The sequence below is a fragment of the Sturnira hondurensis genome, unplaced genomic scaffold (genome assembly GCF_014824575.4).
Source record: "Sturnira hondurensis isolate 20B ecotype Veracruz unplaced genomic scaffold, ASM1482457v3 Scaffold0017082, whole genome shotgun sequence".
Classification (NCBI taxonomy): Eukaryota; Metazoa; Chordata; class Mammalia; order Chiroptera; family Phyllostomidae; genus Sturnira; species Sturnira hondurensis.
The window spans coordinates 1,333,015-1,392,147 of NW_028089713.1; the positions used below are offsets into that span (position 1 = coordinate 1,333,015).

Below are 59,133 nucleotides of genomic sequence, written 5' to 3' on the forward strand. Positions count from 1 at the left end.
CTTTGCCTCCCAGCAGGAGGTGCCCTTAGAGATTACCTGGCCGATCCTTCTTGGTACAGAGACCCAGAATATGGAGGGACTTGCTCCATATCACACCTGGTTGGTGGCAGAGCCAGCACTCAGACTCAGGGCCCGCAAGGCCCAGTCCGGGGCCACAGCTCACGGGGTCCCTCCCTTCAAAGGCATCTGCCTGTGACTTTGTAGTATTCAAGTCAACAATCCACAGCAATCGGATTTATCCATCCTGTGGCTAGAACTCCATGGAGGAAAAAAGACACAAGGCCAGCCTGAGTCCCCAGTTTTCTGCTTCCCACCTGCATGGTTCCGAAGGCATTCTGGAAACGGGTCTCTTGGGACCCTGTTCAACAGCTGACAAAGGGAACATTTTACTGGCAAGTATCAACCCCTCATCCCTATCTATACCCTAAGAAGGAAAAAAATGGAATTTGGCTTTAACTCCAGGAAGAGGGATTGAGTTAACTACAATGAAGCTCTTTTGGCCCCAGAAAGCAGCGAACAGTAGGAAGAGTAACTCAAGGGGAATGTGACATCTCCTTTGGAGAGCTGGTCCTGGATGAGTGGGGTGCTGTTCTCCCTGGGGACAGGGGCGTGGCCAGAGAGCACGTGCAGGTCACGGTCACAGACTGGCTCGGGAGGGGAGGTGCCCCGAGGAGACCAGTCGCCTTTACCTAACTGTTTGGGTGGCGAGCGGCGAGGGGGCGGTGCACTGCCCTAGGTAATGATAGGGCGTCTGGGAGCCACGCGGGGGCTGCCCGTCGCGGTCGCAGCTACAAAGACAGCTTGGAGACCTCGCGCTGCCTTCGCTTGGGGACCACCCCCACCCCTTGGGACCCCCTTCAGCCCGTCCCGCCCCGCCCCCTCCGGGCAGCCCCAGCGCGCATGCTCTCTTCCCCAGCCGAGTAACCTGGAGATTTAAAAGCCGCCGGCTGGCGGGCGTGGGGGCAGACGGAGGCCAGCTCCACCGCGCTGGCCCTGGTGACAGCCGCACTCCTCAGCCAGGTAGGAGCGCACCCGGTCTTCTCCCAGGCGACAGGATCTCGGCGCGGGAAGGGGACGGGCGCGGCGCGGCCCCCAGATGTGGCGAGCTTCGCGCCCCGCGGGCTGGGACCGCGCTGCGGCCGTCTGGGCGCCGCGGCCCCTGGAGTCCCAGTGGAGGTGGCCGGGCGGCCAGGCTGCGAAGTGCGTGGCTCCCGCTCGGGTCTCCGCGGGGCTGTTCTTTCCTGGCGGGAGGAGGGCTGGGCTGGAGGCGCCCGGGCCCGGCGGTCTCGGGCCAGGGAGAGGATTAGGCAGCAGCGGACGGTCCGGCGCTAGCTCCTGTTGCACCTCCCTCATCAGAGTTTTCTTTGGAAAGTTGCATGTATTTTCTTCCCTTGTTTCGGCTTCACCGGAAAGGGGCACGATGAGTCACCACGGCGCCCACAGTCCGGGAGTTGGGAGCCTGGAAAGGGGCCGGCGGCCTGGAAGTCGCGGGAAAGGTGACTGAACCCTTTGGGACATTTGTCTTGCGGCCAGCCTCTGGGCATGGAGCTGAGGCTGGAGCGTGTGTGTGTGTTGTGTGTGCGCGCACGCGTGCGCGTGCGGATTCCTCTGCCCGCTTCTGAGGGTCGATCACCCCTCAGGGAAGGAGGGAATAGAGAAGCTGAGTGCTCTCATCTCCTGCCTGCCAGGGTTCAAGTAGAGATGGTGAGGATTCTGAGAGCAGCAAACAGGTGTGATGAGGTGGTACCTGGACCTCGGACACAGCCCCTCAGGGCTCTAGGCATAAGCAGGGGCCTTGCCTGCTGGAGAAGCCCCCAGGGACCTGCAGGTTTTCTCCAGAGTGAGGGTCAGTCCTTCCCATAGTCCCTAGGAGCCCTGAGAGTTGCTCTTGCCCTTGACCTCTGACTCAGCTTCCATCTTCCTGACAGCTGCTCTTGACCTGCTCAGCTTTTCCTTCTACTCAGCACCACTCCCCTGTGCTTCCTCTTTTCTTAAGAGACCAGAGCTGGGGGTAGGGAGAGGTTTGGCCTGGTGGCTACCTGGTGAGGCCTTACTTGCCCTTCAGCTGTGGCACACACCTGACCCCAGTGGAGCAGGGTCTAAGAATAGCCCAGCTGCTCTCTTGCTGCTCTGAAGTCTGCAGCTGGGCGTAGCCAGCGGACCAGGGCCCAGAGTGACTTTTGCTGGGCTCCTTGAACCATTTCTTAGGGGTGGGGGTGAAGCCCCGGGGGCTTCAGGCTGCTTCTCCTGAGGAACTTAGCAGGACTCCCTTCCTGTCCAAGACAGCCTTGGTGTGGATTCACCTGCCTGGGGGTTGGCAGGGAACCAGCTGACTTACAGGGGTCGGGGAGGCTGGGGCCAGGAGGTGCTGGCTGTATGGGAAGCCTGAGGGAACCCGTGAAGCAACTTCTCCTAGGGAGAGAGTGGAACAGTATGGGAGGTCACAGGCCCTTCTGCCGGGCGGGTCCCATTCCCTCATCCCTCCCTAATCTCCTCCCCCCCACCCCTGTCGTGGATCCAGGGCTCTGTTTTTCTAAAAGTTCTCAGAAAAATGGAACTTGAGTCAGCAGGATGAGTCCGAAGATAAAAATACAGCTGGATGAATGTGCAGCTGTGGCCATACAGGCCCCAATTTAGTGGGGGGAGGGGGGAGTTTTGCTGTGCACTCGGAGTGTGCGGTGGCTCCCCTGCCTTTCCAGGGTCTCTCAGCCACGGTGAAGGAGGGGGAGAGGAAAGGACAAGGGTGCTGGGTGGCCCACCGAGGTCTGGCTAGGCCACTGGGTGGTGGAGGGATTCCACTTCCTCAGCCTGTCCAGACCTCTGGAGAGAAAAGGCAGAAAGGCAGGGATGGCTGAGGACTCCGAAAGTGAAATTAAGCACTATCATCTGGACCATTATCGTCTAATAGCACAGCATTATGGATAAAAACCCAGACGGTCGGAGAGACAGGCCTTATATCTTGGCTGCTCTACTAGCCCTGGAATGTGCACTTTCCCTGGCTGCAAAACGAGGGTTGTAGTAATAATCAGGATAATACCTAGTGTATAGTTTTATTATTTATTAAATAATAACGAACAAATATAAACATGCAAATATTGAGCTATGAATAGCTCAGTGTAACCTGTGAGGTATAAACAAATGTAGCATTATTAAACCACACATACAGAGCAGTGGACTGACTGTGTGCCTGATGGGAAGTAAGTGCTCTGTAAGTGTTAGCCAGTAGTCACCACGTCCATCATATCTATCCCCTGTGACTGAATGGCCAGCGGCGCCCAGCCCAGGACTCCATTCCTGGGTTCTGCTATAGACCTCGTTTCTTTGGGAGCAAGGTCTCCTGGACTTTGGGAAGTCAGCCCGACTAGGCAAGAGGCTGAACTCCAGCACCCAGTTGCCTGGGCTTGAATCCTGTTGTCTCATTTGAAAGTTACTTCACCTCTCTGTGCATCCGTTTCCTTCTCTTAGAATGAGGATAACAGTACCTACCTAATGTAGGCAAAGCTCTGAGCACAGCAGCTGTAAACAGAGAGAGCTTGATACACATCAGCTGCTGTTATTTGGTGACAATGGAGACAATCATTGTGGTTTACACTTAGAGACCAGAGTCTCTTAGCAAAGGAATTACACCATATGTAACTACATGTAAGCTGTGAACGACAAGTGCAGTTGAATTTGGGGGGCCGTGCAGAGAGCACACCAGGACTGGACATCCTGGTCGCTTCCTGGCAGTATCGTGTGACTTATTTTTCAGTTTGTCCAGTCACACTTTCCTGCCCACCGTCGCTCTCGGGCTAGTGGTGATGGAGGCCAATCATGAGGTGATAGGGGTGACTGTATATCCTGAAAGCTTAAGAGCCTTCTCTGCAGAAAGGTTATTTGCTGTGAGTTTTAGGATAACTGTATGATAGTGGGGGCTGCTGGGCATGTGGGTTCAGCTCCATCCTTCCTCCCCAGTGGGATGCTTTGCACTGCTTTCTGGTGTCCAGAACAGAAACCCAGCCTAGCTTTTCTTTGAACAGTTAGTGGCCCTGTTTGCTTGACGTCAAGGGCAGAGGCTGGACCAGTTGGTGCCAGGCCCAGTGTCTCGAACGCTGCTGCCGCTTGACTTCCAGCAGTGGAGCTGGAGTGTGGAGCTTTGTCCAGTGTATTAAGTGTCTCTATCTGGGGGGAGGGGCTGGTGACAGGGCCATCACGGGATGGTCTTGATATCTGGCCAGAACTTCCTGTTTAATCCCTTTTTCTACTGCATGTTTTGTTTCCTCCTCCATGGGAAGAAGTGCCACTGACCCTGAATGGCTGGTGGGGCCTCTTGCTCCTGAGGTTGGAGATGGGCCTGTCTCACCTGGTGGCCTTGGTGTTTGTGTCTGTAAGATGGAGAGGATAGTGTTCACCCTGCAAGGTTACGGTGAGGAATGAGTGCGACAGGCTCGTTTAGCGAAGTGCCTGCACAGACCAGGTGCTCGGTACGTGTTTCTTTCCTTCCCCTTCCTTGTTAATTCTGGAGACCAGGCTGTCTGGGAAGCTGGGCTGAGGCAGCAAGAGGGGTCCCAGAGCCCCACAGTCCTTCTGTTACAAGATTTAGGCCAGACCGAATGCCTAGCCAGACGGGATGCCCTCCGGAGCAGCTGGGCTGAGGCAGCAGTCCCTCTTTCCCCAGTGCTCTCTGTTGTGCCCCCACCCGCCCCTGCCAAATCTCAAGTGACCTTTGAGCTTCCAAAGAGTGTCCAAGCTGGTGGTAGCACCTAGCCCATTCCTCGGAGTATGACAATATAGTTTCCTACTCCCAGCTTTGGTCACTACAAAGAGTCGAGCACCCAAAAACCTTGCATTTGGCCCTGCTGGGAAGGCCAGGCACGCCAGGCAAATCACATCAGACAGGAATCCTGACTCAGCCTCACTGGCAGGGCCTTCTGTCCCAGCACCCCTCTTCTCAGGGCCTGGGCAAGGGCTGAGCTCCCTGCTTTCTGGGAGCTGAGGGGCCAGTGAGGTAGATGGCAGGGAAGGACGGCAAGCCAGACCAGGAGAGCTGGGAGCTATCCACACCCATCCCTGAGGGGCTGCCAGGTGAGCGCAGGCGAGACTGGGAGAAGAGGGGCGTCCTTGACAGCTAGGGCTCCAGGCCACCCTGGAGGAGGGGTGAGGCTTGAGTGGGCAGGGCTCAGGGGCGAGGCGGTGGAGGGGAGGTGACTGTAGCATGGCGACTCCTTGGGAAGCAAAAACAAGCCCAGTGCTGATGAATGTCCCCATCCTGAACCCAGATCTGAGATCAAAACTCATCCCACGATGTTGAGGCCTGGTGTCCTTTTCTACCACAGCTCCCTGGGGAGGGGACAAAGAAGAGGTGGTGGGTGTGCCAGCCCCAGGCCTCGGGGGCTGTGGTTTGCAGACATCTGCCCTTTTCCACCTGTGCATTTTTCGAGGCTCCGGAACAGAGCTGAGGAAGCCCTAGTGTCGGCACCTGTGCCCCCTCCCTGCGCTCCACTGACTTCGTCTCACTGCTGACAGGGACTACAGCCCCTTCACAGGGGGCTGTCGCCTGACTGGGCCCCAGGGAGTGTTGGTTGGACGGGGCTGGGGGGTGAATTTTAGTGTTCTTTCATGCTCCTTTAGGAAGGCCAGTTTGCACATGCTGAGGCATACTTCCTCCAGGGGTAGGCAAACGAGGGTTCTTTAATCGTCATCATCGTCGTCGTCATCATCATCTCCTTTGGAGCCTGCTTGCACCTCACTCACCACCGAGTGTCTATTTTTTCTTTCATTGTTGTTCTATTACAGTTGCCCCAACCCTGCATTGCTCTCTCCTGCCATACCCACCCCTTGGCCCCACCCAGTTAGTCTCCACCCTGTAGTGCATGTCCATGGGTCAGTTATACTTGTTCTTTAACTAGACCTTTCCTTTCTTTCTTCCCTATCCCCCTCCGCTGCCCTAAGGTCCCTATCAGTTTGTTCCTTGTTTGCATGCCTCTGGTTCTGGTTTGTTTGTTTTGTTGATTAGGTTCCTGTTAAAGGTGAGATCATGTGGTATTTGTCTTTCACCGCCTGGCTTACTTCACTCAGCTTAATGCTCTCCAGTTCCATCCATGCTGTTGCAAAGGGTAGGAGCTCCTTCTTTCTTTCTGCTATGTAGTATTCCATTGGGTAAATGTACCAGTTTTTTAATTGCATGGCTATTTTTGAGAACACATTTCCATGGGACTGAGTCCGGCCCAGAGCCTCTGATGATAAATGGGGCTGGTCACAGCCCCCAGGATATCAGGGCTGAAAGGTCCTCACAGACCATCAGATTTGAGGTAGTAGAGGCGGGATGAGGCAGAGCTAAGAGCACACCCTGGTTTCACTCCCTGCTGTGCTCTGCACACCTGCAGGTCTGCCCAGACCCACCACCCCCGGGCTGCTTCCCGGGTGCCTCACCTCTCAGGCCAGGCTGCGGGGTCACTTGTGCACAGATGGGGAGAGTTGCCTGGACTGGCTGACTGGCAAAGTTCAAGTTCACTAGGAGGGAGACCAGTTCAGGTTTCACTTTGCAGAGGCTGTAGGAAGAGAGGGGAACAGGGGGAGGGGACTTCCCATGGCTTGGAGAGTGCACTCAACTCCCCATTGCCCCATACCCTGTTTCCCCGCCCTGGACTTAGGGTTTCTGGGGACCACTGCCCCACTTTGTAAGGGAGCATTTATTAGGCTCAAGGAGAGAAAGAATTCAGTTACTAATTTGAGCCAGGAACAGAGCCCAACTCTGGGAGGGCATATGGAAGAGGGCAGTTCTGGCCTCAGATGTCTTAGTGACGTGGCTGGGTTTCAGGTGACCTTCGACCCTTGGCACTCTGTTGTGCTTGAGCTGTGTGAAGGCAGGTGGAGGAGGGGTTTTGGCTCTTCTCCAGTGGGTTCCCCTTGTCACTCATTGGTGGAGGGCTATGAGCGCCTCCCCCTACTGTGCCATGTGCTTTGTCATTGGGCACTCAGCAGGCACCTGTCCGTGGAGAACACCCTCCCTGGGCAAGGTGGTGGTGGCCGGTGTGAGATCACATAGCTGTAGTGTTGTAAAGAACCTGAGGCGGCCCGGACACTCGTTCTCATGTTACAGGTGTGGAAACCGAGTCTCAGAGAGGTGAAGTGGCTGCCCAAGCCACACAGCTATGAAAGTTGCTGCAACTGGACTGCACTGTCCTGGCTCCCAGCTCAGAGTACTTTTCAGAATTTTCAAATGGTTTGAATTTTTCATTCAAGCCTTTTTATTTGTGCAGCTTTGGGCATGTTAATGGATTTCTCAATTTTCATTCTTGTGAAACAGGAATATTAAATAGCACCTACTTTGGAGGATTGTACACAGGGCATGGATTGGAGAAGGAAGCTGTCAGGTGCCCAGCACATGCCAGACACCCCTGGACAGTTAGGAGGTATCAGCTGCTGTGATGACCTCCCCTGTGGGGGGGAACCACCCTGCCTTATATCATTGGGGTGTTTGTCCTTCCCTCCAGGCCACTGCAGGCAGGTCCACTGCTCACCTGTTGGGGCCAGCACTTGGGGAGGCATTTACATTCTTGGCATTCTTCTTGCCTCTAGGGGCTGACAGAGGCTCTAGTAAGGGAGACTGTGGGGGGGGGGGGGAGACTCCAGGTTGAGAGGAGAAGAATGGAAAGGCGAGTAAGGGAGTAGCTAGTTGCCCTCTGACCTCTGCTGCTCCTGTTTGGGAAAGAGAAGGCCCTCTCCCAGGTTCTTGCACTGAAGAAACCCAGACGATGGAGGAAGAGGCTGCAAGGAGCCCCCATACATACTTGCTGTCAAACACACCACATGGCTGTGAAGTTGGTGGTGTTGATCCAAGTCTTCTTGCCCATCCAATGGCTCCACTCATTGCACCCACCTCAGCGGGCAAGTGGACGAGTAAACGCTTGGAGGAGTGCCTGGTGTGCAGGGCCTCGGTGTTAGCTGCTATTATTAATTGCAGATGAGAAAACTGAGACTCAGGGAGGTCAGTTAACAAGGTCATACAGTCTTAATAAGTGGTAGAGTTGGCATGCAAACTCAGGTCAAGCTGTTGTAAAATTTAGGTCACCCTACAGAATCTGCCAAGTTCAGAGGCCTCTGGCGCCTGGGGTGGAAGAGAGCTCCAGGTTGAAGAGTACTGGTTGTCTTGGCTAGGAAGGTACTTGGTCAAGGGCACTCAGTGTGACCCTGGGTCACAGCTGTTCTCAGAAAGGAAGTATGATTGGGGGCCCTTTGCCTGAAGTCAGATGTGTGTCCATGTGGGACCCCCGCCACGGGACTTCCAGGGGACCCTTGGGAGGGGTGCTTCCCCTCTGCTTAGGCTGGCCAGGACTGAGTGGCCAAGGTGAGGGTCAGGCTTGTCACTGGATTGGAGAGGGGAGAGGGGATCAGAGTGAGCCCCAGGGACACTGTCCTTCCTCCTCCCCTCCCCCACCCTCCTCTGGCATTTGTTTCCTTTCAGAAGCTGGGCTGGGGCTCTCAGACGGGGCAACAAAAGCAACTCTCCTCTGAGCCACTGCCACCTGTTGGGTTTCCACACATTGGGGGTGAGTGCGGGGAGGGAACCGTTGCCCTTTTCCCAGTGTCTTCGGTGTGCCCCCTCTGGCCCCCCAGGGCCTGGGATTCTCTTTGCTGCCTCACTTGACAGGGCTCAGGAGCAGGAGGGGGTTGGGGGCCACAGCAGCTGGAAGGGGGATTGAGTGGGAAGGGGCCGGCGCTGGCAGCCGAGAGAGAGTTTGATGGATTACTCTGCGGGCCTAGAGGTTTCTCCCTAATCCCCCTTTGTGTCCTGGCCTGCAGCCCCCTCACTCTCTCTGACAAGCTGCTAAGCAGAAGGCTTCCAGTCTGAGTGAAGAAAAGGCAGCGCAGCAGGCGGACTCTAAATCCCTGGCCTCTGGGCCCTGGGGGAGGCCGAGCTAGGGAGCAAGTCTGGGAGGGGGTGGGTCTTCCTCCCTCGGCCTGGCCTTATTCTTTCTCAGAGTCCCTTCCAGTGCAGAGGTTGCATCCTGAGTGGTGTTTTCAGGTGTCCGTGGGAGCCCTGCGAATTCATGGGCCTTGGCTGTTTGTGCAAATCACTGCCTTTTTGTAGGGTGGGAACAGGACATACAGACCCTCACTGAGTCTCTGGAAGTATTTGAACCCGGAGAATCAAAGATTAAAAATGGGTAGGAGGGCACGGAAGCCAAGCACAGTCTCATCCCTACCCAGGGAGGACCCCCACAGTGGCTTCTCTGACAGGGGCTCAGAGATGAAGGCCGGCTCCCTACCCCCACGGATGCTCATTTCCAGGTTTCCTGGCTGGCCAGCGTGGCCTCTTCCTGGGGTGTCCTGAGGGTGGAGTTTGTTTTGGGAATGCAGTGTGCTGGGTTTGACTGGGTAAGGCCAAGGACATTGCCAGGGGCAGCGGCAAGGAGTTGGCTGGCAGGGAGGCTGGGCTGGTGGACACACAGACCTCTTCCCACCCCCAGCCTAGAGGGTCTGGAGAGCTCAACCTGGAACCAGATTCTGGGGTCCGGCCTGTGGGGAGGAATGGGGGTCCTTCCTACCTCGAAGTCCTGCAGCCTCCGACTGAAGGTTGTACCCCACTCTCACCCCCACCCTGGGGTGGGGCTGCCTAGTGTAGGGTAGTGTGTGTGGGGATTGGCCTGGAGTGACTCCACCCACTCTGCCACTGAGTCATTACCCTCTGGCTAGCCCACCCTGTCCCCAGTGTCTCCCTCTGCAGGACCTCCCTCTATAGGGAAGGTGACCCTACCGGAGCTTGCGCTGCCCCAGGAGCTGAGAAAGCCGCAGTATCTTCGTGAGCAGGGAGCCGCGAGGGCACAGTCATTGACTGCCAGCTCCTCCCACTCAGGGTGGGGGCTGCTGCTGGTCCTGTGCCTGGGTGGGGTGTGGGGACGCTGGCCCGAATAAAGAGGCCATAGAATTGCCTCCTGACACTGGCCTGCGGCAGTGGGGCTGCCCCAGCCCGGGCTCCCTCTGGCCTGTGTCTGTCAGCCGAGGGACTCTGCTCCCCCCAGCTCCACTTCGGCTATGCTGCGGCAGGATCCCCTTTGAAAGTCCTCAAAGGCCCCTTTATACGTCCCTCTGACCCACCCTTCCCATGGGGAGCTACGGGAGTGGGCTTGGGAGTGGGCTGTGGGCTTCGTTGCCTCTCCTCCTGCTTCCTCCACTCTGTCATCAGACTTTTGGAGAAAGTTCAGGCCAAGTTTGTTGCTATTGCTCAGTTTCATTTCCCCTACTCCCTGCTGAGGCCTAATCTGAAGTGGGTGGTGACTGACCCACTGCCTGCTGGGGGTACCACATGTGGAGCCCATGCGGTGGTTAGGTCTCCCAGTATCTGGAGCTGGACAGACAGAATGCAGGTTCACGGGCCCCCGCCAAGGCCCTGGGCAGTCTGGGCTGTGGCTCTGCTCCCCGGGGGCCGGGAGGGGGCTGGTGGTGGGCGGAAAGATGGCCTGGGGTGGAGCCCCAGGAAGGCTTTCAGAGGTGTTGGGTTTCCTCCAGCTTTCTTGCTGTCCTGTCATGGGGGACCCAGAGAGGAGGGGAGATATTTGAGAGGGTCTTGTCCCAGAAGGCCACTGTTCCTTTCTAGGAGGTCAGGTCAGACTCCCGCTTCGGTACCAGACCCTCCCTCCTTTCCTCGCCCCTCCCTACCAGGTGTCTTCGGAGTCCGGCTCTCGGGGTCGATATTCTGTTTGCCAGATCGGCAGAGTGCTCCGGGGGCAGCGGGCAGGAGGGCTGAGTCGGGCATCTTTGAGATGGGAGAGTATAGGAGAGAATTGCATTCTGTCTCCCTGCCTGTCTTCCTGAAGCAGAGAGGGGAGCTCCCCAAACAGGGGACTCAGCAGCGACCTGTCATTTTTCAGTTTTAGCAAGAGATGTGCCCTGGGGCTGCCCGGAGGAGTGTAGCTGGGAAAGTGGTGGGAACCCCTTCTTGGCCGCCGCCCCGCCCCCGGCTGGGAGCCAGAGGGCCCGGACTTCTCTGTTTGTGCCTCGGAAAGAAGGCCTGGAGGGACTGCTGGTGACTGGGGTTAGTGCTGGGGGAGTCCTCGGTCACCTCCTCCACCCTGAGGGCCCTGGAGTGGGGCTGAAGAGGGCCGGACTGGGGCACTGGGGAAGATGTGAGGGCAAGGAAGGGCCTTTGGAAGGGAGAGTGCTCCTATGGACCTGGAATCCCTCCGCCACTTCCAGGCTGGAAAGGGTGGAGTCGGTGGGCAGAGCGTGCCCTGGCCCCCGGGATGCGGTAGGAACCAAAAGGGGGGAAGACGGGCTCAGCAACCCGAGAACAGTGTGTGGGGCTTGCAGCCAGCCCACTTCCTAACCGACTCCTCCCAGTGAATTCCTCACCTGGCCCAGCCGGGTTTCCAGGTGGAGAGGCTCGGGGGCTGGGGCGAGGTGCCGTGGTCTCGGGGCGGCTCAGGGCCTATCTGGGTTGTAGATGGGTGAGGGGAAATTCCTCTCTCCACCCCTTTTCATCTTTCTCTCTCATGGGCTGAGGAGCTGGATTAAGGGAAGGGGTGCAGCAGGGAGGCGGTGGGGTGATTGACAGTGGAAGGAAAGCTGCAGTTTATTTTCAACAATGGTGAGCACCCCAGGGCCTGGGAATGGGGGCAGGTCGTGGGTGAGGTTGGGTCTAAACGTTTCTGTTTGCTCAGGGAGGACCTGGTCCTTAAAAACCCAGAGCGGGTGAGTGTCCAGGGTCTGCCCAGGCTGAGGGCAGGGAGTGGAATGGGCTGGAAGCCTTTTGACCCAGAACCCTTCCCTCCAAGCTGGAAAGCACCCTGGTCTCTGTACTATCCGCTGCTTCCCTTCTGGGGGTGCTTCGGCAATGCAGACACTGGGGAGGGGCTTGACCCAAGCTGAACCCACAACTGCCCAGCTATAAGACTAATATCGGTACCCCTACCCCCTTTTGGGGACTTGTGGGCCAGTGTTTTTCACTCCTCCCATGCCAGCCAGTCCATGCCTTGTCCCAAAGTTGGTGGTCTGGGTCCTAGCAGATCTTTGGGGAGGGTGCTGCTGGTAGCTCAGCCTTGTCTGAAGCCCCTTCCTCCCTCATCGACCAGCTGCAGAACCCCAGAAGGCAGTTATGGGATGGAGACCTCTTCCCTAGGGCTGATGGCCCTCTGAGCCCTGGTGGCATGGCGCAGAGAGCACCTACAATGTGTTTTGTAATACACAAGGCCTCGGGCCAAGTGTCATTCGAAAAGATGAATGAGGTTGGAGTGCCAGACTATGAGATGCTGAGATTGGAGGAGGGAATAAGTGCAGGCTGAGGGTGCGCCAGGTCAGGGAGGGGACTGGAGCCTGGCCCTCCGCCACCGTGGAACTCACGGAGTAGTGTTCCTCAACTGCAACTGTAGGGCTGAGTTGCAAGGCACCGGAAGGCCAGGGAAGGCACCGCCCCCCCCCCACTCCAGCGGCCAGTGGCCAGAAGCTCTGTGCACCCAGCTCCTTTGAAATAGATGACAGGTTAGGGGACTCCTGCCTTTACGCACAAGATGCCTGCCTGCTCTATGCCACCTCTTCATGGCTGACTGGATCTTTTGCGTGTTATTGTGGCGAAGCACGACCTGGAGGCCAGCTGCCCAGGGGTGGGGGGCGCAGGGTGGGTGCTTCCCAGTGGGATCTCTACGCACAGGAGGCAGGCCTGGAAGGAAGGGCTGTGGGGATTTCTCTGCTGGGAATGGAGCTGTTTGGGGAGCAGAAAAGGCAGCAGGGGAAGTGGTGGGGCACCCTGCCAGCCCAGGGGGACACAGGGCCATGGCGGTTCCAACAGTTGGTGTGGTTTCAGCGCCCTGTAAGGCTGGGACCTGGGAACATCGGGCCTGGGCTGCAGCCCCACTTTCCCACGGTGGTCAGGCAACACAGGTGGGGACGCTGCTTCCCTGCGAACGAGGAGCAGGGGAGGAGATTAAGGGAGAGGCTTGCAGGCCCAGGTCCTCCCAGGAGAGCGCTCTTCCAGTGGGTCAGTGACAGGCTCAAACCCAGCCCAATGAACCACAGCCTCTTCTCCCTTTCCCCTTGTCCTTGTCCTTGTCCTTGTCCTTGTCCTTGGGGGCGGCAGTTACGATGCCACAGGGTTCACAGCCAGGCCGTGCAGAGTAGGAAGCGCTGCTCCTGACGAAGGGGAATTGAGCAGCCAGCTTTGGAAATGGAGAGAGAGCAGATAAACCTGGCCCGGTGGAGGGTCTCCAGGGGCACTTGGTAGCAGGGCCTGGGGAGCTGGGAGTTCAGGCGGTTTGAGTTTTGTTTTTCCCCTCCCACACTGGCAGAGGAGGGCAGTTGCAAAGGTATTCCAAGACAGAGAATAACCAACATCTCTTTGGCTCTGGAGTGTGCTGAGGTTTAAAAATCATATTTACCTTATTAATTGTGTCAGCCTTAGGCTAATATTAACATGCATTTCCTGGCTGGGCGGTAGGGGTGGCACCTGGGTGGCTGGGCCACACCATCAGCCTGGGAGCAAACAGGATTCAGGGCATTCAGAGCACACCCTGGAGACCTGGTTTCCAGGTCTTAACACTTGGTGTGTTTGTTGTCCCTGCCCTTTTAGGACCTGAGTGACATGTCCCCACCAGGCACCTCATGGCAACAGGCAGTTAGCATGGGCTGAGCGGCTGGACCTGCGCGGAGGACCGGAGAAATGGGCTTCTGGCCGAGTCCCAGGCAGCTGGTGGCAGTGAGGAGGAGAGGCCCTGGCATCTGGAGCAGGGCTGGGAGGAAGCAGTTCTGGAGATAGTGACGGGTCGGAGCCCTACCCGCCTGGCCCGCCATGGTCCTCAGGCTGTGGGTGAGCCGCCTTCTGCGGCATCAGAAAGCCCAGCTCCTCTTGGTCAATTTGCTGACCTTCGGCCTGGAGGTGTGTCTAGCTGCAGGCATCACCTACGCACCGCCCCTGCTGCTGGAAGTGGGGGTCGAAGAGAAGTTCATGACCATGGTGCTGGGTGAGTCTCCACTTCCTCCTGCCCTCCTGTTCTGCCTGGAACCAGGGCAGCAGTGGAGGGACAGCTGACTGTCTGCTGGGTTGGTATAGCAGGGTATGGGGTGGCCTGGACTGAGGGAGTCCCAAGAGGAGGAAAAGAGTACAGGGACATGCCTTGGTCACCACTAAACCCCTGTCTAATGCCTGGTTCACAGGAGACACTGTAGAAATGGTCCTTCCGCTTTGGCTAGCCCTTTATAATCTATAATCTATAATCTATTATCTCATGCTTGCAGCAAACCTCTGAGGTTATCCGGTCCACAGGGAAGATAATGGAGGTCTGCAAGAAGTTAGTTGACCTAGACAGGCTGGTCCCCAAGCCAGGGCTCTTTCTTAGCCCTGGATCAGGGGCTGAGCTCTGGACTGTGAATGAATTCTGCAAAGGCCACCAAAGCCATCACCATCATGTGACTCCCAGGAAGTAGGGGCTCTGTCATGGTCATGGCTCTGGAGTCAGGCTGCCTGCTGAAGCCCTGTCTCCCGCCTCCCTAGCTCTGTGGCTGGACAGAAGTGTCACTTATCTGTTGCTCCATGCCTCAGTTTCCCCATCTGAAAAAGGGGCATTAGTGACCCAAGCTTCGAGGACTGAATTAGAGTCCCCGTGAGGCACTCAACACGGTGCCCAGTGCAGGACCAGTCCTCCCTGCGATAGTATCATGGCCATCTTTAGCCTTCTCAGGGAGGCTGATCCCCCTTCCCCTGCCCTCAAGGGCCCCAGCCTCTGGCTCATACTACTTGTCCTTGCAGGCATTGGTCCGGTGCTGGGCCTGGTCTCGGTGCCACTCCTGGGCTCAGCCAGTGACCACTGGCGTGGGCGTTATGGTCGCCGGAGGCCCTTCATCTGGGCGCTGTCACTGGGCGTCCTGCTGAGCCTCTTCCTCATCCCGAGGGCTGGCCGGCTGGCGGGGCTGCTGGGCCCGGACACCAGGCCCCTGGAGTTGGCCCTGCTGATCCTGGGCGTGGGGCTGCTGGACTTCTGTGGCCAGGTGTGCTTCACCCCACTGGAGGCCCTGCTCTCGGACCTCTTCCGGGACCCAGACCACTGTCGCCAGGCCTTCTCTGTCTATGCCTTCATGATCAGCCTCGGGGGCTGCCTGGGCTACCTCCTGCCTGCCATTGACTGGGACGCCAGCGCCCTGGCCCCCTACCTGGGCACCCAGGAAGAGTGCCTCTTTGGCCTTCTTACCCTCATCTTCCTCACTTGCATGGCAGCCACGCTGTTCGTGGCTGAGGAGGCCGCCCTGGGCCCAGCTGAGCCAGAGGAAGGGCTGTCAGTGCCCCCCAGGACACCCCCCTGCTGCCCGTGTCGTGCCCGCCTGGCTTTCCAGAACCTGGCCGCGCTGTTTCCCCGGCTGCACCAGCTTTGCTGCCGCGTGCCGCACGCCCTGCGCCGACTCTTTGTGGCTGAGCTGTGCAGCTGGATGGCATTCATGACCTTCACGCTGTTTTACACGGACTTCGTGGGCGAGGGCCTGTACCAAGGCGTGCCCAGGGCTGAGCCAGGCACCGAGGCCCGGAGGCACTATGATGAAGGTAAGGCTCCGTGGCTGGGGGCTGTCATGGGAGCTTCCCTATGGGGGAGGCTCAGGCGTAGGGGGAGCCCCACCCCCTGTGCTCATCCTCAGAACATCTTTCTCTGCACTTGGCTGGCAGCTCTGGCTATGTTTTCTGAGGTCAGTGGACAGCCTAGGCTTGGGTGTTACAGGTAGGGGAGGGAGGGTGCTGGGGGGCAGGGCTGATCTACAGCAGGTCTTGGGTAGCAGGTTCTGAGCAACCCCCCAGGTCGTACTGGCCCCCCATCTGACCGCCTCTTTCCCGGCTCCCACCCAGGAGTCAGGATGGGCAGCCTGGGGCTGTTCCTGCAGTGTGCCATCTCCCTGCTCTTCTCCCTGGTCATGGACCGGCTGGTGCAGCGATTCGGCACCCGGGCAGTCTATCTGGCCAGCGTGGTGGCTTTCCCTGTGGCTGCTGGCGCCACATGCCTGTCCCGCAGCGTGGCTGTTGTGACCGTCTCCGCTGCCCTCACTGGGTTCACCTTCTCCACCCTGCAGATCCTGCCTTACACACTAGCCTCCCTCTACCACCGGGAGAAGCAGGTACTCTCACCGGATGCCACACTGGATGCTGGGGACTGGGGCAGTGGAGTCAGGCAAGAGAAGCCGGAGAAGGCAGTCTGTGATTGGAGAGGAAGCCTGTGGAGGCCTGGGGGACGGGGAAAGAAGCCTGTGTAGGCTAGATTCTGGGAATGACTTCTGGTGTCGGGATCACAAAGCACTTGAGTGGGTGATGGCAGGGAATGCAACGCCCTTCTCTGGATCCCGAGAATCAGTCTGGCAGAAGCCCTCAGCCTGGGCTGGGTTCTGTGCAGGGGTGGGGGACCGGCTCAGATGGCCTCTGGGGCCTAGCTTCAGCAGATGGCCAACACCGGCCCTCTCTCGGTGAGAGGCTGGGAGAGGCACTGTGACTGCCCTGTGCCCGCTTTGGTGTCCTAGATGGGCAAGGCTCCTCACTGCCCCCTCTTATGATTTACCTTCCTCTTTCCAAGGCTCTCTTCTCCTGCCTTACTCCTTTGCCTCCCCGCTCCCCCAGGGCAGATCCCTGCACCTGCGGCTCCTGACACCACTTGCCTGGGCACTTCGTGAGTCAGGTGGCCTCACACTAACCAGTCCTTACAGGGGTCCCTTCTGTGGGGAACCTTCTGACCTGGGCTGTATGGTCACCTTTGTGTCCTCCACCGGCCTCACTGAACTGTAGCCCTGGGTGCAGAGCTCTCTGCAGATGGGCAAGAAGTTAGGGTGTCCCCAGGGAGGAGAAGCAGGTCTGTCCCCAGAGCTTCAGACTGCAGAGAAGACGTGTCTCTGCCCTTTTAGGACATGGGCGGGGTAGCAGAGAAGCACCGAGCTGGGGGCTGGTTCACCAAATCAGTAGCTACAGGGTAGGAGGAGTTGGGGGGCAGGGTCTAAGTTGGGGAACCTGCTTTGTGAGAGCCCTGTCAGCACACTGGTGACTTTGATCAGGCTCCACTCTGCTGCTGACCTGGCTGGGGGCTTAGTGGCTGATGTCCAAAGGCCGGGCTTGGGCACGTGCGCTTGAGCCAGAGAACACGCTGGGGCTGGTCCTCCCTGAGGACTGAGGAGCACGCCTGTCTGCGCCTCTCCAGGCTCCAGCCTCACTGGTCTTCCCTGAGCCGGCAGGCAGGGAGGACAGCCCTGGGAGGTCCCCTTCCAGCAGCTGCAGATGGCACACCTGGCCCTGGGCATTGCCTGCACCTGCCTTTTGCCCTCTTGCATAAGTTGCAGGCTCCCCTGGGGTCAGGTTTGAGCTCTGCCATGGTTCCCTAATGCAGCCAACTCCAGAATTCTTTCCTGTTGGGCATGAGTGGGGATGGGAACAGTGTGATAAGTTGTATCCTCACCCTTGAATAGGAGGCCCAGGCTGCTGGGGGCAGGGCTGGGCCGGGTCACTCAGGCCTGAGGACAGAGTGAGAAGGTGGGGGAAGGGCTTCGACATTAAAACAACTAGGGCACAGTCCAGGGAGGGCAGTGCCTCCCGTTTCTCTCAGGCTGTGTCTACTGGACCCTCCCTGCCGAAAGGCTGGGGCCACAGACTTCACAGTAGGGCAGCCACTCCAGACAGGGCCTGGGGCACAGTGGGAGCAGCGCTTCTCTCTGAAGATGGTGATGAGGGTTCCGCTATGTCCAGGTGGTAGGGGGAAGGAAAGGAGAGGGTTTGGGCCACCAGGGGCCCAGCCTTGGATTTCACTCCTCTGTTTTTGCACGTCTTTCCTCCCTGCCTTCGTTCTGCCTGTCTTTCCCTTTGCCTTGGGGTCCTGTCCCCTTCCCAACCTGCAGTACTGCATTTGTCCGCCACCCACCTGTTGCAGGACAGGCTAGAGAAGCCCCGGCCTTCTAGTTTCAGGTTGGTCCTGTCCCCGCCTCCCCTCCCCACCCCCAGTCCTGAGGAGTGTTCTGACTAGACCCAGACCAAGCAGGGTCTGCCCAGTTTTCTGATCCGCTGACTGATTTTCTTTAAAGGCCATGGCCTGGTTTAGTCTCATAGCTGGGGGACTCCCATGCCTGGGTGCACACCTCTCCTTGTCCCTCTTCTTTCCTCCGTCCACACAGGTGTTCCTGCCCAGGTACCGAGGAGATGCTGGAGGTGGTGCCAGTGAAGACAGCTTGATGACCAGCTTCCCGCCTGGCCCTAAGGCCAGGTCCCCGTTCCCCAATGGACACATGGGTGCTGGGGGCAGTGGCCTGCTCCCGTCTGCACCTGCACTCTGTGGGGCCTCTGCCTGTGACGTCTCCATGCGTGTGGTGGTGGGCGAGCCACCTGAGGCCAGGGTTGTTCCAGGCAGGGGCATCTGCCTGGACCTTGCCATCCTGGATAGTGCCTTCCTGCTGTCCCAGGTGGCCCCGTCCCTGTTCATGGGCTCCATTGTCCAACTCAGCCAGTCTGTCACTGCCTATATGGTGTCAGCTGCTGGCCTGGGGCTGGTTGCCATTTACTTTGCTACACGGGTAGTATTTGACAAGAGTGACTTGACCAGATACTCAGTGTAGAGTACTTCCTACCCTGTGGTGGGGTCAGGGGTGGGGCTGCCTCACCGGGTCCCAGCTCCCTGTATTCCAGGCTCCATCGGGCTACTGGGCTAGCCTCCCAGATTCTATTGCTGCCTAAGTGGTGTGGCTCTCTGCTGTCCCCCTGTGGTGGCAAGGTGCATAGCTGCACAGTTAGAGTGTGTGTGTGGGGGCTTCCCTCCCACAGTCTCTAGTGCTGTGGTTGACTCCAAATGGGCTTAAGTATGAACTAAATACAGGGAGAGAAGGGCGGGGCATTTGATTAGCACCATGCACTGGAACTCAGGACTCTGGCAGAGTTACCCAGGCTCAGGGTTAACAGCTAGTGTCTTGATCAACGCATACCAGGGGAAGGTATTTAGAGAGCTGAGTAACTCAGCCACCAATTCTCCCTCCTCTGAGCCCCCCTATCCTGTAGGTCCCTCTATTGTTGCTCTAGTGTGAAACTCTCCACAGGATTTAAAAGTAAGAAAGTTACTTGGTGGGGGGGTAGGTTCCTTAGGGGAGAGGGGCCGCTCCCTGGCCCTGTGGCACTGCCGTCCCACTAAACCCTCAGCCCCTGTTTTGTCAGGACATGGCTTGTTGGCCCCTGTGTCTCCATCATAGGGACACAGGCCTTTAAATATTTAATTTATTTATTTAACTCAATAAAGGGGCATCAGTTCCCAGCTCTGCCATGTCGGACCTAGGAGGTGACACCTCCAGTGACTGGGTCCTGTGACATGGCTGGTTATTGAGCTAAGCGTTGTCAGAATCTCCTTTCCTAGGGGTGATCTGTCTGGCCCCCAAACTGCCTAACGCAGGAGCTTAGAAGCTCTCTTCACCCCAGCTGATGTACCAGCTGCTCTCCCCCAAGGCTGGGTAAAGGCGGAGGGTTGGCCTTCAGGTCTCAGCAGCCTCCTCCTCAGCAGCCTTGGCTCCTCTCTGGGCCCAGCCTGCCCTCACCCCCTCCCCTCTGCTCCCTCTAGGACTGGGCTGATGAGGGAGGCACCCACTCCCACCTTTCTCTGGCTTCACAGCCTCTGTTAGGGGCTGTTCCAGGACCAGAAGCAGCGAGGGTGGCTCCTCAAACCTTCGTCCGTCTCACGCCCAGGGCATATCTGTGTTGGGGACTCTCGCACAGAAACTCAGGAGCACCCCCTGCCTAGGCTAAGGAGGTGGTATCTCTGGGGGGTTTTAAGTGCCGTTTGCAATAATGTCATGTTTTATTTATTTAGCGGAGTAAATATTTTATACTGTATGTGAGCAATCAGAGTATAATGTTTATGGTGATGAAATTAAAGGCTTCTTATATGTTTAATTGGCCTGTAGTTATCTTTTCTGCCTTGTAAAGATCAGATTTCTTAAAAATGATCCCTTGCTCCCTTCTCATGTTTTGTCAGCTTCAGTTCCCAGCTCCACCAGCAGGCGGAGCCATAGACCATTACTCTGCTCTCCTTTGGTGACTGGGTGTGGTTGTGCTGCCTCTGGATTGGGGGCTTCCTTTGGAATGTCAGGTAGAGAAAGGGAGTGGAAGGGTGTAGGGAGTGCAGAGAAGTGAGGGCATTTTCCTTCTCAATGGGCTCATAGTATGTCCAAGGGGATGAAGCAAGAACTACAGCAATACGAACTCCCTGACATGCAGGTGAGGATTTTGACCCTGCTGTGCCTTGGTTCCTGCCTTTTCTCATCTCATCTTCAGAAGCCTCTGAACTTGACCTTGCCAGGCTCAAGTCAAGTTCAGAGGCTTCTCTGCCATGTCACCTCCCTCACCCCTTCAAACCTGATGGGTCTTCCTGTCCCTTAAATTCAACTCGCTTTATTTATTTTTTAAATGTTCTATAGACTTTAAAAAAGATTTCATCTATTTATTTTTCTTTAGAGAGGGGAAGGGAGGAAGAAAGGGAGAGAAAGAAACATTGCTATGTGAGAGAAATGATGGTTGGTTGCCTCCCACGAGCCCCAGCCTGGGCCAGGCCGGAAACCCAGCTCTTCCCCTGACAGGGACTGACCGGTGACCTCCCGCCTTGCAGAGCCATGCTCAACCAGCTGAGCCACACCAGTCCTGCCTCTATATTTTATTTAGCTTTTTTTATTGTGGAAATTTTCCAACATACATGAGTAATGAACCTGGTATGATGAGCCTAACTTCAGCAGTCATTAACATTCTGCCATTTTTATTTCACACCCCTGACCCCTTGATGTTTTTTCTGGGCTATTTTTAAAGCATGTGGCAGACATAATTCGCTTAACTTGTAGTACTTCAGTGCACATCTTTAAAAATAGGACTTTAGACAAGTACATCACAACACTATAAACATGTCCAACTGACAGTAACTCCTTATTGTTAAACACCCCATTCATGCATAACTTTCCCCAATTGTCTTAAACATGTCTTTTATACTTGGCTTGTTCAAACTAAAATAAATAATGAGGATAAATTGCCTGCAGTAGTATGTCTTTAACATACTACTTTTTAAAATGCCATTCATTTGTGAAAAACATTCATCTCTTCTACAGAATTGCCCACTGTCTATATTTGGCCAACTGTATTCTCAGTGTTGCGATGTTCCCCTCCCCCACCCCTCCCCCATATGATGGTGGTAAGACCTCGAGGCCACATCAAGTTCAAGTTTGTTCTGTCACAAGGACACAGGCTTTTATCTTCCTACGTCATTTTGGAGCAAATTTCAGACATAATACTTAATTTCTAAATACTTCAGAATGTATTTCTGAAAGGTAAGAACTTATTTTAAAAATCATATAGCCATATTACTATTATCAGATAAAAATCCCTTAGCATAATCAAATAACCAGTGTTCACATTTTCTGTCTAATAAATTATTTTGTATAGTTTTTGTTCAAATCAGCATCTAAATATGAGAGGGGACCCTAAAACCCAGAATTTATAAAAAATTGTGTTTATTTGTTTTTACATGTTTAAACTTCATTCACCTTCAAAGTACTCTCCATCTGATACAATACACCTAAAGAGATGTTTTGTCCCACTGCTCAAAACAGTTTTAACTCGATTTTGATGCCTTTAGTGCTTCTGCTTTTCGTTTGTTTGTTTCACCTCTTCCATAGCAAAATGTTTCCCTTTGAGGGCTTTTTTCATCAGGGAAACAAAAATAAAGTTACCCTGGCAAGATGTGGTGAATAGGGAGGGTGGGACACAGGGGTCATGCCACTTTTGGTGAAAAACTACTGAACACTCAGCCTGGTGCGGGCAGGTGCTCAGGTAAATCATCCACCGTGAAATGGGCAAATGTGTTGAGTCTTTAAAAACAATTGACTGAAGCTGAATGCAGCCTCTCACAACACCACCAGCTGGTTCTCTGGTACAGACGGGTTCTTGAACACTTACCCAGCCACATGGGGCCTGCCCGCCAGAAGGTGATTCTGGGTGTTTTGGGTCCCCACTTGTCAGTCCCAGATGTTGCAATTGATTGATGTGTCTCTTAAATTCATATATAACCCATAGGCATCTCCTCAACTTTTACTTTTTCCTTGCAATTTGTTAAGAAGTGGGATTGTTTGTCCTATAGATTATGGTTATATTTCACATGTTTTTATTGCTCTGTTTTTTCTGGTACACTGGTAATTAAAGTCAGAGACCACATTAGATTGGGGATTTTTTGTTTGTTTCCACAATACTAGAGATGTGTGGGCTTCCCTGAAAACGAGTAAGCAGTAGCAGGTTGTTTTTTGATGTTGGCAGTCACGGATGCCTTTACTCGGGTCCATTATTTCACCGGCATTGGGGAATGATGCTATTCTTTCATTTCTTCTTCCAAATAACCAACTTCCTCCCAGTCCCCAATGATGACAGAGAGGTTTTCCCTTAGCGGCATCACGTACTCAGGAATTCACACGCAATTGATGTGTTTCGGCCCTTTGCCATTGTTCCTCACAATCAGACTGTTCCCATTTTCGGCCAGTGGGAGCCTCTTCAAGTTGATTTTCTGAATCCTTTTGACAAAATGCTTTTGAAAGCTTCTTTGCTTTCTGGCCTGACTTGAATGTCCAGGCTCATCTTGTATATTTCTGGCCGAAGACCTGGGATGAGCTATTTCCTTTAAGGGTCTCTGAATGCTTTGTATTTAGAGGCCATAATATCTGTACCAGGAGTGCCTGTTACGGGATTGGTTTCTGGTTTTAGGCTTTTTAAGTGGACCAAGTTAAGGGGAAAAATTTAATGCAGATACATTATAAGTTTGTATTGATACTTCCGGATCAAGTTCAGGACTGTGTGTGCACCACACACATGCGCACGCATGGCATTTTGCTTGTCTAATTTCTCCCGCCCTGAAACAGCCTGGCCCCGAGGCTCTGGGTGAGGGTGTGTGATATGTGAGAAGCAAAAAGGACCCATCAGTGTTGGCCTGCCCAGGCCACCAGAACATAGAGGCTGGCCCACCAGTGAGCTGTTACAGAGGACACAAAAGGAGACTGCAGACCCCCAGGATACAAGAGGCTGGAATGCAGACGCTTTTTGCAGCACAAGTTTGCAATATCTGGGGCCAGATAAACCAGTTCACGGGCAACTGGGGTCTTGCGTTGGTAGTTCTTCAATTTTAAAATACATTTCTCACAGATACATAACTCCCTAACGAGTCCAGAAAGAGAGGAGTGAAGCAGGAAGAAAGGGACCTCTGGGAAGGAAGGAGGAGGAAGCTGTAAGTCACCTCAGAGACATCACAACCAAGTTGACTGAGTTCTCTGCACAGGGCGTCCCCGGCATGGGCAACCCAGCCCGTGCCTTTAAGGGACAAGCATGTATGAATCAAATGTACATCGACGATGTATCAGGCATCTATAAGTAGAAAATGCAGAACATGAACAAAAGATACTGTAACTGGAAAAGACACTGGTGTTTGGGCTGCCTGTCACTACCAAACCCAATCAGCAATGACGGCAATTGAATCTTTTATGGGCGCTCTATTTAGATGGCTGGCGATCCGAGAAGATGGCGGATTCATACCCTAACAGACCATCTTGCCTTCTCTTCCTAGGCCAGACTTTTTATACCAGGGAATAAACCAGGTGAGGGCTCTGAGATTCAGGGAGGATTGGGTGAAAGAGGCTGCAACATCCTGTCCTGGGCAGTTAGCTGTTCCCAGGGGTGGTGGTCCTCGTCTCTCCCTGGGACACAAAGGTCTGGATGTCTCCACTTGTCCCCAGGTGGTAATCTCTAGTAGTGCCCCAGGAGGTCAGCTGTTTTCCCAGGAGCCAGGATCAGCCTTATCTGTAGTTTCTGAAACAAAAACTTTAACATACACATTACTTGCTAGGCTTACAACTTTTTACCTTAAGCTAAAATTTTCCAAGTCTTGAGCCCCCTATCAATACTAATACAGTTTAGAGGATAGAGAAATTATTTTTCTGTGATGGAGAGAGGAAGGGTCAGGCTATTCACAGCCTTCTCTACTCCCACCAGGCTGGATCCTGCCCATTTCCCCAAGGGGGATGGAGATGGGAGCCCTGGCCTGTGGTTTGAGCCCAGACATGGAGAAAGGGGGACTGGGCTGGGGTAGGTGGGCAGTGCCCCATCCTTGTACATTCATGGATCTTCCTCTGGCCTGGAGCGCCCCTCCCTGCAGTGCCCTGAGTGGGGTGGAGGGGCAGGAAGAGCAGGGGTGGGGAACACCCCCGGGGCAGCTTGGGTCTCGGATTACTGCTCTTGCTGTTGGGGAAAAAGCCCTTCGTTTCCAGGGTCAGATTCGATTTCGGCAGCCTGGCAGTTCTGTCACTGCTGGCCTGAGGGTTGTTCAGAACTGGCACTTTCTGACACCCAGCACTGTCACTCGATCTCCACGCACATTAGGAGGCAGCCTGTCATCGACCCCAGTCTGCCCCTTACTGGCATTTGACAAGTCATCGTGCTGTGTGTGTGGTGAGGGCCTCATAGATCTAGGCCACGGACACTGACATTCCATGGCTCCTCGGTTCTGTGCCCTGCGCCCACCCGGCAGCTAGCAATTTGCAGTCCGCATTGATGCTCTCTCCTTCCCTCCTTTTTGCCACAGAATGTTTGCCTGCCTTCCTCTATGCTGGACCCTCTGTTACCTCCGGGGCTGTGGCAACGAAAGACACCATCACCGCAGCTCAGATGGGGCCAGCTGGGAGCAGCCCCGTGCCCACTTAGGGACCCAGGTCCAGGGGCAGAGGGCTGGGGGGGAGTGGGCTCCAGGGAGAGCAAGGTGTGGGTCTGCCCCAGAGAGCACCCTTCAGGCTGGCCTTTTCTGCGACTTCATTACAGTGACATGAGAGTAGTGTGTGAGCAGGGAGGCACTCTGCCTTCTTCCCTCAGTGATGTGACCAGCTGAGATGATAAGACTTGTCCGAGGGCAGCTCAACTTGGGGCTGTCTTTGTTCTACTCATTTTAAAAGGTGGAGGTAAGCCCTGGCTGGTGTAGCTCAGTGGATTGAGCGCGGGCCTGCAAACCAAAGGATCGCGGTTTGATTCCCAGTCGGGGCACATGCCTGGGTTGCAGGCCAGTTCCCAGGAAGGAGGGGACTCATGAGAGGCAACCATAAATTGATGTTTCTCTCCCTCTCTCTTTCCCTTCCCCGACTAAAGATAAACATATAAAATCTTTTAAAAAATGGGAACAAATTAAAAATAAATAAATAAAAGGTGGAGGCGAGGGGCCTGTAGGAAGCCTCTGCCTTATCTTCCTAGCTTTTCCGTAAATCTGGTGTTATACCCAAGTGAAAGGGTTATTTTTGTTTAATGTGGGGGACTTGGGGCCTGTGTCATCCCCTTCCAATGAGCCCCCTCCGATCGACCGGCACCTGTTGGTGCTGACCGCACCCCTGATGGGGAAAGGCACCGGGGTGTGAAGAGGGATGTGCACAACAGAGACCCGTGCCCTGAGCCCTCCCACCTCCCGTAGGGAAGGATGGCACACTCAAGCGAAAAGTCATTTCTAATGCTACAAGGCGGTTCTTTCAGTGCCTGAGAGAACCAAGGGGCGTGGCGGGAGTAACGCTGCTAGGAGCATGCTTTTGAAATAGGGACAAAGCCTCTTTCCTACTGCAGAACCAGTTCACAGCGTTTTTGACTCCATGAACACTTTCAAAACACGAGCACTTCCATCGACCGGACATGCATTTGCTCCGTCTTCATGCATTAGTCATACAGAAAGCCACCGAGACTTATTGACCCCACACCCTAACTATCCCTCCCATTGATCACCTCGCTGCTGACCATCACCACCCCTGTCGTGCCATCTGTCTCTCGGACTAATACATTGGCCTTATTGATCTCCCTTTAGCCTCGGCTCACACTGCGTGCTGACTGTTAAGGCCCTGCCTACACTGCATCCTGAGCCATCTTCCCAGGGCACTGAGAGGACCGCCTCACACCCAGGCAGCCGGGGAACCTTTCGAGACTCACCTGCACGTGGCAGCCAAGCTCTGTGTGGCTCTGCACCCTCTTTGCCTGCCGCTCTCCTGGTCCCTTCGTCCCCCAAATCCTGCTTCTGCCACAGTGAGAGGGATGCAACCATACCTGTCTTTGTGGGACCTCAGTGCCTTTGCACCTGATGTGTTCTCTTCCTGGGAAGTCCTCTGTGTCCTCCCTGCTTACAGCGATTGGACTGTGCTCCAACTCTCAGCTGCAGCATCTCCTTCTCCAGTTCCCCAACGTTAATCACATCCCTGTCAGTCTTCCCATAACACACCATGACTGTGGCACTCGTGTACACGGGGCAAAAATCCATTTGACTTATTCATCTACTGATTCTTTCCACATTTATGAAGCAGCTACCACGTGTCAGGGCTGGCAGTCCCTGACCACTGAGGGGCTCAGAGATACGCAGAAGCAACTGTAGAACATGTGACAGGCTGTGGTGAGGGCCACAGGGCTGGAAAGTGCACCGAGGGGCCCTACCCCAGTCGGGGGTAAGGACAGCTAGTGGGAAATCAGGGAGGACTTCCTAGGGGAAGGGGAAGGAACATGAGACCTGAAGCTCCAACAGGAATTCACAGCCTGCTGCCCCACCATGTTCTTCAACAGCACAAGGGGCACCATATTGCGCTGTGGCTCTAAATCTAGGTCTGAATCTACACATAATAGGTGCTTAATTAGATGCTTAATAGGTGCTTAATAGGTGCATTTGCTTGCTTGATTAATGAACTTTTGAGCAAACATAAGAAATAGGCAAATGAAAACTATCTTCTGCACAAATGGACAACCTCAGATTGACACCCCAGCTTCTGACGTTGGCGGCTGCACCGACCTGGAGGCTGGGCTGGCCTTCGCCGCTGTGCAGTCAGTCCACTTGCTTGTTCTGGCCGTTGCCCCAGGTAAGCGATACTATGTAAATGGTGAGCAGTGTCGCCTTTTTAAAATGAATTTATGGTTCTGTTTCAGTATGCTGTGGAAAGAAGTATTTCGTTTAATTTATTAATACTTGTGAATTTTATGGGTAATATTTTCCTTAGTTCTATTTTTCTCAATGCAAAAAAAAAAGACCAAAAATTACAGGTGTGAAGTGTGAGTGGAAACACACCGTGGGGGCAATGAGCAGGAAGCAGGAGGAAAGGTAGGTTCGACAGCCCTGCTCTTCATCCCGGTGCTCAGAGAACTCTCCCTTCTGGCCTCTGTCTTGTCCGCAGTCTGGGCTGGACCTTTTCGGGGACTGTCACCTATGTCTGACAGTGTGACGGTTGGCTTTACGTGCCACCTTGACTGGGCCACAGGTGAGCAGATTCGTGGCCAAATATTATTCTGGGTGTCTGTGAGGTTGTCTGTGGATGAGACTAACATTCATGGGTAGACTAAGTCAAGCAAAGGCAGGTGGGCCTCATTCACTCAGTCGAGGGCCAGAAGAGAACAAAAAAGCTGACCTGCCACGGAGCAAGAGTTTTACTCCCTCCCTTTGAATCGGGACTCGACTTCCTCCTGCCGTCAGACTGGGACCCAAGCACCGGCCCTCCCTGGGCCTGCAGCCAGCTGGCCGTCTCCCTGGGGCTGCGCTGTGGCTCTCAGGCCTCCCGACTGGGCTGGGACTGGCTGCCGGCTCTCCCGAGTCTCGAGGCCAGTGACTACCCAGCAGATCCGGGGACTTGTCTCCGTGACTGTGTGAGCCAACTTTTGACAACAGACTGTTCTCTCTCTGCAGACCTTGTTGGGGGGTTCTAGCAGGGGACCGTGGCTACTTGTATATCCTTGACCGAAGACGGGTCCTCTCCTCTGGCCGGGAAGGCCATCCTCTTCAACTGAGCGCGCAGCTTCGGGAGGGATGCATGTGGGTCGGCGAGGGAGGACGGGGACGCCCTCCTTGCCAGCTGCATGGGCCGAGGGGACCCGGCTGACAGACAGCGGGGTGACAGGTATTGCAGCCAGATCGCCCTCACACCCTGCCTTCCCGGTAGAGAAAAACCAATAGAAAGCCATCCTACTACTGGCTGATGACTAACGAGTCATGACTAACACATGAGGTTTTATTAACACCAGATACATCATTGACTCATAGACGGGTGAGCTGGAGCCCAAACACCCCCTCGGTTTACAGATGATGAAACTGAAGCCCAAGAAGGAAGGTTCTTTCCACGGCACATTCCACCAGCCACGTTCACTTAGCTGGAGACCCTAATTAGAAATATGACTTAAAATGCAAACATCCCTGGGAAAACAATTTACCGACATGAATTCATGAGAGCATATGAATGAATGGATAAAATGACTTTTTACAGAGCAGTTTTTGATGCAGGGAGACAGGGGTACCCAGGGTGAAAAGTTAGACATAGTTTCTACCCTGTTGGAGGTCCTCACTCAGTGAAAATTTCAGACATGTGCAGAAGCAAACCACACACAATTGGCATAAGTCGGTTCTTAAAAGTGAACGGAGGCATTTGGAACAGCGAAGACAGTAGAGCGGGGGCAGGGCGGGCCCTCTGACCTGCCCTCACCGTCGCAGGACTCTGCAGAGAGCCAGCCCAGGCTACTGATGTCAGTGTCGCGCTGGGGAGCTAAGACTGTGCACACCTGGGGCAGGAGGCGAAGGGCGGGAGCCGGCCCAGTCCTTAATCTCAGTGAGCTCAAAGAAAGTTTCTGAAAACACAGCCTTCCAGCTACTGTTTGCATGTTTTTTTAAAAAATATTTTATTTGTTTTTAGGCAGAGGAGAAGGGAGGGAGAACGAGAGGGAGAGAAACATCACGTGAGAGAGATACATTGATTGGTTGCCTCTCGCATGTCCCCAGCTGGCATCCAGCCTGCAATCCATGCACGTGTCCTGACCGGGAATCGAACCAGTGACCCTTTGGTTCGCAGGCCAGCACTCAGTCCACTGAGCCACGTCAGCCAGGGCTGCTTGTGTGTTTTTAAACATGACATTTTCAGTGCCTACCCTCTATCTTTCTGGTTACTTGGGAAGTGCTGTGGCTCTAGTGGGGGGCAGAGTGTGGAGCAGCGAGGCAACCAGTAGCCTATTTTCAAACCTTACGTGTAACGTTTTTGCTCTTTGCTTGTATGAAGCCTATGATTGAGTTTTCTCTTAGGGTCAACAGCTTGAGAGTGCCACATTCTGCCTGGTCTAGTCAGTGCCACAGCTGTCCATCCTGTTTGGAGCAAGAGCAATGGGCAAAATGGTGAAGATACTCGAAATCCCATCACGTGAGGAAGGGGCGAAGGGAATGGAGATACGTTTAGCTTGGCATCCTCAGGAGCCTGGAGAGCAGCTTCAGCTACTCACAGGGCGGTGGTGTGGAGGCGGGAATGCGTTGTTCTCTGTTCTCCGGGGAGCAGGGGCTGGAGAAAGGCCGGGAGGTACAGATCTGATAGTCGAAGGGTGAATGGAGGAAGGGAGTTCTCCAGGAACACGCGCTGACCACTGCTTGGTGCAGGGTCACACGGAGACGCGGGCACTAGGAGGAGTCGGTCTGCTTTGATTTTAAGCACCTTCTAACCCTGCAAGTCTTCGAGGCCGCGGACAGCAGCCAGTTGCCACATGTAAACACGCGTGAAGAGGTTGAAGCATGACCACTCGCCTGAACAAACGTGTTGGTCTGCAGGGCACAAGTGCTCTGTTTGACAAGAGAAGCGGAGGTCCCATGCCGAGGACGCACAGGGCTATGACGTGAGAGAGAACGCTGTGTGGGCTGGAGCGTGAAGACAGCGGAGGAGAACATGTCAGCAGCAGGGCGATGGGCAGCACAGCACAGAAAGAGGGGGCTCGGTGAGGAAGGCGACCGGCCCCACGCTGTTCTGGGGGCCCCGTGCCTGCAGCCCTGCCATGTAGCCGGCACATGCGGTTCTCACACGCTGTGGACTGAATGTTGGTGCCCCCCAGTGTGTGTGCTGAGACCCTAACACTCCCTTAGAGCTGGCACTCACAGCGGGGAGGCGCTTGGGTCATGAGGGCGAAGCCTTCATGAAGGAGATCAGGGCTCCTATGGGAGACCCCACAGAGCACCTGTCCCTGCCACCTCACGAGGACATGGGAAGGGGCTCTGGTCTGGGGCTGCCCAGCTTTCAGACCGTGGGCACTGATTCCCTGCGACCCTTTGGGCCACAGGCTGGCACTCAGTCCACCTAGCCATACCAGCCCGGGCCTAAAGTTTCTTATTTCTCTGTCCAACCCTTTGGACTGAGTCCTAAGTGGGCACTACATTTCTGTTTATAAGCTGCTTCCGTGGTATGTTCTGATAGAGCCCGACTGGCCTTACCCCACACACTCCCTCTGCCTCGACACCATGCTCACTGATTACCGTGACGGGCACGGTTCGGCTTTTCGTGTCCATTTCTCTCCAGGGAGGGAGCATGACCGAGGCCCTGCCCCAGCACTTTCCTCAGTGTCACACCTGTTGACTCCTCAGTCTGTGACCCTAACATTCCCTGAAGCCTTCTCCTTAGCACAGGGCCTGGGGCTTTCAAGAATTCCACAGGACTGAGGAGGCAGTCGGGCCAAGGGCTAAGGTTGCTGCGTGAACAGGGCCGGGGCCCTGGGGGCACCTGGGGGCTTCGAGGGCTGCCACGTGTGAGGGCCGAGATGAGGCTGCAAAGGGGCTGGACTGTGAAAGGTCACTCATCAAAACAGGGAACCGTGACGGCGACACAACCTTTAACCTTGCCCTTCACAGGCCTGTCAGGCTGGAGTTTGGACGTCATCCTGGAAGCGGCAGGGAAATCAGCCGTTTGGACACACTAAAACAGACGAGTGACGTAACTGAACGTGTGTTTCAGAAAGTTTCCTTGTGGTCACGTGGAGGGTGGGGTGGAATGCCTGGGTCCTGGGAGAGAGTTAGAAGGCTACTTACTGCAACAGTCCTAGCAAGAGGTGGTGAGGGCCTTGGGGACAGGCGTGAGGAGGGGACAGATGTCAGATACCACAGAGATTAGACACAACTCACCAAGGTGACCCATCGCCTGAGGAGGATGAGGAAGAAGAAATCGCCAGGGATGACTGAGATGTCTGGGTAATGCTTTCAAGTGAAATTTAGGAGGAGGATTTGGTGACATATCGCAGGCACAGAGAATGAGTCCAAGGGGCGTATTCTGAGATGGAAGGGCCATGAGGACGTCCAGGTGCAAAAATCCTGTAGGAAATTGGACACATGAATCCAGAGCTCAGGGGAGACGTGAGGGTCAAAGAGAAAGGTTAGAGGTCATTAGCATTTGGGGTTGAGGGAAGCCTTGGAGAGAATGAGGTCGCTCACGCTGTGCTGAAGGACAGCAGTGTGGAGGTAGAGCCCACCCCTCGGAGCTGATGGGAAAGAAGCCCTGACAAGAAAACGGCTGGCCAGAGAGCTGGGAGGAGGACCGTGGGACCCAAGAGAGGGCTGTTTCAGAGGCGCTGCCAGGAAGGCCTCTCTAAGCCTGCTCTAGAGGTCAGGGGGTGTTTGCTTCAAGTGGTGATGTCTGAACTGGCCTTGAAGGTGACTACAAGATGAATTGTGTCGCCGTCACGGTTCCCTGTTTTGATGAGTGACCTTTCACAGTCCAGCCCCTTTGCAGCCTCATCTCGGCCCTCACACGTGGCAGCCCTCGAAGCCCCCAGGTGCCCCCAGGGCCCCGGCCCTGTTCACGCAGCAACCTTAGCCCTTGGCCCGACTGCCTCCTCAGTCCCGTGGAATTCTTGAAAGCCCCAGGCCCTGTGCTAAGGAGAAGGCTTCAGGGAATGTTAGGGTCACAGACTGAGGAGTCAACAGGTGTGACACTGAGGAAAGTGCTGGGGCAGGGCCTCGGTCATGCTCCCTCCCTGGAGAGAAATGGACACGAAAAGCCNCCAGGGATGACTGAGATGTCTGGGTAATGCTTTCAAGTGAAATTTAGGAGGAGGATTTGGTGACATATGGCAGGCACAGGGAACGAGTCCAAGGGGCGTATTCTGAGATGGAAGGGCCATGAGGACGTCCAGGTGCAAAAATCCTGTAGGAAATTGGACACATGAATCCAGAGCTCAGGGGAGACGTGAGGGTCAAAGAGAAAGGTTAGAGGTCATTAGCATTTGGGGTTGAGGGAAGCCTTGGAGAGAATGAGGTCGCTCACGCTGTGCTGAAGGACAGCAGTGTGGAGGTAGAGCCCACCCCTTGGAGCTGATGGGAAAGAAGCCCTGACAAGAAAACGGCTGGCCAGAGAGCTGGGAGGAGGACCGTGGGACCCAAGAGAGGGCTGTTTCAGAGGCGCTGCCAGGAAGGCCTCTCTAAGCCTGCTCTAGAGGTCAGGGGGTGTTTGCTTCAAGTGGTGATGTCTGAACTGGCCTTGAAGGTGACTACAAGATGAATCGTGTCGCCGTCACGGTTCCCTGTTTTGATGAGTGACCTTTCACAGTCCAGCCCCTTTGCAGCCTCATCTCGGCCCTCACACGTGGCAGCCCTCGAAGCCCCCAGGTGCCCCCAGGGCCCCGGCCCTGTTCACACAGCAACCTTAGCCCTTGGCCCGACTGCCTCCTCAGTCGCGTGGAATTCTGAAAAGGGAGGTCAGGTCTGGCCACTTGGGGGGCTGTGGCCTTCGCCCGGGGAGGCAGTGGTGGGGACAGCAGACATTGTCAGCACACAGAAGAGTGAGCAGACGGTGAGAAAGTATATGTGGCAAATATAAGCCATTATTTTTTGAGGTCTGATACCTAAGGGAAGGACAGAGAGGGAAAGATAGGCTAACAGTTGAAGAAGGAAGTCTTCTTGGGAAGGGTGTGGCTTGGACAAGCCCCATCCTCCTCCACGTCAGGCTCGTTTACACCTCTGAGCTGTGCCCTTCACCAGTCTAGTCATTCCATCAGCATGTACTGAGCGGAGCCCGGGGGAGGTACTAAGCTGGGCTGCAGAGATCAACAAGGCCTCTGGAGGACTCAGTCCAAAGGGTTGGACAGAGAAATAAGAAACTTTAGGCCTGGGCTGGTATGGCTAGGTGGACTGAGTGCCAGCCTGTGGCCCAAAGGGTCACTGGTTCCATTCCCAGTCAGGGCACATGCCTGGGTTGTGGGCCAGGTTCCCAGCAGGGGGCGCACAAAAGGCAACCGCACATTGACATTTCTCTCCCTCTTTGTCCCTCCCTTCCCCACTCTCTACAAACAAACAAACAAATAAACAAATAAATAGAATCTTTAAAAAAAAAAAAAGAAAGAAACTGTGGGTCAGTGTGGTGAGAACCACAACAGGGAGGGCCAGTACTGGGGGTCATACTCCAGTGTAGGGGTGGACAGGACTCCCTCGCAAGTGACAGTGGAGCTGAGACCTAAAGTAGGAAGTAGCGGGGTGGGGCAGAGCAGGGCAGAAGGCAAACATGTCCCTACAGCGCCCTCCCCAACTTTCTCTGAACCCCAGCACCCCGGAGTGCGAGGGCGGCTGATCTTCCCTGGTGAGAACGTGCTGTTCCCCCTGACCCGGCTGCAGCACTGTCTTCACCCCCGCTCAACCGACACCCCTTCCTGTGCCACAGAGGCTGTTACCCGCTCCTCCACTAGAAACGTCTAACCAGAAGAGGCTGGTCTTAGTCATCTTCATATCTCAACTACCTAGTGCAGCACTCAACACATGGCTGATGCATAAAAATACTTTGTGATATGAAATCCTCCTCTCAGGCTCAGGGACGCTACCGAGGCTAATAAATTTTTAAGGGTCCACAGGCAGGGTTAAGGCAGCGAGGTGAAAAGGGAAAGGAAGAGTAGACGGAGGGAGAAAGCAAGGCTGAGAGAGAGGGCTGGGACGAGGGGCGAGGAGGAAGCAAAGGAGGGTGAGAGGTACTCCGTGTGGAGAGGGTACAGTTACAACCAAAACCTCACTGGAACTCTGCTTCAGGTGGCCTTGGCCTTGGTTTCTTCTTCATCATGGGAGAACCTCTGGTTCCCCTCCACTTTCAGGCTTCCTCATTGGGATCTGATTGCTAGACACACTCAGCTGCATTTTCCGAGGAGCAGGGAGAAGTTTAGAGAAAGAGGGGGGAAGAAAGCCCTACAGACCTACCAATTCTCCCACTCAGCAGGGTGAGCCCAGACAGAATTCAAATCGCCTTCCCTGAGACTCTGGGGGTGGGGGTGGGGCTGGCGGTCGAGTCAGGCTTCTGAACTGTGTATACAACTCATAGCTAAGTTCTCAAGCAGCGCAAAGCTAATTTTGTTTTGCAGCTGGATAAATAAAGTAAGGGAGAAAAAAAGCTGGCATTACGCATTTTTGAATTAGCACCAAGTCTCTCCAACTCCGCCTCTTTCAGGAAACGTCCCTCAGGCAGGGGAGGTGGTCATTTCGTTGCCATTCAGAGCTGCATTTCTTCATTTGTCACCTAGCTTTGCCCTTCCATCATCTCTATGATCTTAGCCAAATTGTCTGTCTATGTCCATAGGATCAAAAGGGTCAACTTCAGCCCTGGCTAGTGTAGCTCAGTGGATTGAGTGCGGGCCTGTGAACCAGACAATCGTGGTTCGATTGATTCCCAGTCAGGGCCATGCCTGGGTTTCGGGCCAGTTCCCAGCAGGGGACACATGAGAGGCAACCATACATTGATGTTTCTCTCCTTTTCTCTTTCTCTCCTTCCTTTCTCCTCTAAAGATAAATAAATAAAAAATCTTTTTTTTTTTTAAAAAGAGTCAACTTGAGAAAACTCTAGAATTGAGGAAGTCGTGGATAGCAAGGATGGTTTCTGAAGTTTGCTGGTCTGAGATGGAAAATTCCTAGAAAAGAGTACAACCTTTTGGAGTTCACCCCATAGTAAACAACACAGTATACACAGCATAATCTATAGTAAACAGAACAGTATTATACATTGGTGGTTCCTGAATTGACTGTAATTAAAAAAGAAAAAACTTTCCAGACTGGTTCTCATAAAATACACAAGGGAGGGAACAAAACTTCTGGCTTAAAATTCAGAGCAGTAAGCACCCTACAGCAAGGAGCCGAGCAGACCACCCAGTCTAACTCCGTGAGGTGGGGTGAGGTGGGGTGAGGTGGGGTGAGGTGGGGTGAGGTGGGGCNAAAGAGTACAACCTTTTGGAGTTCACCCCATAGTAAACAACACAGTATACACAGCATAATCTATAGTAAACAGAACAGTATTATACATTGGTGGTTCCTGAATTGACTGTAATTAAAAAAGAAAAAACTTTCCAGACTGGTTCTCATAAAATACACAAGGGAGGGAACAAAACTTCTGGCTTAAAATTCAGAGCAGTAAGCACCCTATAGCAAGGAGCCGAGCAGACCACCCAGTCTAACTCCGTGAGGTGGGGTGAGGTGGGGTGAGGTGGGGTGAGGTGGGGTGAGGTGGGCCTCGTCAGTCTGCGTCTCCCCCAAAGGGTACTTAGGAATGAAGTGGCCAGCTCCCCCCTGTCTCTCCTCCATACTCCACTAGCAATTTCAAAAGCCCAGAAAAAGTACATTCATGAAAGATCAATACAATTATTTTAGGTTAAAAATATTAGTGGAGGAGGAAAGAACTAGACCAGGTATAGATTCCAAAGGTTAGAATTATATGGAGTTATTCCTGAGACCATAGGAATAACTTCGTGACAGACCATCAGATGTATTAGACAGTTGCTATGCCTCAGGCGCGCAACTGCAATAACTCATGTCTTGTCCTGCCCTCTCGGGGAAACAGTGTTGTGTGGACATGACAGCGAGGGCTGAAAGATGCGGCCATGAGCTTTCCTCATAATCTAGGGGCTGTAAGTACCTTGTTCAAGGACTTTCTCATGGATTTTTCTTTGGGCCTCGAATACCTTCTGATTATAAAATCAGAAGGTCTTATTATTGGGCATGAAACTTCTTTACCCAGAATGATAGCTTTGGTGAAGGCATTTCTCAGCATCACTTCGTTGGCTGTCTTTGGTGAATTTTAGGGTCCCGATAGGTAGGCAGTTCACTAATGAAGCCAAATTCAATATATAGCTAGCCTGCATTGTAAAGATTAGCATTTTATTTTTTATTGATCGATTTCAGAGAGAGAGAGAGGAAGGAGCAGGGGAGACGCTGATTTGCTGTGCCACTTACTCATGCAGTCGCTGGTTGATTCCTGTCTGTGCCCTGACCTGAGACCAAGCCCGCAGCCTTGGCGTGTCAGGATGATGTTCTAACCAAATGAGCTGGCAGGCCAGGGCCTGCATTTTATTTTCAAAGATAACTTTTCCTCTGTCTAACATTCAACTCCCAATACACAGTGCTTGCAGTGTTATTTAACAAGAGCGCAAAGCAGACGTGATTTGAGATAGTCCTCAGTGACTATGGCTAAGGTTAGGAATCCATCCATCTAGAGGGAAAATGACCAAACAAGATCATAAAAAAGCACGATCTTTTTGGTTCACCGACACAACCACTATGGAGCTCACAAAAACGGAACCATCTGTTGTGTGAGGAAACATGGAGATTTAGTATTTATAGAACCCTGAGTGGGAAAACCAGGCACATGAATAAACTTTTCTCCCCTAGTTCACTAATCTGAAATCTACTTTTCTTCTTGTTTCTTTGCTGTCAACATGTACTGTGTTAAAAAAAAAAAGTCAATTTAAAAGCAGACGGACTTGCTATGACTAATTTAAGAACTGCCAAAGTAGGATCTTTTCCAAAAATACAGTAATTGGCAGCACTGTCTGCTCGGTCCAAAGAGGTTATGAACAACTCTGGACCCCAAGGCCGGGTCAGATGTTTACTCCTCGTCAGGGCAGAGCGCAGAAAAGCCCCCCAGCCACGTACTGTCCTTGGTATGGGGCTGGAAAACGAAGCCTTCCCGTACTCAGATGTTTCCAACGGTGTGCCTTAATCAGCCTGCCTGAATAACTATCATTTTTCCTCTTGGTTTCTAAAATGGAAGCTGTTGCAAGGAAAAATTTATATTAGGTGCCAAGGGTGCTAGGAGTTTCATGTATTTCATGTTCCTTTAAAAACACATATTTCTGTCTTTCTTTTTTAATTGGTTCTAGAGAGAAACATCAAGCAACTCAGGCATGTGCTCTGATGAGAATCAAACCGTCTAACTGGTGAACTGTTGGTGCACAGGATGAGACTCCAACCAAATGAGCCATTGGCCAGGGCTGAAAACATAAATTTCTTACATCCTTTGGTAAAATTATTTTAGAAAAGCTAATGCCATCCTGACGGGTGTGGCTCAGTTGGTTGGGCATCATCCTGCAGAGTAAAAGGTTGCTGGTTCGATTCCCTGGGGTGCATGAGAGAGGCAATTGATTGATGTTTCTCTCCCTTTCTTTCTCCATCCCTTCCCCTCTTAAAAAATAAAAAGAAAATAAATCTTTAAAAGAAAAGCTAATGTCTTTTGGTAGCGTTGCTTTTACAGGAAACCTCTGTGCATTATACTTACTCTTTATTATGATGGGAAAAGATGGAAATCAAAGCAAGTGGCCCAAGATGGTGTGGCTCAGTGGACTGAGCACTAGCCTGCAAATCAAAAGGTCGCTGGTTCGATTCCCTGTCTAGGGTATATACCTGGGTTTCAGGCCAGATGCCAGTAGGGATTCAGGAGAGGCAACCACACATTGATTGATGTTTCTCTCCCTCAAATTCTCCCTCCCTGCCCCTCTGTCTGGGGCAGGGGCGGACCCCCCCCCAGGAGTGATGGGATCATGTTTCATTCAGTGAATTCAATGAATTTTACCTTGAATTCAATCGTGGGTGTGGGAGAGGAATAACAGCAACATTTACTAGGTGTCTACTATGTGCCAGGTAGTCCACTAAGCTGACTATGGCTGTTATCTCATTAATCTCAGTATTCTTCATTTATCATTTTCATTCCACCTGAGAGACTGAGGTTCAGAGGTTAAGGTCACACAGCTAGGGAATGGGTAGGCACAAGAAGTAACTCAAACACTGGCCTTCCTTTGGTTTCCTGTTAAATAGAACATGCAATGTGTTTCTTGGAGGTTTTGTTCAGTAGGTCAGCACATTAATAATGATCGTGCATCCCTTCTGTTGCTAAATTATTCAAGTAGCCTCTTGAACCAAGTGTGACCTGGTTCCTTAAGAATTGTATTCAGCCCTGGCTGGTGTGGCTCAGTGGATTGAGTGCAGGACTGCAACCAAAGAGTCACCGGTTTGACTTTGAGTCAGGGCACATGCATGGGTTATGGACCAGGTTCCTAGTTGGGGCGTACAAAAGGCAGCCACTCCTTGACGTTTCTCTCCCTCTCTTTCTCCCTCCCTCCTCCTCTAAAAAGAAATAAAATCTTTTTAAAAATTCTATTTAATCACAACCTATGGGCTAGAAACTGCCGGGTGATTTATGCACCTCTCATCATCACAACAACTCTGAGATTGAGTCCTCTCCATTTTATAGCCGAGGAACTGTTTTGAGAGGTCAAGAAAGTTGCTAAGAGTTAGGATTCCAGGTCCGACTCCAACGCCAGAACAACCTTCCCCCGCAACAGGAGTGTTTCCATTTGTCAGTCCCCAGGACAGAAAGCCGCAGTGCTGATTTAATATTTATCAAGCGTTTGCAGTGTCCCGGGATCTGGCACTTCTATGGGAAACCTGCGGGGGTCCCCCACTTATCCGTCCACGCCACAGGTAAGGTTGAGCCAGCAGCACAGAAGGGGGAGAAGCCCTCACACTTGGCTCAGCAGCCAGAGACCTGATCCCCCGGGAGGCCCCAGGTCACGCATCAATGCTTTCCACGGACCGGGAGATAACGAGGGCAGGCCGCCGAAGATCCCCGCATTGGTAGCAGCGTAAGTAGGCGTCGCGACAAACAGTAACTGATTAGTAGTAGGGCGAAGAGTGGCAACTGGGGGCAAAGCTGCGCCCCCGCCGCGCCCACGCGCGTGACCCTTGCCCGGCGAAGTCAGGGTAGGGGGTAGGCGCGGCTCCCAGTTCTCCTACTGGCGGCGGCTCCTCCTTTCCCGCCCCCAGAAGTGACGCGCCGGCTACGGCGTCCGGGAGGGGCCTCGAGGCCTCAGGGGGGTTCGAGAGGGGCGGCGACCGCTGGGCGATTGGCAGACCGGCGGCGGCCTGGAACGCTTCAGCGCGCGCCCGCGGGTAGCGGCCAGACCACCGCGTGCGGGGGCGGCAGGGCGGGGCGCGAGGAGCCGCGGCCGGGGCGGTGGCGGTGGCCGCGGGAGATGCGGGCGGCTGCGGGCACCCAGCGGGCTGGGGTCGGCCGCCGCCGCCTTCTTCGGCTCCGCCGCGGTTGTCACCGTGGCTGCCGCGCCGTCCCAGAGGTGCCGGCGTGAGGAAGCGGTGGGTGGACAGCAGCATCGTGTTCGCGGCGGAGACCCAGAGGGAGCCCCGCACGCGGCCTCGGTGAGCGGCGCGCCCCGTCGGGGTCTTGCGGCCGCCGCTCCCCGTCCCCTCCGCCCCCAAAGCGGGGAGCGGGAGCCGGCGGCTCGCGGCCCAACAGGAAGCGGGCGCGTGGCGGGGGCCGGGCGGGGGACTGCGGGCGCACTCCCCGGGGACCCACCCCCGGCGCTATCCCGCGGGGAGCCGCCCTGTCCCGCGGCTCCAGCCCGCGCGCGCAGGTGGACTGGGAAGCGCCCGCCCGCCCCCTTCCTTTCGCCCCTTACTAGTTCTAGCAGATCCCTCGGGCGGAAGGTGGCGGTATTTTTGTTTGTTTTTGCTGGGGGTGGGGGCGAAGAAAGCAGCAATTTTGACTCTTTGTGGTGACAGGAAGTTGGAAAATGAAAGTACAGTAACTCAGTGCTTACCAGGGCCGGTGAGGCTGCGGCGCTCTCTCCGAACTTTGATCTCTGCGGCACTCGGTCCCCGCGCTGCTGCTTCTCCTGAAGCTCGCTATTCATCCGGTGTCAAGTTTCATTTCTTTTTCTACTTCTCGGTAGCAAATCTCCCCGTTGACTTTCCGCTTCACGTGTAGCTGGGCCGGTAGCTTCTTCATTCTTAGGAAGATCAATTGGAATCTTTGGGGGTGGAATATTTACTGGCCTTGGCAGGAAATAAGAGGCATTGTTGAAAGTAGCCGTCCAGAGGTATACGCACGTTTGGCGACTTCTCAGCCTATTGCTATTCGAAGTTTAGGGTATTTAAATAAAGATTCGCGTTTTATTCATCAGAACGATTCGCCCATCTCTTAGGTTCGTGGGTCAGATCCTCCGCCCCCCTTTCGTGGTCTTTTACCCACCGCCCAACGGAGGGCAAAACTTGGTCCTTCAAGATTTAGGACGGTCAGTGGTGTTTTTGTTAAAATGGAGTATGATTCAGTCCCTTCCACCATGCTCCCTTTGATTTTATTTGAACATTACAGTTGTGTAAGTGGATTCATTACATTTTAAGGGAAATACTATCTTCCAGTTGTAAAGTAGCAGTATACTTTTAATATTGTCAGTATAGGTTACTATACAGTTAGACACCTGGTTACTTTTTGATGACAGTTATTTTAATGCAAGACTAGTCTTGGTACATTTTATAATTTGGTTTTGTTTCACTTAAGCAGCACACTGAATTTGGAGACTTTTGGAGGGGGGGGGTCTTAGCTACTCTTTCTGAACAACAATTGGCCTATGGGTCACCACAGCAACCAGACTGTGTATTTAAGCATATTTAGGGTGGAAAAGTTTTTGTTTAATAGGGACTTTCTTTACCTAACAACTTGTTTCCAGATGCTCACTCTTTTGGTTTAGCACACAGATTAGTCTGCCATCTTTGAAATGTTCAAGTTGAATCAATTACGTTTTTCACCATTTAACCCCTGAAAAGCCAGTCCTTCATTTGGATCAGCTATTTCCCTCCCTCATTATTTCTACTGAAACAGACAAACATACAAACTTTTACAACTATAATTGTAGGAAACCTGAGATTTCTGTGAGAAGGAAAATGAGGGGTTTCTCTTTTTCGACTAATAGGTAGCAAAGATAAAAGTATTTTTTCTACTGTTTCAACTTTGTAAAATAACAACTGCCTTGAATATTTTCCTTTAGTTCTCTTTTATGACTGAGGAAATCATTGAATTTCATATTAATGGCACACTTTTAGGAACTAGAATGAAGAGTTTCAACTTAACCTTATACCCAGCCGCCCCCAACTTTTCAGTCAAAGAATAACCAGATGTCAAAGTTGCTTGAATAAAATATTTCTTTAAAGTACCCTCTGAAGATGTCCATTGTATGTCTTTGTTATTTTTTTTGCAAACGAAAACTCTCTTCCAGTACTTGAGTCGAAAACCACAATGCCCTTTTCCTCTTACTCTCAACAGTGCTCTCTCCCGCGCACTGGAAAGTGCTGAGGAAGCTTGGCATTTTCCACAGCAGTTAGGTTCTGCCTTAAAGTACCAAACAGCTGGGCACGGGTGCTCTTCAAACAACCAACTTAGCTGTGGAATAAACCCACAGCACCTTGGAAACACCCGTGCTTGTGGGAACCTCCCCTTTGCTCAGGATGAAACTTGGACGCTCGTGGTGGAGCCATGGATGTTAATTTTGTTTTTCTGCATGTGCAGCTTAGCTGGTGTAAACCTGTAGGGCTCAGGCATTCTCTACAGTGACAGGTATTAAGACTAATTTTGGTTTTGGGAATTTTTCCAAAAACATGGAATTATAGGCACCAAATTTGCAGTAGTCTACTTTCTTCCTCCCCCTCCTCATCTTAATCTCCACTCCTCCTCCCATTGTCACCGTAGCCGTCACCGGCCATTCCCCCATTCCCACTCCTACTCCTGTAAGCAATCTTGATGTGAAGATGGTATCTGGGGTTGTGGAGACTGCATTCTTTGGTTAAGCAAAATTTAGTAGGGTGTAGTTTTAACAGGTTTAGACTAACAAGTAATTGTTTACGTGGGAAACACACGTAGTTAAAAAGTAACTTGCTGTGGACAGGCATCAGAAGAAGAAAGCCCTTTCAGCTAAACTCAGGGAAGTGGTGGGGCACCCCGACCCTGTGCCTCAGTGCTTGGTGGATACAGTAGTGTAAACCGGTATTTTTACCTAGATTAAGTGGGGCTTTGGGAGACTGATTTCTAGTGGGCTTGGTTACTTAGGAGCATTAAAGGAGCACAGTTAGTTGTAGGTTGTTATCACTTAGTATCTAATATGTAACACTTCTTTACAGCTGACCGGCCACTGGCCCCGTATGAGGGCTTCGTCTGTCGGGGAAGTGGTTTCCCTCGTGGACGGGGAAGTGGTTTCCCTCGTGGACGGAGTGTGTGACCTGTTACAAAAGAAAGTTGGAGTCACGGCCTCAGCCTCTCCGTGAACTCTGTAACTGGGAGACCTCTCCCCCTGTCTGTTCTTTGTTGCATTTTCTCATTTCTACTCTCGGACGACAGTAACTCTGCATAATGAGCTTCGGAGTGATAACTCTGAGGGCTATTTATTGGAGGACATCCTGAGTGTCTTGGTGAAGTTACAGAAGCCCAGATATTAGACACTTTTCCACTGCGGTTCCTCAGCAGCGCCCTTTGTGGAGGCATATGTAGGGGACTAAGGATCCCATCCTGTCTGAGTTACACTGTGTTAGAGTTGAGTGTCACAACCCTAACTTTTATAATATTTGTAGTGTTAACTTGTTTTTAACATCTTTATTGAGATATAATTCACATACCATAAAATTCACCTACTTGAAATGTAAAATTAAATGGCATTAGTATATTCACAGAGTTGTGCCATGACCGCCACAGTCTGAGTTTAGAAAGTGTAAACCACCCCACGAGCAGTCACTCCCCTGTGTCCTTCCCACCCACCTCCATCCCTTCGCCCCACCAGTCTCCTCTCTGTGTCCAATTGATGTGCCTCTTCAGGACATTTTATATAAGTGGGATCATACAAAATTTGTCCTTTTGTGTCTGGCTTCCTTCACTTGACATAATGTTTCCAAGGTCCACCCGGGTTATAGACTCTATCATTACTTCATTCCCTTTTCTGTCTGGGTGATCTGCTCTTGGGTGGTACTGTCCTACGTTTTGCTTGTCCATTATCAGTGGCTGGACATTCCAGTGGTTTCTGCTTTTTTTGCATACTATGTGTAATGCTGCTGTGAAGATTGCTGTACAGATGTCTGTGCAGATGCATGTTTTCATTTGGGGGGGTATGGAGCTAGGAGTGGAATTGACGGGCCACACGGTAACTATATTTAGTCTTCGAGAAACTGTCAAAGTGTTTTCCAGGTGGTTGTACCGCTTTGCCTTCCCACCTGTGGTGTCAGCGTTTCACTTTCTCCACATCCTGGCTAACACTTGATGCTGTTTGTCTTTTTAATTGCAGCTGTCCAGTAGGTGTGGAGGGGTATCTGAGCTGGCTTATTTCCATTTCTGTAATAACTAACCATGGCGAGTGCCTTTTCATGTGCTTATTGGCAGTTTATTTTTGGAGAAATGTCTTTTTGAATTCTTCACCTATTTTCTGTTTTTTTTGTATTGTAAGAGTTTTTAAATAATTTTGTGATACAGGTTCCTATAATTTGAAAATATTTTTTCCCATTCTGCAGATTGTCTTCCCACTTGATGGTATTGTTGGCAGCACAGAAGTTCTGAATTTTTGGTATAATTTAGTTCGCCTGTCTTTGTAGTTTAATGGATTGATTTAATTGTTTTCAAGTGCTATCCTGATCCACTATTTCTAGGTTTAAAAAAAAGGAAGTTTTTGCTTTCATGTGGGTATAGTTTAGAAATGGGCTTCTTAGCATGTGCTTATATGTATTTGGCCAGAATTTCTGCTCTAAAGTTCTTCCTATTAAACAAGATGTTTTGAAGTTTTATGAGAAAAATAACTGTGTGAACATTTCCTTGTTGCTCCATTGCCTTAGCCAGTGAAATGGTTATCACCTGGGATGATTTTTGTTCCCTGGGGGTGGCGGGGGAAGCTTATTTGAAAAGAGTTTATATATTTATTTTTAGAGAGAGGGGAAGGGAGGGAGAAAGAGGGAGAGAAATACTGATTTGAGAAACATCAACCCATTGCTACTTACATGAACCCCAACCAGGGACCAAACCCACAGCCTAGGCATGTGCCTTAACTGGGATTCGAACTGGTGACCTTTCACTTTGCAGGATGACGCCCAACCTACTGAGCCACACTGGCCAGGGCATCTAGATATTTTTTATTGTCACAGTTGGGCAGGAGGTGTTTAGTGAGCAGAGGACAGTGGTGCCACAGGACAGCTTCCAGGAACAAAGAATGATCTGGCCCCAAATATCAGTCGTTGAGAAACTCTGGCTGAAATAGGGAGATCCTAACACTTGAGATATTGAAGGATGTTTCAGGTCGAGTCTTGGTAATTAAGTAAAGATTGCTAATCAGATGAAAGGTGGATTGATGCAGAGGGAGTCCCTGTGGACAGAACAGTGACAGAACTTGTAAATTAAATCAGGGACATTTTGCTGAACTCCCAGGGCTGCCAGTTTACATGTAAGTTGTATTTATGGTAATGGAAACTATTTGAAGGAGAAATACCAGCAGAGCAAAAGTAGATTACTCCCTGTAACCCCCAGGGCCACACAGACACGGACGTGCACGTCCTGGCGGATAGGTCAGCTGGGTTGACCAAGCTGGACGCTGCACTGCTGGTCTCCTCAGAGAACACGGCAGTGGGTTTGTAAGGGAGATTCAGTAACAGCGGTGCTCTAGTGACTGGCAGTCATCGGACTGCTGCTGTGATTTGTGGAACTAGCGTTATCATCTAGCAAGACTTTTCTTAAGTAGTGTGGCATCTTGAGAGTTTGGACTCGATTCTGCTGCCTGGGTTTTAAATCTCAGCTCCCTTGTTTAATTTACTAAGGTAAATTAAGGAATTTACCTTAGACAAATTAATTCTTTTATCAACTGGTTATTTTCATATAGAAAAGGAGGCTGCAATAGTATCTGTAGTGGAGATGAAAAGGATATGTGCGGAGCACTTCAGACAGTGCCTGGCAGAGTGTTCTGGAAGTGCCAGCTGCAACATTATTGTCTCTCTCCTCTGTGTGCCTCTTCAGCTCAGGGCTATGGACAGTGCTGTCACCCTGTGGCAGTTCCTCCTGCAGCTCCTCCAGGAGCCTCAGAACAAGCACATGATCTGCTGGACTTCTGACAATGGGGAGTTCAAGCTTTTGCAGGCGGAAGAGGTGGCCCGGCTCTGGGGGATACGGAAGAACAAGCCTCATATGAACTACGACAAACTCAGCCGAGCCCTCAGATACTATTATGTGAAGGTAATACACCTCCACCTCGGAACAAGAAGTGTTCCTTCTCTTCTGTGGAGTATCCTGGTGTTTTAAATTTTTAGTTGAGGTACAATTGAAATACAACATTACACTAGCTTTGGGTATAAGACATAATGATTCGATATTTGTGATTCGACATTGCAAAATCGTCACTGTCCTGGTTTATTTTAGACCCAGTTTATTTTATAACTGAAGCAATTTTGGAATTTGGGGAGACGGAAATGTTCCAGTTGTGTTCCTGCGGATCTCAGTGCCCCACTCCCATCACACGTGTTTTATTCTGGGTTGCAGTTGCCAAGGAGGAAGTCAGTGTCAGGTTGGAGTAAGGGCAAGGCGGTTAGAGACTTTTGAGGGTAACTGTTCTTGTGTATGTCCCGATTTACTTTATAAATTGTCATTTATTGTGTTTTAGCTTTTCTTAATTTTTACTCTTTAGTTTAATCCAGAATACACAGATTAGTACCTTACAGCATACCTGTTAATATAGAGAATTGATTTTTTAGTTGACAACAGTTTTAAGTGCTGTATTATTTTGAATACACTCTGAGTGCTGAGGTAAGATAAATGGCTCAAACGGATGGAATTGGACTGAGAAGCTGGGATCTTAATTGCTTTCATCTTTAAGTGGTTGATATTTATCAGCTGTGCTGCATGGAGACAGGAGGTAAGCAACAACTGGATTTTTTTTTAATTAAAAAAATTTAAAAAATCCTCACCTGAGGATATGTTCACTAACTTTGGAGAGAGAGGGAAGGGGGCGGGGGAGAGAAAGAAACACCAAATCGGCTGCCTCCCATGGGCGCCCCAACCAGGAATCGAACCTGCAGCCTTTTGGTGCACAGGATGGTGCTCCAACCAACTGAGCCACTTGGCCAGGGCAACAACTGGAATTTTTGAAGCAACCTTAGTAGAAGTAAAGTTTTAAATTCTTTTTTTTGCTTACTCATCATGCATATGGCTTGTACTTTTGGACTTGTTTTAGATTTCAGGTCAGTGAATTTTGACTTAGTGCAGATACTGCTTGAAAGTGTTAAGCAATTAAAATCTTTCAGCTTTTATTAACATGTTTATTTAGTTGTTAATAAGACATTTAAATGTTCTTAACTTATGTTCCACAGTAGTAGAAACTATGTTAAGTATAGCTAGATAATTTAGGTGATTTTAGATAATTTTGAAGCTTGTAAGTAAGCTGATTGTCAGATAGAGAACATTATCAGGTCAGCTTTTTGGTGACCTATGGGAGGTAAGGTTGTAAGAATGCTTATTTTATTTATCCACAGAATATCATTAAAAAAGTGAACGGCCAGAAGTTTGTGTACAAGTTCGTCTCTTACCCAGAGATTCTGAGCATGGACCCCATGAAGGTGGGCAGGATGGAAGGGGACTGTGAAGGCTTCAGCTTCAGTGAGGTTGGCATCAGTCCCAGAGCAGCGGAGACCGGAGGGCGAGACAAGCCGCCACAGCCAGGGGCCAAGGCCTCCAGCCGCAATGACTACATTCACTCCGGCTTGTACTCTTCATTTACTCTCAACTCTCTGAACGCCTCCAAGAGGAAGCCTCTCAAGTCCATGAAGATCGAGAATCCAGCTGAGAAACTGGTAGAGAGAAAATCTCAGGAGTCAGCACCATCTGTCATTAAATTTGTAACAACCCCTTCCAAAAAGCCGCTGGTCGAACCTGTTATTGCCACCATCTCAACCAACTCAAGTATTTCTCCATCTTCGGAAGAAACGATCCAAGCGTTGGAGACTTTGGCTTCCCCCAAACTGCCTGCCTTGGAAGCGCCAACCTCTGCCTCCAGCGTAGGTCCTGCTTTTCTCACCACACCTGTTTCCTCCATGTCCCCTCCCTTTCAGCCTCCCAGAACACCTTCGCCACCACCAAGTTCCAACCCAGACGTCGACACAGACATTGATTCTGTGGCTTCGCAGCCGATAGAACTGCCGGAGCACTTGTCCCTGGAGCCTAAAGACCAGGACTTAGCATTGCCAGAAAAGGACAAAACAAATAACTCATCAAGATCCAAGAAGCCCAAAGGGCTGGAGCTGGCCCCCATCCTCGTGATCACGGGCAGCGACCCGAGCCCGCTGGGCGTCCTGAGCCCGTCTCTCCCCACAGCTTCCCTCACGCCAGCACTCTTCGCACAGGTAGCTCTTTGTCTTAGTGCCACGTCGTTTGCATTTACTCACTTTTAAAAACGAATCCAGATTTATAACCTCAAGTGTTTGTTCCGCTACTTAGGTTTGTCTCAGAAAGGTCTATATGTGACCCTGTGGAAGTAACCCAATTCCTCACCCCATTACAGTCTCTAAAACGGAAGGTTTGCAGCACCATGTTAAAAATTCATTGTTTTACAAGTAAAAACATATTATGGTTTTCCAGTTCCTTCTAAAGAAAGTTAGGTCTCTCCCTGTATTTTTGTTTGTTTGGGGTTTGGGGGGGGCGGTGGTTGCTCTGATACAACTGGTTCTATCTTATTAAAACAAACAAACAGTGATAATCTCAAATTAGAAAACAGTTGATCCTGAGAACCTTAAGAAAAAGAAATGGTTGATGTTGAATAGCAAGTTTCTACAGTTACCTTAGAAATTTCATACCTTGCTTAAATATAGCATTTAAATAGATGGATTACTTACAGATCTTCTCATTATTAAGAAAACCACATATTTCAAACTCAGTTACCCATTTTTTAAAAATATTTTCTTGATTATGCTATTACAGTTGTCCCATTTCCCCTCCTTCACTCCCCTCCACCCAGCATACCCCTCCCACCCACATTCCCCCACTTTAGTTCATGTCCATGTCAGTTACCCATTATTTTTCCATACATTAATTCAGACTGGTTTTTCTATTTGAGAAAGACCCTACAAAAGAAAAGCTAGAAAATATTTTGACCTTTATCTTTCTTAAGCTGTGCAAATACTTTCTGAGTTTTTCCTGATGATACAGTTTCAGACTTGGAGAGGTTTCGAGTGGAGAGTGGATGGGATTTTGTGTGGGGGGCTGTTTCTGCATCATTCCAAGGGTAAAACCTAACCCTGATGTGTCGTTTAGGGGCTGTTTTTGCTTTGTGTGTTGCAGACGCCCATCCTACTGACCCCGAGCCCCTTGCTCTCCAGCATCCACTTCTGGAGCACCCTCAGCCCTGTCGCTCCCCTCAGCCCAGCCCGACTGCAAGGTGCTAACACGCTTTTCCAGGTAAATGAAAGAAAGGGCTGTCTCTTTTAGGGACCGTGGTGAATAGAGCAAGACGCAAAAAGGCTGTATCCCCCCTTCGGTTTAAGCATTATAAAACTTCTGTTTAATAGAGATTCTTCAGTCTCATTTTTGAATTTCTAAGTGTTAATTTCCTAGCCAGTAAACAGCTCAGATAAAACCATTACGTACATTTGAGGTAAGGAGTGGTTCCAGGCTGTAGCAGGCTTAGAGCCCGCCCAGTATTTCTTGTCATTTTAAACTGTAGAAGTCCTCTTTCATTGGGAAAAAGTTGTACATATGTATATACATTCATACAAGCACACATGTACATAGTGTTGGGGGTGGAACTCCTGACCATAGGTTTCCTCTTTTGACAGTGTTTAAAAACAAATAGAGAAGGCTCTTGAGAATAGTTTATCAAATACTCTTGCTTCCCCCTCAGAATTTCTATTTATCAGCATTTTAAATATGTATTTTAAAAATGAATATTATCTCTTAACCAAGATCTTAGGAAAAAGTCTTAGAGATTTTTAACTATTATTTTGCCCCCAAACATCTAGACTTTATAACTTGTAGGCTTTCTTACGATTGATTCATTCACTCATCCAGGGGTAACACCCTGGAAGATTTTTTTTTTTAAAGAGAGGAAGAGAAACATCAATATGTGGTTGCCTCTCACGTGTCCCCGACTGGGGACCTGGCCTGCAACCCAGGCATGTGCCCTGACTGGGGATCGAACCGGTGACTGCCCACTTCACAGGCCCGTGCTCAATCCACTGAGCTACACCAGCCAGAGCCCCTGGAAGATTTTCTTACATTTTTGTAATTTAACTTTTCATTTTTTTCTTTTGGAAATGAAATGTTAAAGAAAAAGAAGAAAACTAAAAATCCTTCTACTTCTGCATTTTTTGACAAAAAGTTCTAAATTATTGAACAGAAAGTGTTGGGACTTTTTCTTATTTCCTCCTCTGGCGCTCACACATGGATAATTGAGTTGCAGTGTGAACCTGGGGCCTCAGCCACATTGTGGCACCCAGGCAGCCTCAGCCGGGAGCCTCCCGGTGGGAGTGTCTCAGGGTGGGTGGTGGGGCCCCTCGAGGGGGTGAGCATCCTGTAACTGTTTGCACCAGTTATAAATAGAGCTCATAGGTGGGAATCTCTTTCTACACCTCTTTTTGACAGTTTGTGATATGCTTTATAACTGAATATGCTTGGTGGTGCATGTTGTCAAATACTGAACTTTTTAAAACCTTCCTTTGAAGTTCAGTGTAATCCTGTGCACCTGCCTTGGGGTGTGAGGAGAGGCGTGCATTTGTGCTTCCCAGTCCATCAGGCAGGCCGGAGAGCGTTAACATTTAACATTCTTTCTTTACAGCTTTTGCTGTAACATTGTATTCTTTCATGATAAACAGTTACTGGTTTGTCCAATGAGCCACTGCCAGCGGCTTTTGTGTTCTGCCCCAGGAAGCAAGGAGGGACAGAAAGGGAACGTTAATATTGAGTATAAGATGATAATGTGTTCTGTTTTTCTTTCTCAGTTTCCTTCTGTTATGAACAGTCACGGGCCTTTCACTCTGTCTGGCCTGGATGGACCTTCTACCCCTGGCCCATTTTCCCCAGATCCTCAGAAAACATAACCTGCGCACTTGCAGAATGAGAGAACCAAGGACGAAAGACATGGACACTCGGCATGGTTAGGTTTGGAGTGAGCAGTCGGTAGTCCCGCAGTGCTGATGACAGACTCGTGTGACCTTTGCCATTCCCATTGAAATGCCTTTTTAGGGTCCCCTTCCAGTAAGACTCATGTTGGACTGTGTTTAAAAAATGCCTTAATTGGAGTCCAAACTCCACTTCCCTCTTTTTCTCTCTTTTCTTTTCCCAAAAAATATTTTGAGCTTTGTATTAAAGACATTTTTGGTGGGGTTTAGCAGCTAGCTATGCTTTGTAAGAGCAAGTAAGATCAAAGTTCCTCCTTCTGCCTTACTGGGACCCTTTGGCCAAAAAAAAAAAATAGACACTTGAGTATATTATTTAAAGAAATACTGGTTAAATGAAATCAGCCATATCTCTAAGACTAAGTGTGCACCGTTGAATGACTAAAAGTGAGCTCTGCATAAGAAATAGGGGAGGAAGAATCATTTCTGCTCACACAAAGGTAGAACAGAGCAGTACTCTTGGGGCGATGCTGTTTTGCTGTGCGCTCTAACATATGTGAAGCGACTCCACATTAATCTTTCCGGTTAAGGGTTGTGAGAGGTCATGATAGTTTTAAAGATGTCATCAGGAAGATGAAAAGCGATGTGAGGCTTCCAAATCTGTAGTGAGGAAAAGATATGCTTACTTCCCTGAAACTTTCTTTTTAGATTAGGGAGGAGCAGAGTTCATTTGGAAACCCTCATACATAGGCATTAGATTGCTCATATTAGTAGAGAAAAATTTAGGCCTTTGTCTCTACATTACCCAATTTATAAAAGATTACCTTATGGTAACTAATGCCAGGTGCAGACAGCTTTGTCGATCCTGCCAAATTGAATTGATACCAGCATCTCAGTGGAATCTTGAAAGTCCAGTATTCAATATTATATGCAGCTCCTACCCCCACCACCACTGTCCATTAAACTACTTTTACAACCCTGGAGATAGTTCATGTAATTTAGCCACATGAACTAAATGAACGAGGGAGCAACGACGAGGGCTCTCGTGACACCGAGAGGAATCGGCATCTTCCAGATGTGTCGTACTGTGAATGAGGTTAGGTGCAGGGTGGAGACGCTCCAGGGCACGACTGCCCTGCTGGTCTGGTGACAGCAGTGGGGCAGGGTTCAGGGAGCCGCCTCTGACTCTGGAGTGGGGGAGACCCGTGCTGCCTCGTCTGTGGTCCTCAGCTGACAGGTCTGCTCCAGAGACGGGCAGCAGTCGTGTGGAAAGGCGGTCGTGTTTCGTGGTGATGCGGGACAGACTCCCTGGGCTTCTCCCCGTGCCGGATCTTCTAGCATGCAGGCCCGTTTGAAACCAGGCCTCTCCACAGCACTTGGGAATAGTTTTATCAATATTAGGTTGATTAACATTTTGTACATTAAATAAGTAAGTGTTAATGGATTGACTTAACTAGATATTTAACATTTTGAAAGCACAAAAAATATTTTTATCTTTTGGTATTAAAGGAGAAAAGCCATTGGTCTGGTTTCCCAGATGTTGTCTTTAATATCTAACTGCCTCAGCACAGGGATGCCTAGGAAGTGAGGACACTGTTGAAAGTGAGTCACAGTGGCTTCTCAGGAACAAGTTTCAGGAATCCTCTGTCCGTAAGTCTGTCCTGGAAGCCTCTGAGAGGCGTGGGCCACAGGAGGCTGATGATCACCTGCTTTCTCTTCGAAATCAGTTAGTCTGGGGAAGCGTGTGTGTGCACGTGTGTGTGTCTTTTTAAATGGAAGTTTACAACCTTAGCTCAAGTGTATGAGGCAGGCCGTTCTATGTGTAAACTACCTCCTTCCTGGAACCGTATCAGTTTTATGTATTTTGAACATCCAGAGTTCTTAGAACCCAGAGGTGACATACCACTTAACATCAGTATTCACTGGAGAGACATACTTGGTAGCTATAGCTGGGGCCATCACTGGTCGCCTGGCCAGGATGAATGCTGGTGGGCAAAAGTGGCCTAAGGTAACACAGAGGAGCAGGTGGAGTGAGTTTTCAAGACATCTGCTGTGATTATCTCAGCTTTCCATCTGCACTGGTCCAGATCTACTCAGTTGTACGCTGGGAAATGTTTCACTGCCAGGCCCTCGGAAGGGAAAGAGAGCCCTACATTGTAGCATTTGCTGATTTCCAAGGTGCGAATTACTCCCCATCTGGCCAAAGCTGCCACCTTGGCACCCTGAGGGGATGAGTACAGCCGCGTGCTCAGCCAGCAGACACTGCATTTGCTCCACTCCAGGGTGGGTTTTCACATAATTTCTAAAGCACTTTTTGTTCAATGCTGACTTTTAACAATACAGAATTAAAGTCACGTGTCTGACCTCAGTGGTCTTTTTTCCGTGGTCTGTCGCAGTGCTTTTGTGACATCAGACTCTTCATGGCACATTTTGTGTGTTCAAACAAAGATGGAAACAGCCGCTGATTTTTAAAAATTTGTATGTAATGGAAGAATCCAGAAGCCCTGAAAAGGTCAGTCTTACACTTCTTGGAGTTAAAATATAGGCTTAATTTTTCTACATCTTATGGTTAAAAGATAGGTGTGACTTTTTTGTCTTCAAGTTTTGACGGCCCATGAGCCTATATAGTAAAAGGGTACTGGATTTTTTAAATTTAAGATGAAAGAATTCCTTGAAGACTTTACATACTATTTTTAAAGGTCAAAAAAGGCCACAAAGACTTGTTGGATCTGTTTACCTGGCACAGTTTCTCGTTTTCTCCATGCCAGGAGTCCCTTAGGCTGAGAAGGGAGAGCCAGTCAGAGGCTTGTTCGGGAGCTGTGACCGCAGGCTGTTGGCAGCACCGCCGCTGCACCGCCGCCTCCGGCCCTGCGAGGTGTCCAGTCTCAGGGCGTTGTTTCACCCCGGTCACAGTCTGTGTTATGATTCCAGTTCTAGAAGGCAGTTTCCTGTGTTTCCAGTGGATTTAAGCACATCAGAGACCCTCACTGGCACTTGAGAAAAGCAGCTTTTTTCTCCACCCTTTTTGCACATGTGCCTTGATCAGTATGAGCTTTTGAACACGGATTCCCTAGTGCAAATTGACATGTATATATGTTGTATACTGCTCTTCTAAAGTAATATGTACATTACAGGACATACACAAAAACAGGGATAGAATGGCTTGAAAAGTAAGTGTCGAGTAGAAGTTCTGATGTTTCTTCCTGCATCCAGCAGACTGGCTGGCCACCGCGTTCTGTAACAACACTGACTCAGGATGTTGTCTGACCTGCGTGAAAAGACATGGATGCTTTTGCCGTGAGGTATGACGAAATCCTGCTGTATTTGATCTGATTGCCATGTAAAATCTCTAGTAGAGATTTGGGATTTTTCAGGGGGAAACTCATACTAATTCTTTTTCTTAAGTCACCGAGCAGCCCGTTGCCAAGTGCTTTCCCAGGCCTCGTGCGCACTGCTTTGGGCAACCTGTTGTGTCCTTTCTCTTCATATCAGGTTTGACTCTGACGCACTTTTATTTTACTAGCCTGCTTACAAACTTCTTTTGGTCTTACTAGTGTTCCATTTTACTAATAAATTCAGAATTATTACAAATTGCTTTATGTTAAAATACATAATAACCTCCGTTTGACTGCTGTATTAGTTTTTTTTTTTTAACATTTCAGCATCTGGAGATGAAATACTTTCTGTGACAGGTCCGCTCTGTGTACCGCTTCACTCACCATGTGAATCTTACTTATCCATGCTGGGAATCTAGAACCATCTGAGGGGCCGTTCTCAGGTGTGTGGACAAAGTGTGGGGGCAAATGCAGGTCTCCGAGCAGAACCCTGGAGCTCTGAGGAATCACCGCCCCAACGGGAAAGTGAGAAAGACTCATGATGTTACAGGGTGTTACCTGAGCTGTGACAGAATAGATTATTTCTGAAAAGGAATGGAGAAGTTAATTGTTTAATCTGCAGTAGTGAAGTGGAGGAAAACCATAGGTGCATTTCTTCAGCAGGCGCCCTGACCAGAGAATGGCTGCTGTGGAAAGTGTTTCGTTAATTACTGTCTTGGTTTTGGGTCAGCAAGTAAATGTTTTCTTACCGTTTTCAGTGCTGCTGGCATAGCCTGAAACCAGGTGCTCTGTTACTGCTCTTAGGTCATCAGAATTCTGCTTACTGAAGACAGTGTTTTGATCTTCAGATCTAGAAATCTTGTGGGTGGTAGTGTATTAAGCAAGAAAAGAAGGCTGTTTGATTTCATTTCTCATACTTGATGGAACCTGTTAGTATAAAAGTCATGTTTTGACCTGTGAACAGAGCAGATCTGAAGGGTGAGTGTTGATGTAGGATAAATGTTCCATTCAAAGCTGCCAGTTTCTTCAAGCTGCTTTTCTGAAGAAAAAAAAAAAGCAATAGGTTGACAGCCAGCCAGAAAATAGCAATTTCTAGGGCGCTGTCGTTCCCACCGGGCCGTTGTGGGAGGTGGGGATCCAGAGTGGTTCGGGGGGAGGGGGAGGCCGGCTTTAGCTTTCTGTAGAAACCAGGAGGTTCAGGCTGTTGTTACCATCATTTGAAATGAAACCTTGAACCAGAAAATGTATGAGGGATACAATCAAACATTGTAAATCTCTTGAACTCTCTAATCTTTTGAGTATAATATACATCAGGAAGTTTTGCAAGGTTTAAAATTTTAGTTTTAAATACCTAATTAGGAGACTAGAGCATTTCTTTCCAAGTATTTTGATTTATTGGCTGAGTACATGTATGTGTTTATATACTGATGTATTGACTGAGTGTGTGTGTGTATGTATAAAATAAATCTGTTTTTCAGAGGGAACATACTATTTATCCTCTAGGATGGCTCCTAGGCTATTTTATACTAAAACTTAAAAAAATGGGCGCACTTTGCAATTGCCACTTTTTAAAAATTAATGCCTTGCACATTTCAGTTTTTTTAAATGCATAAAATCACAGGCCTTAAAGACAGTTGCTTGCCAGCCTTTTAGTAACTTGGCGCCATGTGTGGTGGCCGCTGCACGGGTCATCTTCAGCTCCTCAGTTCATGTCTTCTGGGGCCAATGAGGATGTCCCTTCTTAAAGTTTCTGCGTTTACTTTTGCTTTTGTGTAGAACCCTTATTACGCTGGGTTCTCAGTTTCTCAGAGGAGAGGTTTATGTGAGAAGTAGTGTTTCTGAAATACTGATTCAACCATGGACTGATATAATAGTGAAGGGATTCTGGCCTAGTTATCCTCTTGAACTGACATAAATAATCAGCAGAAACCTCAGAGCCTCTTGGGCCGAATACTCTGTACTTTGTCTTGCTTTCCATCTCATCAGGGCCCATTCTGGGTCTTGTCCCTTCTAAGGATTCTGAGCCATGCTAGGACAGGCCTGGGATCTTCTGGACATGGGTGGGGGTGGCGGTGCCCTGTGGCTGGGCCAGAGTTCTCGCCATAGAAGACATTCAAGTACACCTAGAGTTCAGGGGCAAGAGTACCATCCATCTAAATCTGTCAGTTTAAATCACTTGGCACTTTGGGGGACACCATTATTAGCACTGTTTTATTTTTAATAACTGGAAGCACTTAATGTTTATTTTGTTAGTTTACTTTCAGCTTATGGAGATAGAGGGTCAGGGAAGTAAGGTTTATTTCTCACTTGTGTTTTCTGGAACTTAAGACTGTTTGAAGAGGAGATAAGTGAGTTACCTGAGCAGCCTTCCTTCTGGCTCTGTAAGGTGTGCCCTTTTGACGAGGATGTTTTAGAATAATGAACAAGCTTTAATATTCCGCTTTGTAGAAATGCATGACCTTTAATGGTCTACAAGTGATGTATTGTAGCCAACTTTGTAAACTGTTCAATTTAAAGTTTCTTTTCTGTTTAATCATTGTTGTTTATGTCTGATATGTAGGGGCACAGTTCCTTTTAAGACATTTCATATTTTTTTGTTGGGGCAGTAGTACCAGTGGCCTTTGCATGTACATAACAGTCATTGCTTATGTGATAACATAGCATGTCTGATGAACTTCCCTGCTCAGCGTCAATGTAATTAAGATGCGTATAAGTAAAGATAGAAATCAGTACAATTAATTTTTGATTACTTAAGGCCTGTTTATTCAGTTTGGCTGTTCAGGCTTCTCTAACTACAGTCCTGTTTCTTCGCTTTTGCCTTCTGGCAGTTTAATTAATCTTTGTGGGAGGAGAAATCACATGTAAAACTCAGTCCAGTCATTTTGCTACTGGTTAGCTTTGGTTTGAGGCAATAAAATTTTTGACTAAAATTAGCTTTTTAAAATTATGCCCTTTATTTACCAAATAATCAAGTTGGCTAAAAGTAAAAAGTCTATAACGAACAATTTTTTATGAGTCGTACTGGACCTTCAGGTATGGACATTATTTGAAAATTAAAAGCTGTCTTTAAATACTAGACTTGTTGTCTTGCCCACCCGAACTGTAACTTGGAGGGAAGGTCTGCGTGGGGCCACGGGCACAGGAGAGGTGCCCCTTTTAGGTCGGTGTTCTCAGCGTTGGGCCGCGTGGCGGCAGGAACTTGCCAGGGCGCTTTCCTTAAACCTACATCTTTCTGCTGGGAAGACAGTTCATTTTTTATTTCCCTTCTTGTGTATTTTATTGAAATCTGTCTCATAATACCCATTACCCGTCACTTTTGTATGAACAGAATGCTTATATATAAAATGAAAGTGCTTACCTACCCAAAGGAAAGAACAACTGTTAAAGTTACTGTTAAAGTAACTTGTCTTCATTTCATTGTAATTTACATCAGGGAGACTTTCAAAGGTTTAAAATCACTTCTTTTCTTTTTTCCAAAACAGCAATTAAAAAGATGGTAACTGCTAACATGTATTAAAATTGCATTAATTTTGTTGTAACTGAGAGAGACTGCCCATCTCTCTGGCCAGGCAGTCTGGCCTAACCGGCCTGCGGGGAAACAAAGCGGGGTTGTTTCGGGGTTGACGAGGGTGACTGTGGCCAGGGTCCTGAGTCCTGTTGATTTGCGACAAGAAACTTCACACCAGGTTTAGGTGTGTGAAGGGGCTGGTGCACCAGCACTGTGAGGGCTTTATAATGTGCTGCTTTTCAAAGACAAAAAGTGTTCCTTCTGACATGGTAACGGTTGCTCTGAATAACTAACCAGGTGATCTTTCTTTTTTTTCTATTGCTTTGAATTTTATGCAAAGATTTTTTAAAATTCTGAAATGGTGATATGCATCTTATTAGAAAGATGATACATTAAGAAATATTTTATGTAAGAACTGATGGGAATTTGCTTTGTATAGTGGCTAGCCAGTTTAAGAAAGCATTGTAGAAAATTTATTAAAGTCCAAAATTATATAGATATGTTAATAGATGTATGTGCAACTAGATATGGACAATTGTATTTTTTTAAATAAATATTTTTAACAAAATGACTTTCTGAATGGATTATTCATTTCCTGCCTCTCACATCTTTTGGGGTGGTCTCTGTGTGCAGTATCATCTGTGTGAATGTGGGTAAAGAAGGAGTTCCGTTTCCCAGTGGTGATCAGTGAGTCAGACCACCTAGGGAGTCATCGTAGAAATGGGAAGATTGAGCCCTGATGTTCCTCAGCACCTAGAGGTTTGAAACAAGGATAGAATCCAGCAGAGAAAATGAGAGAAGCCAGAGAAGCACCAGACGTTCAGGGGAGAATGTGGGTTCCTGAAGGGCATGGGAAGAGCTTCTCGGGAGAAAGTAATCAGTGCTGCCACCAGGTCCCCCAAGGACTAAATATCCCCACTGGCTGTGGCAACATGGAGGAGGACCTTGACTGGAGAGGGGGTTCTGTCCACAGCGATGTGTTCACCATGCGTGGAAATCATGAAGCCCACTCTGAGGTTCCAGCAACCTCCTGGCACTGACGCTTCCCACCTTATCTCTCATTACACTCCGTCCTCTCATTTGGACGGTGTTGGGGAAAGGTTATTTCAAAGGAAGTCACCTTCATGGACTCCTGATTAAAGGGCACATTCCAGTAAGTGCTGTGCTTTGCAGAGAGAACCCACGTGAAGTCTCGTAAGTGTTAATGATTGTCTCCTACCTGGTTACGACAACCCTGGAAAGTTACCCAATAAAACACAGAAGTGGTTGTAAAACAGGTGTTACGCCTCTCACCAGGGGGTGTGTCAACAGTCAGAAAGCTTAGAAAATGCTGCATAAATAGGGCTTTTTTAACCGAAGGACTTCTTAGAACTTTTAGTATCCTAATATGCTTTTTGGATCGCAAGGTGACACCCCACGCCCCAAACTTACTCGGCCTCATGTAACCGCCGACATAGGTCAGGTATGTTGGGAGCAGCAGTTCAGGAGGACCGGCAGGCCTCCTAAGCCGTCACCTAGCTGCGCTGCACACTGCTCAGTGACCTGCATCTGAAGCGACATTTCTCCAGGGCCAGTCGGCTGCTGTCCCCCATTTACTCACGTACTGCTGATCTTGTCATTTTTACCTGGAGACAGGAAACAGACCTCTCCGTTGTGATTCTGCCACCTCTTAACCCTACATCCGCCCCTGAACCCACGTCTGAAAAGCCTAATTTCATTTGTTAGATGAACTGAAATCTCCAGTCTTTTTTTTTTCTTTGTGTGGTGTTTTGTTTTGTTTTAAAGAGAGAGGGGATGGAGGGAGAGAAACGTTGATCAGTTGTCTCTCCTACACCCCGACCAAGGAACCGAACCAGCAACCTCTTGCTTGGCGGAACAATGCCCAACCAAGTGGACCACACTGGTCAGGGGCTGAAAGCTCCAGTTTTTAGTATCAAAAACACAGCAAGCCCTGGCTGGTGTAGCTCAATGGATTGAGCGCGGGCCTGCAAACCAAACGATCACAGTTTGATTCCCAGTCAGGGCACATGACTGGGTTGCAGGCCAGTTCCCAGCAGGGGACCCACGAGAGGCAACCGTACATTGATATTCTCTCCCTCTCTCCTTCTCTTCCCCTCTAAAGATAAATAAATAAAATCTTTAAAAAAAAAAAACGTACACCAAGAAAAAAGAGGGCCTAGAGCAGAAATAAGCAAAAGTTGCTTCTTACAACAGAATAAAAGCAACTAATTTAAAAACTTTTTAACTTTTAAAAAATTGTTTATTTAAAAAAATTTTTAAATTTAAAAAAAAATTTAAAATTTAAAAAAATTTTTAAAGCCGCACCCCCTACACACTCTATGTTGCCATGAAATGTACATCTCCAGGCTTGAGTTTC

At 50.5% G+C, this 59,133-nt stretch overlaps 2 protein-coding genes across 8 annotated transcripts; both read left to right on the forward strand.

The window, feature by feature from the left end:
• Nucleotides 1-723: 723 nt before the first annotated feature.
• On the forward strand, nucleotides 724-19,852 carry SLC45A3 (solute carrier family 45 member 3). Of its 4 annotated transcripts, XM_037067097.1 has the most exons (6): nucleotides 724-1,020; nucleotides 8,447-8,531; nucleotides 13,544-13,934; nucleotides 14,720-15,505; nucleotides 15,803-16,068; nucleotides 18,097-19,852. In XM_037067097.1, exons 3-6 carry the CDS (start codon nucleotides 13,763-13,765, stop codon nucleotides 18,532-18,534), a joined length of 1,662 nt encoding a protein of 553 aa, XP_036922992.1. In that variant the 5' UTR covers nucleotides 724-1,020; nucleotides 8,447-8,531; nucleotides 13,544-13,762; the 3' UTR covers nucleotides 18,535-19,852. The 4 variants fall into 4 exon arrangements, with proteins under 4 accessions (XP_036922992.1, XP_036922991.1, XP_036922994.1 ...); XM_037067096.1 differs by lacking the exon at nucleotides 8,447-8,531; XM_037067099.1 differs by lacking the exons at nucleotides 724-1,020; nucleotides 8,447-8,531 and adding an exon at nucleotides 1,476-1,496.
• Nucleotides 19,853-39,135: 19,283 nt separating this feature from the next.
• ELK4 (ETS transcription factor ELK4) lies at nucleotides 39,136-56,240 on the forward strand. 4 transcript variants are annotated; one of them, XM_037067219.1, is made up of 7 exons: nucleotides 39,146-39,218; nucleotides 41,122-41,412; nucleotides 43,124-43,188; nucleotides 44,833-45,048; nucleotides 46,341-47,207; nucleotides 48,142-48,258; nucleotides 49,797-56,240. In XM_037067219.1, exons 3-7 carry the CDS (start codon nucleotides 43,186-43,188, stop codon nucleotides 49,893-49,895), a joined length of 1,302 nt encoding a protein of 433 aa, XP_036923114.1. In that variant the 5' UTR covers nucleotides 39,146-39,218; nucleotides 41,122-41,412; nucleotides 43,124-43,185; the 3' UTR covers nucleotides 49,896-56,240. The 4 variants fall into 4 exon arrangements, with proteins under 4 accessions (XP_036923117.1, XP_036923116.1, XP_036923114.1 ...); XM_037067221.1 differs by lacking the exon at nucleotides 41,122-41,412 and having other exon boundaries at nucleotides 39,139-39,218; XM_037067223.1 differs by lacking the exon at nucleotides 43,124-43,188.
• The last annotated feature ends 2,893 nt before the right edge of the window (nucleotides 56,241-59,133 follow it).

Bases quoted from the DNA above. Each gene is read 5' to 3' on its own strand.
- SLC45A3 (XM_037067097.1), top strand. From the start codon at position 13,763: ATGGTCCTCAGGCTGTGGGTGAGCCGCCTTCTGCGGCATCAGAAAGCC. The intron at 13,935-14,719 runs GTGAGTCTCCAC...TTGTCCTTGCAG, and splicing joins GTTCATGACCATGGTGCTGG to GCATTGGTCCGGTGCTGGGC. The intron at 16,069-18,096 runs GTACTCTCACCG...CCGTCCACACAG, and splicing joins TCTACCACCGGGAGAAGCAG to GTGTTCCTGCCCAGGTACCG.
- ELK4 (XM_037067221.1), top strand. The intron at 45,049-46,340 runs GTAATACACCTC...ATTTATCCACAG, and splicing joins TCAGATACTATTATGTGAAG to AATATCATTAAAAAAGTGAA. The intron at 47,208-48,141 runs GTAGCTCTTTGT...TGTGTGTTGCAG, and splicing joins CGCCAGCACTCTTCGCACAG to ACGCCCATCCTACTGACCCC.